The following is a 72089-nucleotide window of genomic DNA, read 5'->3' on the forward strand; positions in this document are numbered from 1 at the left end:
TTTCAAAGGGCTCAATCATGCTTAGGTTGATTTTATTAAGATATTAAATTCATGCAATAGTTGGATACTATTTTCATCAAAATAAGGGTTCATCTCCATCTTAATTGAAAAATGGTTAAAGTTGAGAAATAAATTTGTGATTTTATGATATATTTTAATTATTAGTATTTTTATTATAAAAAACATAGTATATATCAATAACAAATTCCATGGTTTACCTCAAGATATGTGAAATAAGATCACAAATAATATGTTTTTTTTTAATATTGAAAATGGAGATACAGGTCTTAGTAGACTCAATTAACAAATTGTTCTCGTCTTATTAATATTCAAATATAGTGAAAAGAATGATATGAAGCTTTCTTCTTTCTCGAACTTTGTGTTTAATCGACTGTGAATGTTGTTTTGATTTGTAAATAGTGACTTTATTGTGATTGATCTTTTGTAATGGATTTATATTGATTTCTTCTCTCCGAATTTCGTACTTAATCGACTAAGAAATTTTTCTTGATTTTCAATGAAGGGATTTTAGACTTGTTCTTCTCTTCAATCAGAGTCCAAGCTTATCTTGAAAAACCTTGCTTCGTCTCTAGAAGAGGACTTCAATGCTATTTCTTTTCTAGAGGGAGAGATTTTATCTTCTAAGAGAAAGTAATTTAAAGATTTCTCAAACGAGGTAAGCTTTAGTATTTATTGATTTAAGATAAATTAATATTTTCAATTGTACCCCTAACTTAATAGTCCTTTGGCTAGTTGGTTAAAGATTTACTTTGTCAAATTCCAATTTTAAAGACTTTATGAATTTTTGTGGGGCTTCATTTATCTATTTAAGTAAAGAGTCAATATTTAATATGGATCACTTAGACTTTCTCGAATCATGGGTTTTATATGCGAAAACCCAAACTTAAAGAGACTCATTCCTAATCAATGGACCCACTTTAGATGTGTCGGCTCAACTTTGTTTTTTAAGAGCTTTTTGATAATTTAGAAAATTATTAGATCCCTTTTCAATTTGAGAAAGTTACCTTAAAGACGCTGGCAAAACAATTTCTTTCTAATTAACCCCCAACACTTCATAAGATTTTGAGTCTTACTAAAGGGCGCTTTTGCTCAAATGGATTATCACATAAAAAAATTCAACACCACAACTATGTAAGTTTCATAAAAAAACTCATATAAAAAAAAAATTGAAAAAATAATTTCTTTTGAATTAGATCCAAGGTTTGACAATTTCTTTCTAAACAGTCCTTAGTACCCATACTCAAGAATTTTTAGATGCCCCCCTCTATTGCATAATTTTTTGGGGATTTGCAATTGTGTATCTCAAGAAAAAAAATCTAGAGTCGTGATAAATTGATGCCCCCCCCTCTATTGTATAAATTTATGGGGATTTGCAATTGTGTATCTCAAGAAAAAATCTAGAGTCGTGATAAATTGATCCCCCCCCCCCCCTCTCGACATACGCCTCCCTATACAATCGTAGATCATTTGTCTTAGGATACACAAGAAAAATATTTATGGTTTTAAGGCAAATGATCTATAGTTATGTGAAGGGAGCGTAGGGGGTCATATGTTGCATGTTGGGGGCAGGGGGGAGGGGAAGGGGGAGGGGGCAATTAGAAAATCGTTGGGGGCAGGGGGGAGGGGGCAATTAGAAAATCATTATTAAAAAATCTATGGTTATGGCACAAGTCACGTTAGGGAACGTGTGTCAGTGTGTCAGAGAGGGCGTCAGAAATCACAACTCTTACTCAAATGGTACCAACAGTGTAGGCCTAGCCTACGTTGCCATTTCAGGACAGCCAACTCACTGAAATTAAACTATCTCGGGAGCATTGAATCATTGTTCAATGCTTTAAATTTCCCGCAAAATGACTGCATTTGAAACTCTGATGAAGCAGATCAAATCTGATATTTTGATGAGTAGTTAAGAGAGAGAGAGAGAGAGAGAGAGAGAGAGAGAGAGAGAGATGGATCTAAAACAAGCTGGTTCTTCACTCGATTCACTAATTTCTTCCTTCAACACTCATATTGTAGAGCTCCAAGAATTGGTGATTGGTCGCAACAGTAAAAACTATAGAAAAACCCTAATTCATCTTCTCTTCTTCTCCCAGATAATCAAATAAACACATTAACCTAATTTACTTACTTCTTCACAGTGTACCCAGCGACCACCATCGCCGATTTATCCGCAATCGATTCCTCTGTGAAGACGATGGAGTTTCAGATAAAGACCATTAAGGACCGCTTACGAGAGGAGATCGAAGCAATCCACAAAGCCAAAGTACCTTTCCCCTCTCTCTCTCTTTTACAATTTGGGTTTGTTTATGTTGCTTTTTTTTTTGTAAATAATCTGCTTTTGTTCAATATTAGAAACTAGTCGATATGTCATTGCGTCAGCAAAAGATATTGCAACAAATGTTTGCGAGTATGCCTCCGTGCTTACCTGAAAATCTGCACGTATCGAGTAGGAACCCTAATAATTGGTAATTTTTTTGAAGCAATTGTGTTAAATTTGATTTATTGTTTACGAATTTGGGGGATTTTGTGAATTATTAGTTGGGTTTAGTTCGATGCAGGAAATCTCTAGCCATAACATCGCATCCGGGTCTTTGAAACTTGAAGAGGAACCTGTTCAATTGCCCAAGGTAAGAAATGCTGCTCACATTTGTTGATAATCATGAAAGTTTAATTTGGATGTTTTGAACTTAGAATCATAAACTATCCAAGAAAAATAAGATCCTAGATAGAATTGATTGGTGGAACAGGACCCCAAAGAAATGGGATTAGGTGTTGTAAAGATGATGATGATATCTTATGTGGAACCACCAAATGATGGTCAGATCTCTACGTTACGGTGATATGGCTTCGAAATCCCTACATTTTTTTTTCCAAATTTAAGTGAGAATTTGCCAACTTTGCCACTTAATTCAGGTTGCGATTCGTAGGTTCTTAGTGGGTTTGATAACTATGATCTAAATCCCTTAGTATGTGGGTAATGTACCACACATGTGGAGCTGTTGGTCCCACATTGTGACTGGGAATTTTTTTCTTGAATTAGTAGAGAAGTTAAATTCTCCAAGGACTTCTAAATACTTAGCAGTTACCACAATTTAGATGATTGCGTTGACTTGTGTTATTCTTGTCTAAGATGCATCCTAATATTTCTCTGTATTAAGGGAATCTGAAGATCTTTTGAGCCCCTATATTTTAGTGGAAAAAATGAGAATGGAATTGATATGTTACGTTTGGGATTTCAGTAGGACACCGTTACAGATGATTTGTCACTTACTTCCCACTACAGGAAGATTGTTCTTCTCTGTTCTGAGAAGGCTTATATTTTAGAGCTTAAGTCAATGATTTACATCATATTGAATGCTATCCACCATCTTCAATACCTAAATGATTTTTTTTTTCTTTATTCTACATAAACGGGCATTCCTTTCTTCCTAGAGAGGAATAAGAAACCCTGAAGAGAAATCAACCTAAGATTTAAACTTTTGAGGAAAAACAGTGTGCTAACTTGGAAAATGAGGATACACAAACGAGAAAACATTGGGTTTTATGAGATTTTTGCAACACCACAGTAATTGTCAATGAGGAAACATTGACCACTAACGCACTAAGAAGGTGACTACCTTTTTCGGATTTGTTGTGGATGCAGAGATTGCAATATAGCTTACAATGCTCTACCAATTAATTTTTTTCTTTATTGTTAAGGTTTTTGTGTATTTCTCTTTGATCATCAGCAGATTTATACACAACAAAAGTTCTTTTCTAAAACTTCAGAAAATAAAGGGGGTAGAAAAGAGTTTCAAATTTTCATATTACACCCCAGATTAAAGAATTAGACTGCTTATTTTTTCCCAATAAATTTGCAGGAGAAAAAAGGACGTAGCCCTGCACCTCTATGGTATGTGACAGCTGATGAGCTTGATTCGTTATCATCGTAAGTACATCATTCCTTGTTATAAAAATGTACATTATTTCCTGTCAAACACTTGCTCGTGAAGATTATGGTTACATAACCACACTGAATCAATATTTAACAGTTACCTTAGCAATCACCTATAATTGATCACTAAACTATGTTTGCACCTCTTTTTAACTTCGTCATTCTTTCATAACTCTAATTCTTGCCCAATGCAGTTACATGAGGGGAAGGCTCACGCTGGACAAGTTGAACGCAGCAATCAATGACATGGCTGCCTGTGCAGAAACAAATGCACAACTTATTTCAGCTCCGAAAAAGAAGGTTTCGTACTTCTCTATTTCATTTTGATTTTCTATTCGGTTTTTATTTGATTTTCCAAGTTATACTGACTAGGGTTATCTTTATTTGTGAAGTTGGCAGAGAATGCTTGGGAAAAGGCCCTTGTAAGTGAACTCAATCCAGCTCACACTATGTGAAATCCCTTTTTACAAGTTATTTTCCTAGGTGGATGGATATCTAACTCCCAAGACACCATATAGGGTGGTTTCCTGGTTCCAAGAATTGGAACAATTGAACCAATTTATTAATAAAGTAGCTTGCAAGTGATTGATTATTTCCTTAATTTTTACTTGTTTGGCTATTTGATTGCAATTTACGGAATCAAATCTAAGTATTGTCAAAAAATTCAGGAAATAAGAGATATTGCAATGACGGATGCAGTCAAAGGGAAACACTTTTTCCTTGAAAGTGATATAAAAGGGCCGGCACTGAAGCTTGACAACACTGGCAAAGCAATTTTGACTGTGAGAATTTGCCTGCTTTCTATATGATCCAACTATTTGAGAGACATAGGATAACATGCAAACGTTTATTATGCAACTAAAAAAAGAGGGGTTAATTTTGTGATAATATGTTGGTTATATGATATGACGCCAAAAAAATGAAAAAAGAAAATTGATATAAAATGAATAACAATATACTTTTCATGTGTATTATGAACTGGATTTTTATATGCTGCACTCATCAAAACCAAGAAGTAGAACCTTTGAACTGATTGATATATGCCATACTATGGAACACACAGATATGGGCACCTGTTTTTATGTTCAACAGGTTTATAATTGTCAAACACTGAATACCCTCCCCCCCCCCCCAAGCTTATAGCCAACGCATCTATAGACTTTATTCCATGTGGTGGAACATATATTTAGAAAAAAGAGTTGTGCTGGAGTGACCTTAAGATTGTACCTCTCTCACTTTCTTGACGTGGGAGTGTGTAGGAACCATAGATGCTTTTTCACTCGTATCTATATGAAAAGTATCTATGGATCCTACACACTTCCACGTCAGGAAAGTGAGATATGAGGTACAATCTTGAGGTCAATTCAGCATTATTCTTAAAAAGAAGGGGAAGAGTTCATGCTAAGTATAGAATATAGAGAAAATGTATCTATATGTATGCTGATATACACTAAAATCAAATAGAAATATGTCAATAATTGTTGAAAACAAATTATTTGGTTACATAAAATAAATTTTTGGCAAAGTGGTTACATAACATGGGTTTGACAATTCTTAGAAAATGGGCTTCCCAGTTATATAAATTGCATGCAAGATTAGTACGAGATATACCTGAGATTTGGTAATGTAAAATATTTTAGAGTTGTGATAATCTGACGCCCCCCTGTGACATATGCTCTCATCACAGACCTGTAGATCATTTGCCTCGGGATACACAAGAAAAGATTTATGGTTCTGCATATCCCGAGGCAAATGATCTATGGTTCTGTGATGGGGGCATATGTCAGAGGGGGGCATCAGAAAATCATTAGACAATGTTGTATGGGTGTTATCCTTTTCATTTGTTGTTCTATATAGGAATACTTGTAGCATTATCCAACCTTTGTTCTGTGCTTGACAGGTCCTTCGTCATCTTGGTCGCATTAATGAGACCCGAATTGGGCATAACCGTGTCATCATTCTCTCAAAGCCTCAATGATTGGTCCATTTTCTCTCCACAGATTGATTGGGGTGCCTTGTATATCTTTGTTTCCTTTTGGTTAAAGAATGTTGGAACTCAAACAGCTGGATAGGAGAGATTGCACATCAGTCTAACCATGATACTGCAGGATGCTTGAGTTTAACACTACGTCAAAATTGGAAATTTGGATGGGCCAAGGCCCACAAAATTAGAAACTGAATTTTAACGACCCAGGGCTGTTGACAAATTTTATGTTCCCCAAATACAATGGTTTAGATCTGTTGAATTTCTCTCATCCTCCACTAATTTGACAATATTGGCCTGTCAAAAAAATAATTGACAATGAAAAATTCGATGGCTTTGGACTGTTCAATATGGGCCTTTTTTTCATGTTGTGTTTAAACACGTATTATTATGAAGTACATAGAGGATTTAAGAGATACAAATGTGTTTGAATATGGGCTTTTTCCACGTAGTGTTGGGATATGTGTTATTCTTAAGAAACATAAATGTTTTGAATATAAATTTATTTGTACCCCTTTTGAATTGACCCTACTTTCATGTCATTTCCTATGAACTTGATTAGATCAACCTTTATAGAGCCATTTTTTTCTTCTTTATGGATCACGAGGGATTATTAAAATGTCAAAAATAACTGCATTACTCCATCTACGACTCTGAATTTGGGTTTAAAAAATCTTGCAATTGTGATTAGAAAGGCAAATTGGGAAGTCTATTTCAATCTTTCCTGGTTTTGAGTCAACATGTCTCCCTCCACGCGTAATATTTGGACTTTCTAATTGTTGGTTCTAAAGTCCCAACCAAAGACAAACTGCCACTTGAGTGATTAACTGGATGGTTGTGGGTCCACCACCCTCTGATGCGACTTGGCACAGATTTATAGGAAACCGTGTGGACCCACGAGAATCAAAACTATGTCAGCTACGTATAACTATCAGCAACTAGCAGATGAGGGTGGATTTTGAACCTAGAGTAAGGGATCAGAAACATACATACATACATATATATCCATGTACAATGTATATATACTCATATATCTACAATGTATTTGTCCTATGTGGCTAAAATTTCGGATTAAGCTTATTTTTGATGAGCATGATCTCTATGATGAGGAGATCATCCTCATCAAAAATCAGCTCAATCCGAAACTTATAACCTTAATTTACAAGTTGAAGAATCGTGGACCGTTCGATTTTTGTATACCACTTTTGATAGGGTTAAAAGTTTCAGAACGGGCTGATTTTTTATGAGGATGATCTCGTCATCATAGCGATCATTCTTACAAAAAAAGTCAGCCAATTCCAAAACTTCTAACCCATGTTTTGAAAAATGTTTGGCTCTCTTTAGGGCCTCCGAACACCAGCTTATACACACACACACACACACACACACACACACATGTTGCAAATGCCAACCATTTGGCCCATGGGTTAGAAGTTTCAGAATGGGCTGATTTTTTGTGAGATGATCCTTATGATAAGGAGATTATCCTCACCCAAAATTAGTCAATTTCAAAACTTCTGACCCCATGTTTATGAGTAGAAGAATCAGGGACTGACCATTTTTTATAAACCACTTTTGATGAGGTTAGAAGTTTTAGAATTAGCTGAAGACGATCTCCTCATCGTAGAGATCATCCTCACAAAAAATCAACACATTCCAAAACTTCTAACCCATGTAGGACAAAATGTGGTGGCCAGATAGTTGGCACGCGAACGGCTTCCATATATAAATATATATATATATATATATATAATCTTGACAATATGTAATATGACTCGCCATGACATGGACAAATTTAGGAACTATAGATTTGTACACCTTGGGATACACTTTTTTAATGGAGAAGTGCAATTCTGTATCTCGAGGAGTATAAATCTATGGTACCCGAATTTGTCATGTAAGGGAGTCATTTGAATATGCCACCCGGTGAGTCATATTATCACGGCTTATATATATATATATATATACGCTTTTATCATGAATGATCATGCTCTATTTTCATATAAAGAAAACACTCATAAATAACCTGTTGTTCATTAACTCAATGGATTTTATTACGAAATCCATTTGGACCATTTGATCCAATCTTAAAAATATTGATTTTGACAAATCCTACGGAAAAAAGCATTGTTAGGAAATTTTCCTATCTAAGTTAGTTAGGAAACTTTCATGACGGCACCCCCTTGTGGCATTGAATATCATATGATTAGATGATACAAGTATTTAGATGTGAAAATTTAATAATTAAAAAAATAAATAAATAAATAAACAAATTATTTTGTACCATTGGATTTTAATTTTAAATTTGGGAGTTCGGCGACCATCCATTTTCATAGCCTTGTGTCTAGTTTAAAAAAGATTTTTCTTTTCTTTTCTTTATTTAATCTAGGCCATGAACTCTAGAGGGACATCCTATTTTGCCAACATATCACAATTCATAGATCCCACGACCTTTTAAGTGGATTTCAAATCTTACTAAGGTGGTCAGGCATGCATAATTAATGAGAAAAAAGATTCTGGTGCCAATTTTCGACCACGTGGCATCGGGCTTTTTAAGTGTTGGAATTTTCATCTTTACATACAAGAAATTTCATGATATATATATGGGTGGCGTTTGGCAGGCAACATTGTCCTTTATGACTTGAATTTTTTGGATTAAACTGATTTTTTATGAGGATGATCTTCTCGACCCTATATATATATATATATGGACCTATTGGGCGAGACTGATAGCCCGCGGTCACACACACCGTTGCATTTGAAAGTTCTACATGCAACAGATTGAGTCGAGAGTCAACCGAACCCTAAAGGGTGGTCCCAAGAAATTCATAGTTTCGTGGGGTTTCAAACACTTGACCTACTCTTCTTGAGGAATTTATCAAGGCTCGGCTTGCCATTAAGCCGGCCCCTTAGGGTTAATTTCATGATAAATGATATATATATTCTATGATGTTTGATAATGATGATTTCCCCACAGCTCACCGAAGGTGCCATAAGTAGATTTTAATATACGGGACATGGTTGAGTTGCATTCATCAACTTTAGGAGTAGAGGATTTGCTCTCATGCCTTGGTGTAACGGCCACATTATCTGTCATCTAGAGTTAGGTGTAAGCTCGCCCCGGAGCTACCCGGGAGCACCCATGTAATATCATGTAAGGCTCGTTATGAAGCCATGTCAGCCCCCGTACCAGGGCATATCTGTTAGCTTAGGGTACATGTCAGCCCTGTGCCAGGGCACACTTGTTAGTTTAGTGGCATTTTCGTAATAAGGGAGTATGACCGGCCTCTACTTTTGATGTTTCCTTCTGGAAACCTAGTAAAGACTTAGCATACACTTTGTAGGAAGGGTGTCAGTGCTGTCCCAATCCCCGGCCTACACCCACGTTGTTGAAGCCCTTGAAGCCCAGCTCCGTGGAGGTCCCGCGTGTCATAGGATCATCAATTGCTTGTAACGCATCTATTTGCTTTTATACCGCGTTACACCGTGTAATCAATATTATATCAACAAAGTTGCCCTCGGGCTTTATCTCGTGTTGTCTCGTTTACTTGTTTGCTAGCTACGTGTGTGTGGTGTACGATCATTTTACAAGCTTGCAAGTGGATTTGACCCCCTTGCGCCGCACGACCCCGCTTCGAAAGAATAGGGCCGTGACAGTTGGTATCAGAGCAGCAGTTGTTTGAGCAAAGTAGGTATTCCCCCTAGCTATTCCCCCGAGATTCCATTTGGTTCACGCGAACGATGGTAAGAGGAACTACTAGTACCGCGGACCAACCCGCTCCAAACACACCAGCACCACGTACAAACAAGGAACGCATCGAGGTATTGGAGGAAATGATAGGTATGTTATCCGGTATTGTTGATGGTATTGCGCATTTAGATGATCGCCAGAGCACGCTGGAGGAAAGATCCGAGACATTCAGCGCTAGAGTAACAGCCCTCGAGGAAGATACCCGAGACAGTCTAGCCGTCTTACAGGAACAGATTACAGAACTCACTACGAAAGTAGGTCTCCTGGTCCGCTCCGTCGGTAACGAACGGCCTACTAGTAGTGAAGCTTCTTCCTCGCGCTTGCGAGTACCCGAGCCACGTACCTTCGATGGTGTTCGCGATGCGAAAGAGCTCGAGAATTTCCTTTCCGACATGGAGCAGTACTTCCGTGCAGCTCGTCCGGATTCCGAAGAGGTAAAAGTAACAACTGCTTCTATGTATCTTGCAGGTGACGCCAAGCTATGGTGGCGGACAAAGTACACCGAGATGGAAAGTGGCCAATGTTCCATCGATACATGGGAGGACCTCAAGAAAGAATTGAAGCACCAGTTCTTACCAGAGAACGTGGAGTTCATTGCCCGCAGAAAGTTGAGGCAACTCCAACATACAGGTACAGTTCACGAGTACGTCAAGCAGTTTTCCGCCTTGATGCTTGATATCCGTGATATGTCAGAGAAAGACAAGCTGTTCTCATTCCAAGAAGGACTCAAGCCTTGGGTTCAGACAGAACTCCAACGGCAACGTGTGGAAGATCTCGCGTCTGCAATTGCAGCAGCCGAGCGGTTGACTGATTATACTCCCGCGGGAGGGAGCCAACAGTATGTACATCCTCAATCGAAGGGTTACTACCAGCAACCTGAGTACACAAAGAAGTCTTCGAATGGCAAGAATGGAAGGCATAGAAAGAGTTCCAGTCCGGGATCATCACGGAATTCCTCGCCTTCACAGAGCAAAAGTACCTCGCCAGTCAAGCGTCGTCACAAGCATGGATGTGTTTTGTGTGGTGGGCCTCACAAGACAGTCAAGTGCCCACAGCGAGCCAAACTGACTGCACTATTAGCTTCCTAGAGTGACCCTAGTCACGAGAGTACAAGTGGGCGAGATCATGAAGATTCTCCTCATATGGGAGCCTTGCATCTTTTGAATGCAATGAAACAGACATCTGAGACTCAGAATAGCCGGAAACGAAAGGGTCTAATGTATGTCGATATTGAAGTTGGTGGGAAGACCACCCAGGCAATGGTTGATACAGGAGCTACTCACAGCTTTATTACCCCTGCAGAGGCGAAGCGTCTCAATATCCGGCTCGATAAGGGTTCAAGCCGTATGAAAGCTGTAAACTCCCAAGCCACTCCTATCCAAGGTTCGGCCAAGTCAGTGTCCGTCAAGATAGGTACATGGAAGGGTAAGCTTGATTTACTCGCAGTTCCGCTCGATGAGTTCAGAGTTGTCATTGGGATGGATTTCATGCGACAGAACAGGGTTGTACCGATGCCATTTGCCAACACCTTGGGCATGCTAGGTGAATGTCCAAGCTTTGTTCCCGTCTCCACAGGCAAGGAAGAGGGAAAGTTAATTTCAGCCATTCAGGTGAAGAAAGGGTTGAAGAAAGGTAAGCAACCGTACATTGCTTCCTTGAGAGTTGAAGCCGAAGAAAAGGACCATAGTTCAACTCCCACACAAGCCACACAGGTTTTAGTAGAAGTTGATGATGAGACAGCGAACTTGCTTCCGAAGACACTACAGCCACGTAGGTCGAATGATCATCAGAATGAATTGCTACCTGTTGCCACACCTCTTATAGAGAGGCCTTACAGGATGAATCATCCAAGATTAGCTGAGTTGAGCAAGCAGCAGTATGGGTCTTCAAGACGTTGTATCGATTATCGAGCAGTGAAGAAGATCACCATCAAGAACAAGTATCCTACCCAGCAGAGTGCCGACTTGTTTGATAAGCTTGGGACAGCCAAGTGTTTTTCAGAGTTAGGTCAGAGATCAGGTTACTGTAAGATTCAAGTTGCAGAAGAAGCCCCTCAGCCACTTAGTCAGAGTGTCAGCAAGAATTGTGATGTACCTCAGAGTGTTGTCAGCGTCAGAGATTCAAGAGTCACAGGGAAGTTATGGAACAGACCATGCAGACTACTTAGATTCCAGCTTGATTTTCCTAGCAGTGTACATCATCAATCAGCTTGGCCAACGGAGAGATTCAGTTCTGCGTTGGAGTATTTTAGGCATCTTGCCAATGCCGATCATCCGAATTGGGCGAATTTGTTCAATTCCACCACTCAGAAGAACTCTTCCTCCAACAAGAGTACTTTTGAACTTATATCAGGCCAACAGTGTTTAACTTCTCACACTATTGTTTCAGGCTACAGGAGACACAGTCCAAGGACGTACAGGTTTGCTAAACTCTGGTTACCGTACAGGTTACACAGCATCTACACTGTCATCCATGCAAGAAGTCTCAAGCCGTACCATGTAGATCTAGGAGATCCCGCGCGCAGCATTCCAACACGTACCACTTCTCATTCAGCTTTTCAGCCAGAGCGTGTTGTTGACAAAGTTCTCGAAGACGTCATTTCAGCAGCAGTTCCATCCAGCAACAGCAGCAGCAGCACGTGGAGTACTTCGTCACACAGGACATGCTAGAATTTGAAGCTACACAGGAGAGTGCAGAGAACCTACAACCTTTCAAGCAGCAGATTGAAGAGTTTGCCAGGTCAATACGACGAGGACGTCTGCAGAATAAGTGGGGGAGACTGTAACGGCCACATTATCTGTCACCTAGAGTTAGGTGTAAGCTCGCCCCGGAGCTACCCGGGAGCACCCATGTAATATCATGTAAGGCTCGTTATGAAGCCATGTCAGCCCCCGTACCAGGGCATATCTGTTAGCTTAGGGTACATGTCAGCCTCGTGCCAGGGCACATTTGTTAACTTAGTGGCATTTTCGTAATAAGGGAGTATGACCGGCCTCTACTTTTGATGTTTCCTTCTGGAAACCTAGTAAAGACTTAGCATACACTTTGTAGGAAGGGTGTCAGTGCTGTCCCAATCCCCGGCCTACACCCACGTTGTTGAAGCCCTTGAAGCCCAGCTCCGTGGAGGTCCCGCGTGTCATAGGATCATCAATTGCTTGTAACGCATCTATTTGCTTTTATACCGCGTTACACCGTGTAATCAATATTATATCAACAAAGTTACCCTCGGGCTTTATCTCGTGTTGTCTCGTTTACTTGTTTGCTAGCTACGTGTGTGTGGTGTACGATCATTTTACAGGCTTGCAAGTGGATTTGACCCCCTTGCGCCGCACGACCCCGCTTCGAAAGAATAGGGCCGTGACACTTGGGCACCTATTAGTGATGCACAAAATAAAATGCAACTAAGGAGTGTCTTACTCATACTTCGTAAATAGAAATCCTTAACGTAGAGATGTGGATTGTTTTCCTTCAAATTTAATTGCATTGGGAATTGGCTACTTCAAACTGAAATATAAAATACTATTTGGGGGAAAATAATTTTAATTCCACCTTTGTCCTTTATTTGATTATTATCACCACCACCTTTATATTCACCCTACCAAAGGAAAATATTAGTATCCAACCACTTTTGACTGACAAAATCCAATGTACATTCGAGATGAGAATATATTCCTAAGGATTCACTCGAGAAGTAAATCCATAAGACGAAACTCGTGTTTTTCCTTCCATATCAACCGTTATGTGGATGCTTGCTCTCACTACCAAATGAGGAACTTATGAAAATTTTACGGGAGATTCCTAATTGGTAGCTACCAAGCAATAATAAATTTTGCATTGCAGAACATTTGTAGTGCAAATCATTAACGCCTTAAAAACAAATAGTTGTACTACTTTATAATATATATATCCTGGCATCCAACTTTGAAGTGGGTAGGCCGCTTCAAATTTTGAAACAACCCTCCTCTCATTACAAGACACATGGCATTTTGAATTTATTTCACACCCTTACATTTCTGCCAAAATTTGAATTACCTCCTTAGAAATGCCATTCGTAATCCAATGAAAAGGGTTCCTTCAAATTTTTTTCCTATATCTGAAGTTAAGGTTAAATAAATTTTGTTTTGTGTGATAAAAATTAAAAATACCAAATCACGCAATAAAGAAACCTCCAAAATGCAAACCCTAAAGACATTTCTTCCAAGTTGCATCCGCCAGCTTGTGTTGGATGATTAAATCCAATGTGCTCACATGGGTTTCTTTATATTTTTAATTCCCAAACGAATCACAATCTCCATCTATAAAAACCTTAATTTCCTTCACCATTCCCAGACCTCACACACACACACACACACACACACGCACACACACACACACTTGCACCTAAGACCTATGGCTTCCAAGGCTCTTTCATCAACTGCCCTTCTCCTCGCAATTAACCTTCTCTTCTTCACTTTGGTCACCTCCAACTATGTTCCTTGCCCACCAACCCCAAAGACCCCTAAACATCCCCCTCACATCCCTAAGCCCCACAAACCTACTTGCCCTAAAGATACTCTAAAGCTAGGTGTATGTGCTAACTTGTTGAATGATTTGGTACATCTAGTTGTGGGTTCCCCAGCAAAGACCCCTTGTTGTAGCCTCATCGAGGGTCTTGTTGATCTTGAAGCTGCTGTTTGCCTTTGCACTGCTCTTAAAGCCAATATCTTAGGCATTAACCTAAACGTCCCGATCTCATTGAGTTTGCTGTTGAATGTGTGTGGCAAGAAGGTCCCATCGGGCTTCCAATGCGCATAGACTCTCTCTGCTTTGCACTTTTTTTTTTTAAATATTGTTTTCTATTCTTCTTGTGTGTGTTTGGGTTAGTATTGGGTTTGCTTTGAGTTAGTATAATTCCTCTTTAGAAGTTGTAATTCTAAAGAGGTTAAAACTTAAAATGCCAAGTGTGATCTACTGATATGGGGCTGGAAGTGAGGGCTCCTCACCATCCTTCATGTATTTGGTTATCACTATTGAGTGATAATAAATATGTAAGTGTTTTTGAAATAAATCAAGATGATGTTTCATGATGAAGAAGTGAATTTTGTGTAATTTTTGGAATGATAATCTTGTACTTGGCTCAACAAACAGCTTCTTGACTTGAATCTAATTTTTTTTCTTACATCATGAATCAATGTTATGTGTTACAGTATTTGGGTTGTTTGATCAATATAGTAGCATCTACTATAAAGCCCTGCATGGAAGCTTGGAATATACTTCATCATGGAAGGGAAAAATTTTCTAAGCTTCCACATATGGCGTATAAACATATAACCAGACTAATGCTTATATATTAGCCATCAAATAGGTATGCATGCATCGAGCATGGTGGACCAGAGTTTGGCCAACTGACTTGCAATATCCCTAAAATCTGACATGATTAATTATGATTCTAAACACATCCTAGTATCAACATGACTGATTTTTGGGCTGTTATACATTGCATGTGTACTGGTTAAGTGGCTAACATATCTAGTGTTACCAAACGATGATTCTGAACCTTCCCCTGAGTTAATAATATATAAATTTAGTGTGATGAGGAGGCTGCACAGTTGAGCCCAGACCGATGTGTAAGGATGACTAGTGATGCATCTTAAAGGAAAAATACACATAAAAGAAGCATCTTTATTGGCAAGGAAGTTACACCTACTTGAAGGTGCAAATAACCTTTTCATCTTTAATAAATTAGAAGATTGTTCTTATTGTATTGGACTTCAAAAAAATCTCAAAGTCATGGAATTGAGACCTACTAGTTGCACATACCCATTACAAATTTGCACTCCATTACTTAAAAATTCCCCCTTGCACAGTTGCACTCTATATGTATGCACTCCTTTTCTTCATCTTGTTCCTCAACCATGGCCACAAAAATTTTTGTTGGTTCATTTTCCTAAAGGATTATAAAATACATAAAAATAAAATAAAAACAACAACAACAACAACAACAAAAAAGTTTGAGGTGCAACTTGGATGTTAAGAGAGATTATAAAATACATAAAAATGAAATAAAAACACAACAACAAAAAAAGTTTGAGGTGCAACCGATCTCTAGTTGTGTGCAACTAGCTGATCCCCATGAAATTATATCATTATTGTTCAAGTGTTAATAACCTTACGTTCTCTTTGTAGGCAGTACTTACTGCCTTGGTGCATGCAAGAAAATTAGGTCATCACCCTTGTTGTCCCGAGATCCAGACCATTGGTGGTCTGGATGGTCAAGATATTGCCCTTAGAATCAGAGCTGGATGGTTACAATGGACAAATCCATACAAATCAAACAAATCATGTTAGTTTTATAGGATATTAGAAAGAACAACTATACTTTATGGAACTTAATGTTGGGTATTCAAGAAGCGTCATTTTAATAAATTGAGCTAAATAGAAATGACGATGTTGAGATGGATGAGTGGAAAGACTAAGAAAGGTACAAGATTCGAAATGAATGCATTTGGAAAAAATTGTTGGTTTTGCTTCAATAGGAGATAAACTAAGAAAAAATCATTAGAGATGGTTTGGACATGTTGGATGAAAGCCGATTACAATATCATTTAAAACAAATATTAAGTTGAAGGTCCTAAAAAAGCAAAAGAAAGACCCTAAATAATGTGGAAGGAGATAGTGAAAGTAGATATGAAATTAATCACTTTCTATATATATAGCAAAGACTTGACTCTATACAGAGTGAAATGGAGGAACAAGATTCTTTTCATTCACACCAAATCTTAGGGATAAGGGTTTGTTCTTGTTGTTTGATAGGCAATTCCATTTATTGAGCATGGCCTACTAGTCTTATTATAAATTTCCATCTCTTATAATCTATTTTGGCATACTCACAAATAAACTAAGTTGATGGGAATCTTAGTACATTAACTCATCCCGTGAATCATCTTTGACAATATATGTCTCACAATTATTTTTGTCCACATTAATATATTAATGTAAAATACTAAATATTTATATGTACAGTACATATGATCCAAAACATGACCCATTCTTTCTCATGTGATTTCAATTATAAGAGTGAAATTGAGATTAAGAAACGTGATTAATCGAAATGAAAAATCTAGTCGGCTCTACAGTACTACTTATTTCCAGATTTCCTTTTTCTTCACTTTTAATCCCCACATCCGCTGAGAATTACAAGATCCATTAATTATTGCATAAATAGAGGATTGATCAAAGCTTGTAATTATGCACAAAAAAAGGGAGGGGGGGAGAGTTGCACTTCAATTATTGTTTTAAAGTGGGCCCAATCCCAGATCAAGAGAAAAAAGAACAAAAAGAAATGAATGGTTAAGGGGATGGATTCACACAAGGATTGCCCAATTGTAGACATGGAGGTGACGCAACACATGACATGCAACAACTTTTGTCTCCCACATTTAGCTAGACTGTATTTGGATGAGACTAGAAATTAAGTCATATTGTAGGGTATTTCACCCTTTGTTACTATTTGGATTTTTTTTTAATCAAGTGCTATTAAAAATATTCGAAGAATCATCTACCATATAAAAACTTGAATAGAAAAATGTACAAAGGAGTTCATATGTGCTGAGTTCCTGATGTAGAACAGCCCATGAAGCAGTATCTTGAGCCCCAAGATCAAAAGAAGTCAAAATTAAGATGAAAGATCATGAATATTCAAACAATCATAACTTTTGACTCCGTTGTTGAAACAACTATTATCATGTATCTATATTAATTGGCTTGACCAACTCTACGTTGGAGTAATCTACTTGCTACGATTGGGATTTGGGATCAAGGTAAAAATTGATTGTTTTATGAAACATATTTTTTAGTGACTTTAAATATATATATTAGAGTATATGATGCACTACAATATGTCACAAAATTATGTATTTTTTTAACTAGCAAATTCGAGATTAAGTACAATTTTCTACTACGTTTGGCTCTTGTAGTTTTCTATATAATCTCGCCAAGGGATCTTATAATGATATCTAAGAATTGTAAACAAAGTTATTTCTACAATGTGTGGTATTTTGAGCCCTGCTAATTTTTTTGATTTAAGAACTTTTTAAGCTACAAAAGTTAAGATTAGGTATGATTTTCTACAATGTTGGCCCTTGTAGTTTTATATATAAGATCACTAAGGGGTTTAATAATGATATCTAAAAATTATCAAAAAAATTATTTCTACACAATGTGTTTTATGGTGTTGTGCCCTAATTTTTTTATTTTTTTTAGGAAGTCATTATTATGTATTTAGGTTGAAGATAGTAATCTTTATCCTTGATTATTTAACCCATGCCACTGCATTAATTAGTTTCTTCTATGTTTTAATTGAAATTCATGTGATTCATAGAAGCTCAATATCCTACGTACAAAAATAATGTTGAAATGTTCTTACATGCGTATGTGGGGAATGCTCACATCCATCCACGACTTTCTTCCATAAAGTATCCCATCGAAGGTTGCTAACATTCCATTGAAGAATTGAACATTAGCATATCCCCTGTGTGTGGGCACGTGTTTTTGTGCAACACATAATGCATGTTTTCTGATGCAGAGAAATAAAAAGTCCATTTCTTAGAAGCTTTCGATACACCAAATTAGAAGGAGAGAGTTTGAGAGGGTAAACCATGAAAGAAAAATCTATTACTGCATTTGGGTCCATCAGAGACTTTCTTAACATGGTCTGTTTTCCTAAGTTTAATAAGGATCTAAGTTAGGGTTAGCATCAATTAGAATATCGTAATAACCATATTAAAAGTTCTATCTCATGGTGCAATGTTATTTTCACATCCCCTCCACTTCAAAATAATAATAATAATATACAATACATTTTAGAGTTTGATTTTCTTTCTCGATCGGTTAAGCATTTGAAAACCTCTTTCTCATAGTAGGCACACTAAGAATTACAAGACATTCTGCAAACAACCCCAAACCCTAAATATATCATAAGCTTCCATCTCAAATGTCAAAATGAGATTATTTTGACAATCATCATAATTTACTCATAACACCATAATAAAGTCAAGCCCCTATGTACCTCTGAACTCTAAACCTAATTTCCAAACGAACAACGACAATGACAACCAAGGACAACAACAAAAACAACCACCCTAATGCTTCTAACACCAATGATCAAAACATTAAACTAAGAAAGACCAACCAACCTATGAACATACACTGTTTATTTCAACAATGATGTAGACTTAAAGAGGAGGGCAAACAAATCCAGGTGGTGGGGTCAACCCACAAGTGATAAGGACCTGAAGAGCAATAGGAATGAAAATATTAAGGTTGAGAAGCTTTAGTCTTATTGTAGTGCACAGACAAATAGCTGCTTCAAGCTCTAGCAACCCTTGAATCACTGGGCAGCATGCATTTTCCACAGGGTTCCCTAGCCCAATGTGCACCAACCCACCGAGCACATCGACACATAACCCTAATTTCAGCGCATTGATCGGGCAAGTCGGGTAAGTTGAAGGAGGAGGGATGATACCTGGAGGAGTAAGTCCTCCACCGCCTGAAGGAGGATTACCGGTGTAAGGTGGGTAGGTTGATGAAGGCGGTGGAATTATTATGGGAGGATTTGGAGGAGAACCAATGATCGGTGGTGGGATGATAATTGGTGGCCTACTTGGTGGTTTAGTCTTTGGTGGGGATACTTTTGGTGGGCGTTCTTTGCCATGGTGGGGTGGATGAGGGATTATTGGTGGGTTAGGGCGATGATAAGGTGGCGAGCAGTAACCGCAAGCCTGTATTGGAGGCAAAGATATTAACAAGAATATCATGGAAATCAAGAACATGGCTGTAACACTTGAACCCATCTCTTGCAAGCTTTTTTAGGGTTACAAGTTAAGAGTTGAGTTCTTTGATGGCTTTCAAACAGAGAGATTTATAGATGAATTTGATGAGCAACCCGTGACTATTTTCTTTCTAGTTTCAATACCATATTGTAAATGAGATCAATACCACCATAATTTTTTTTGGCGGTTAAAAAAAAAAAAACCCCATGATAATCTTTACCTGCAAAAGCTCGAAAATATAGGATTTCCTTTTGGATTGTTCTTCTTCAGATTGTAGAATTTAATTGGAGATTTTGGAGTTTTGTTGGTCTGGTGCTGCTTCCAATGCATCAATCCGTGACTATATGAATCCGTGATTCTCTTTGATTTCAATAATCTCTCAGTTCCACACATTTCCATGCAATTATCTCACTCTATATTTCCGTTTTGATTCTTCTTTTTTAATTTTTTCTTGTTTTGATCTCTTGATCTTGATTTTTTTTTTTTTAAACGTATCGATAACAATAATGCAATTTTCTGAAATTTACGGGCATAGCATGGGCTCTCTCTCCTCTCTGCCATCTGTGTTGGTGATTCAGTGGGCTGTTGTCCGGTTACGAATGAAAGAGAGAACAATGAATCAGACCTAAGAAGTTAGGTAGGGTTTGTATTTTTTTTCCCTTTGCTTCTTATATGGTTTAGTCGGGTACATTTCACAAAGGAAACATGTGAGCAACTTGCTGTTTTTGTTTTGTTTTATCTTACATAAATTTTATTAAAGAAGAGAAAATTTTGTGTCTATAACTTCGGCACAAAGAGAAACTGACCCCTTAACACCAACAAATGGAAGAGCTATATCATCTTAAAAAGACTAATTTCCTCACTAGAGCCTTGGAGCTTCATCAATGCACATTAACCGGTAAACATAACAGTTAAGAATCGAGATTGCATTATTATATACAGTGATGATAATTAATATCTAGCTCATTCTGCTAAAAAATAAACAGGGAAGATATGCACAAAATTTCCCAAAATGTGATCAACTTTTAATGAAATTCCCATTCCTGAAGGGTGAGATCCAAAATGTGATCAACTTTTGATGAAATTCCCATTCTTAACTCACTGTTCATTTTAAATCCCAAAATATGAAGAGTGAGATCATAGGTTCTTGCACTTCAAGTTTTTCAAAGTGACGATCTCGTTGATATATTTTTCTTCAAAGTGACAATCTTACTGGTTTATATAGTGACAATATAGCAAACCTGTGAAATCATCACTTTTATATCTACCAAGATTGTCACTTTGAAAAAAAAAATATCAACGATTTTACTATTTTATATCAGTGAGATTGTCACTTGGAAAACTTTGTGATCTCACTCCTCATGTTTTGGGAATTAAAATGAACGGTAAGTCGGAATCATAATTTTAGAATTTTGTCATATTCAACTCAAGAAATGATAATTTAGCCCCCGAAAAGAAGAGATTCTATTGGCAAACCAGCTTTTACTTGGGACACACATCCTTGGGGAATTAAGAGGTTGTTTATATGTAGATTGGTGTGTTATAAGTAAAAGTTGGTGTAAATAGAAGTTTTGATAAAAATACTATCTTATTTTATATTACTATAGATAAAACATTTAAATTATGTTATTGAATTATTTTTAAGGGAAGCAAGATTAATCGCAAGTAATTAGTAGGTAAAGGTGAGTTTTGAAACTAGGACGTGATACCAACACTCACCAATGTTAACCAACTTAACAAGCTGGCACCTTCACTTATACTAATGGCTACATCTAAGGTGTGGTAATGTAAATTAATGCAGTTTTGTCTCAATACTCATCACTTTCTCATTACAAATATTTTAAGGCTATTTTTATAGAGGAGCATTCGGAAGCCTTAAAGAGGGCCAAACATTTTTCAATATATGGGTTAGAAGTTTCGAAATGAACTGATTTTTTGTGAGGATAATCTCTATGGTGAGGAGATCATTCTTGCAAAAAAAAAAAAAAATCAGCCCATTATGAAACTTCTAAGCCCAATTTACAAGTTGAAGAATTGTGAATCATCAATTATTTGTAAACCATAAAATGGGGTTAGAAGTTTTAGAATGGACTGATTTTTTGTATGAATGATCTCCTCACCATAAAGATCATCATCACAAAAAAGAACCTATTCCAAAACTTTTATTCCATATATTGAAAAATGTTTGACACAATGATTGGCTCTCTTTAGGGCCTTCGAACGTGTCCCATTTTATAATATTTTTAAAAAAAATTATTAATTAGCACCCCTTCTCTTATTATAATAATAAAGAAAACAAATATAGTGCAAAGGTTTTTGTAGTTAAAAAGAAATTAACGTCAATTTGCATAACAATATCACCCTTCTCTCATTATATTATAATAACCAAAAAAAAAAAAAAGATTTTGTGACATTATATGTGTTGAGGTCCATAGCCCCAGCAGTTCATGTTTGGATTCAGAATTATACATTATAGTATTTGAATCTTTTATATTCTTAAGTTGGTATCCAAACAGCTCAGGAAACACATCTAATTCCCCACCAGAGCTGGAAACTCGTTTCGGAGCTAATTCAAGTGCATGGTAGGTTTAAAGAATTTCTTAATTATTTTTTAGTATATTGGAGTCTAAGGCCAATCAAACAAACAGTTCAGATATGTAGAAGAAAAATCTTAGAGATTAATTTGTTTTCTGGGGAATATATATTTATATATATATTGAGAGATTCTATTGGCACACCAACTTTTGCTAACTCCAATTAATATGTAAATCACCAAAGAATTAGCACACATCTTGAGGTGACATTACCAAAAGTTGGTGTGGCAATAGAAGCTCTATATATATATATATATATATATATATATATATATATATATACATAGAACAGCGTTCCTAAGACTCATATTGGGACTCACATTGCGACACACCGTTTTGTCTTATATGGGCAAAAATATTTGGAGTGGGCTGATTTTTTGTGAGGATGATCTCTATTTGAAAAATTATAGACCGTCCAATTTTTGTAAATCAATTTTGATGGGGTTAGAAGTTTTGGAATGGGATGATTTTTTGCCAAGATGATCCCCTCATCACAGAGATCATCCTCATAAAAAAACCAGCTCATTCCAAATATTTTTGCCCATATAAGATAAAACGGTGTGTCGCAATGTGAGTCTCAATATGAGTCTTAGAAACGTGACCCATATATATATATATTATTTTTGCATATTATTTTTGCCTTGGAATGCCTAGCATCTCAACTGTCTGTTTGATGGAGAGCCTCAACCGTGGGTTGAGACAAGTGTTTTCCGGGAAAAGGTTGAGGCTGCTTTCTATCAAATGATTGAGGTGGTAGGGATTCTCAAGTAATACGCATCCCTAGAAAAATTTGTATGATCAATAGAACAATCAATATTAATCTCTAGAAAATCTCTGTTTTTTTTTTTTTTTTTTTCTTTTTAACTCTATCTCTAGCATATGTTTGAGGCAGAGCCTCAATCCTAGGCTGAGATTAGAAAAATTCCTACCTTAAATGTGATTAATTTAATAGGTTGGAAGGATTTTTTAACCTCAAACGACATTTGATGTTCTCCTTCAAACATGGGGTTGAGTTGATTGGAAAAAATATGAATTTCCTTGATATTAGATCAGGTCATTCAAAGATTCAGTTTGAGAATCCCTAGGAGTGCTATGTTCAAGGTGAAAGGTTATACAGGTTTCCAAGAGATCAGTAAATAGAGGTTTCCTGAAGAATATTTTCCCATCTCAACCATTTCTTGAAAATTATCCCCATTTGGCAATGATTATTGTAACTTTTTTTTCCTAGGGATCAGTAATTTATATCCCATAAAAGTAAGAATGAGTTTTGCTTCCAAGATATCTTCCATGATGAAAATGAATCCAAGTTCGCTATATTTCCTGAAAACCAGATAGAGATGAAGATCTTCCATGTTTACGAGATTTAGCCTTTTTTAACTTAATTATTATACCTCTTGTACCCTTGAATTTTATTGGGGAGAGAGAGAGAGAGAGATTAACAATCAAAAAAGATAAAGTTGGAACATTTTAATTTGTGCTATAACACAAACTTTATTAAGGAACAAGTAAGGATTACAAAACACCAAGAACAACACATAACCATAAGTAGAGCCAAAACTATAGACCCTTAAATATTTCTTTTTTTACTTACAATATTCATAAAGTAGCATTCCATGATTTCCTAAGCAGGCCACAGTGCAATTACCTTCATTTATCTTGAAACTTTCTATGTGATTTTTCATCCATATCCGCCACCGATTAGTAGCATTTTGTTTAATTAACCTTAAAACAAAACAAAGCAAGCAAATTTGGTCTTCATGCTGACACCAACTATAATATACAAAGAACACGACGACAAGGACAGATAGTACTATAGATAGATAGATAGATAGATAGATAGAGAGAGAGAGAGAGAGAAACATGATTGTCTAGGCACATTGGAAGCCCTCAGGGACCTTCTTTCCACATGTGTTAACTAACAAACTGATAGCAATGGGGACGTCAAGCTTGATAATACCCAAGACATTGGCCTTAATAGCTGTGCAGAGGCACAATGCAGCTTCAAGATTAGTAAGACCTGTTAACAAAGCACAACATGGGCTATTAGAAGGTGTACCCAATGCAGGTATGTTAACCAGCCCACCTAGCAAGTCTGCACACACCGCCAACTTAAGGATGTCCTTTGGACACTTTTCAGGCTTAACTGGTGGTGGCTTAATTGGCGGTGGCTTAATTGGTGGTGGCTTAATCGGTGGTGGCTTAATCGGAGGACTCTTACAAGGCACAGGAGGACATTGCACACAAGATGAGACACTAGTGAAGAAAATGAAGTTGAGCAAGAGGAGAAGAGTAACTACTTTAGAACCCATGGGAGCCATTTTACACACAATGAAGTATGAATTATGAATTATGAAGCTGTGCTTGGTGGATATTTATAGAAAAGATTTGTAAAATAAGATTGTGGTTGAGAACGCGTTTGGGGACCACTTCCCATGCTTTTGGTCCCCAAAAACGCGTTTTAGCATTAAAATTTACCGTTTAGTAACTGAAGTTGAACCCGGTTCATCCCCATAGAAATGATTCGTAGAATCGTGAATACTCGCGAACCCAAACAAGGCCTAAAGCTAATGAGATGACCGACTCCCTCTCTCTATCATTGTAACTGGCAGCCATGTGAACTGAGGGTGGAGAGGTCAAGCTGAGTGTAAAGTAGGATCATAGTTGATCATATTCCCTAAGGAACGACAAGCAACTCCCACCTTTTATTCTCTAACCACGTAGGGATATAGTTGTTGATGGCAACATTGTGAAAATATCTCTTCTTCCCTTCCCAATTCCCTTGGTGTTAAGTGTTTGTCTTGTTTTGCTATGAAGGATGCACCAGCATTGTAGATGGGCCATACACATCCACTTGCTTCTTTATTGATTTTGTACTTGTCTTTGATGGTTTTAACTCTAATGGTTAATTTTGGATCTAAGCTAAGTTTTGCAATGTAGTAAACCACTAGCCTTAACTGACTTTTGAGGCAGAGAATCAAACTTTCCACTTACATGATAATAAAAAATAGCATTTCAGGGAAAAATGTTTTTGCTAACAAACATTCTCCTCACAAGATCCAGAATGGACCAATCACATTGGCCCACCTGTAATTGAATGGCTTCCCCAATTTTCAAAATTATCCTCATTAGGCTTGACCTATCACGCATTGGAGATCCTATGAGCAAAATCTCTCTCCCATTTCAGACCATGGAAGAAGTGTGTCCAAGATAACATCAACGTTTTAAGTGGACCCCTTAGGCCCAAAGTCGACATGTGTGTTAACCAACCAACTACTCCAAAACACCAATGTATTGGAGAGGGGTAGAACTATGAATATAAGAGGGTCGCAGGACTTAACTTGGGTATTACACACTCAAGAGTGTAGGAAAATATACACTCAACACTCCCCCTCGCACTTGAGGGTGGAAAGAATCAAACTAGCGCTCTGATACCATGTTAACCAACAAACTACTTCAAAAGACCGATCTATTGGAGAGGGGGAGTACTATGAATATAAGAGAGTCATGAGACTCAATTGAGGTATGACACACCCAAAAATGAAGGAAAATATACACTCAACAAAGAGAAGGGAACACCATTGTGAAAGCAGCAAACTTTACTAATGTCCAAGTAAATGAACTCGCACATAAACTCACATGTGTAAGTTGGGGAACATATATATGAGTAAATTGTAGGCCAAAGCCAGGTCCAATTCTTCTTCTTTTAATTTATTATGTTATCGAGATTTTACGAAGTTGAGAGGGAGCAATAATATCAAAGTATGAAAAACTCGCTTACGAGGTTGAGTTGATAATTCTAACAACTTAAACGCCAAGTCAAATTGTCAAGTTCATCATGTAATAAGTAATGTGAGTGCGAAATCCTCTATAATAAGGCTGTTAGCAGGCGGGCTTGAGCTCGGCTTGTTGAATCCAAACCTAAATAGCCATAGCCCTAATCGGACCTAAAAGTCCAAACCTTAACCTAACCTAATGGGCCAAAATAATTGTTTGCATAATCTTCTAGTACAAACTGTTAAGCCCAACTTTAACCAGTTTGAAGATCATGAACCTTATCATTCTTTCCTAGCTTAAGATTAGTGCCCTAGTCCTTATTTTCTTGTTTCAGATTCTGGTCTTATAAGAATTGTAGGATGGCAAATTTTTATTGCATTTTTTACGGGAATCATGGAACAACTTTCTTCTGATTTACAATTCCCAACAAAATTTTACTGTGATTTGTTTAGGGGTAGTCAAGCACCTAAAGATTGTAATTTTTATTCTACACTGTTTTGTGTTAATTTGTTGTATTTCTACCCGTTAGATTCGAATATCTTTCATATGGCCCAAGCCCAAGGTAAGAATAATTTAAAAAAAATGATTAAATCGAATAGCTAGAAATCACCAATTAGACTGAACCGAGAGAGTTTGCCAAAATTTTCCTAACGGGCCTTCTTAGGGAACTCATGTTAAAATGTACTCAAAGGGTAGGCCCAGCCCAAGCTCCACTTCTCTGTCGACCCCTTGGACCTTTTCGTAATTTCACTTACTTAAGAGCAAGTCCAACACACTCAAGCTTTCGGTCTATATTCTCTCCTAACTATTGTTATACAGAGCTAAAACCCTCTAAAAGAGAGCTCCAACACACTCGGGCTCTGACTCTCTATTTCAAAATTTTCTAAAGAGAGAGAAAGTGCAAGAGACAAAAGAAGAGAGTGAATTTCTCTCTCTCTCTCTTCTTGTTGGCGGTAAAAAATAATTGCAGTTGTGACACAGATTAGTATAACTGAATTGTGAAAACTAGTTTTGCTAGTACGATTGGGGTGAAGACCTCTTGAATAAGCGAGATGACTTTCCACAATAAAATGTCTAGCAGAGATGCCTCACAAATATTCCTATTTGCGTTGGAGTTGCTCTAACTTATTAGATAGGTTGTTAATGTTCCAATGTTGTTTCACCATTTTAACCGTCTCATATCATATTTTTCTTGCAAAAAATTTAATTTCAAAAAGAAAAAAAAATGCCTAGCTAAATGAAACTCTTTTGGTGATTCCTATAGTCTCAACTCTTACGAAAGGTAGAATAATTTTTAGAAAAAGTAAAATACAAACTGTTTTTTCTTGAGCAAAGATAGACTAAATTGGTCTAAGTTAATCCGCTTCATAACTTTAGAGGATGTAAGTGCAATTATCAGAATATTAGGGGTTAATATGGAATTATGCCAAATTTTAAGGGGTCAAAGTGCAATTTATCCTTAGAAATTCGATCTTAGGTGGTCACATCGTTTGAAACTTCTTTCTTGGCAGAGAAACGGTTATGAGGACTGGAAACTTTTCCAATGCCCATAACCGCCTCCTTTTCCCTAGTTTCCAACTCTGAAGAAACTTTCCAAAATAACAAGAACTTAATACTCTAAAACAAGAAGAAGAACAAAGAAGAGAGAGAGAGAGAGAGAGAGAGAGAGAGGGGATGGCAAAGAGATATGCAGTGTTGCAGAAAAAACTAGAAGAATTAGAATCTGAACTAAACGATGTGTTTAAACTCCAAGTCGAGACACATTGCCACCAACTTGTCTCGGAGAGTATCGACCGAAGGTTTAGTTTCCTGAGGAGTCTTCTCTCTGCAGAGATTGAATCCCGCCCTTATAAACCACATCATTTGCACCACATTGACCAAAGACTCACTGAACTCGAAACTGCCTTCCATGATTGGGATGATTTCAGGACCTCAACTGTCGACCATATCGATACTGCTTCGGAGTGTTCGTGCACCGAGTCATGTCTTAATGAAGACGGTAATGGATCATTTGACATGGGTTCTCCTGTTTTAGAAGACCCGGAGTCTGTTTCAGAAGGGGTAGTGATGGAGGAAAAGCCGGTAGCGGTGGTGATCGATGAGGTCAAAGGGGACATGAAAAAGGAGAAAAGAGTTTGGATTGGAATCAAGAGAAGATTGTTGATGTTTGTTTTGGTAGTTTTGGGTGTGGTGATAACAAGATTTTCTGGTTGGTTTTATTACAAAGGGGAGATGAAGGTTTTCCCAAGTCCTACTTGAAGATGGTATTAAATCAGAGATTCTCTGATAGTTGATGAAAAGTGAGTTTTATTTATTTATTTATTTATTTATTTATTTTTATGTTTTACTATGATGTTTATGATAATTTTTATGGTTCTTTGGTAATACTTATGGGAGAAAATCAAGGAAATATGTAAGAGAAAATGTGAAGAGTTGGATCTCAGAAGGGTGTGATGCAAACTAAGACTCCTACCTAACACATTAATTATTTATTCAACTGTTTGTCAATCAATCTCAAATATCCCTTCCCTCTATATAATGAATTAAAACCATCATATATTACTCCAATACAAGATGTCCTACAATCCTACAACAAAGAAAATCACAACACCCGAAACAGTGATCTTGGCTTGTCGGCAATGGATGAGAAGGTTGTTTATAAGCTAGACTCCTATACTTTCTTAACAAGGTATCCAACGAGGATACCAAAGAGAACAACCAGCACCACAATGAGGAAGAAGCCGCTAACAAGCTTTTTGTTGCTCTCTTTTATCATCAAATCCTGCTCCACAAAAACAAAATTGATCCAAACATATTTTAATAGCGAGATACAATGAATGAACAATAAAGAAGTGAACATATCGGATATTTACACATTCTAGGCAAGTTTTCATGGTTTACAGAAGAAAACCCATGGCAAGATACTACCATCAAAGGATTGAAAGAAGATGGGCCTTATTTGATCTCCATAACATGGACTACCAACTCTTCGATACAGATGAGAACTTGATTTCCTTCTTGAAATGGAACAAGCCTAGCTTATGACGAATCTCTCCCATCCAATAATCATTCTTTGTAAAGGTGTACTAGTTAAAACTGCATCACAACTAAGTGTATCTCATCACAACAGGGCAAACTGTGTTGCAAGGAATAGATCCAAAAACAAACAAAAAAAGTTGTGGTCCAAGGAGAAATTTATTAAAATATTCCATTAGGGTCATTATCAATTAGGTTTCTAATTCACAGTATTAACTACTTTTTTCTCTTATTAAAGAATGTTTAGGCTATAATCACTATATAAGCCCAACAAGGGATCATGTATTCGCATCTGTGATACTGGTCAATGGCTTCCTCGGCAAGGTAAGGGTGACATACAAAATAAGATATCCATTACAAAAAGCGTGACCTAAAAAAAGGTAAGGGTGACCTACAAAAAGGCTGACATTAAGCCAGATTACGAGGAAATAACCACTAAACAAACCAAGAAGGAACTCTCATTTATAAATTTTTCAATTGCCAAATGACGTACCCAATGGATGACATCTCATCACAATTCACTCGCATAGCATATAAAAAGTTGACACAGAAAATTCCATATCTGCTCATTCCCAGCATTCTTTTGTCCTTGAAAAATAAGGGACACGGGGATATTTGTATTGAGAGTAATCGTACTAGCAATGGCCTCAACTTCCCAATCATTTCGATGTCATCTGAGATCAAGGTCCCATGAAAAATCATCACCAAACCGACAAAACTTGGGATATGCAGCTCATTTTTTCATAAGATCATAAAATGGAGAAGTGAGACTTAGCGGACCTGACCACAGACATTCCCGACGTCTAACCTTGATATGTTCCCAACTTTAGAGGCAATATGTTTGTTGAAATTGTTCCTTCCCATCATAAATTCCCATCCAAACACAACACTCCTATGTAACCCTAAACCTCTCCAAATCTTCAAAACCATGTACCCAAAAGGGCTAAATTCATCCTCTTTTTTATTTATTTTATACATGGGTATCCAGACTTAGTCCGACTAATCCCATGGACTAGCCAGTCACCGCTTCTAGCAAGTGCTTTGTATACCTTGCCTTCTAAAGCACCAGGGTGGTGGCCTACAAGGGGTGAAGTGATTCAAACTCAGGACCTCTCCTTACTGAGGCATGGTCCTGGCCGTCTCACCAACCTCTTGTTGGTTAAAATTCATCCATTTGAATATTCTATACTCCAAGTCCCCACTTTTAGATGCATGAATTTGTCCCCCCCATATTAGAAGATGATATTAAGGAGGGCCTTCATGTCATCCCCTCCTCCCCACCCTCCCCTCACCCAAAAATAAAACTAATTTTCTTCTCAATTCTATTTGTCACAATTGTTGGGATAAAATAACTAGCATGCTATGAGGCCAATCTCATGTCAATCCTTTTCAAGACTGGATCACAAATCACCTGAGATCTGTAATTAAAACCAGTATATAACGATGATTTAGCCCACCTGAAATCTTTGGAAAAGGCTTCAATGATGATGAAGACATTAATCAATTAAGGTTAAAAAAAAAAAAAAAACTATTATGAGGAAGTGAATGTGCATACACAATATCCATGAATGCCGAGAAGAGTAAATATCACACCACTTCAAACAACAATTAAAAAAATGAGATTCTATTGCCACACCAAGTTTTTCTAAGAGAACCCCAATTCATATGAAATCACCAAAGATTAGCACAGATCTTGGAGTGCTCATAGTAAAAGTTGGTGTGGCAATAGAAGCTCCCTAAAAAAATACACATGAAAGACGAATAATCAGATAGATGTTACAGAGAAATAGTCTGGGGATCAAAAGAGTTAAGTATACGAAGGCTAAGAATTAATAAATAATACTAAATATGAATGTACCAAAATGGCATTAGAACCATACCCATTCTTGACGGAGTTTCTGATTTTGTTGAATAGCATAATTCTCCTCCTCGGTCAACTTGAAAATCGTAGACCGTGCCTGAAGAATAAAAACTTGATTAAAAAAAACTGATATCACACTAATAAGGTAATATAACAGTCAAGTACAGAAAAAAGAACATATTATTCAATTAAAAATCAGATAATTGTTAAAAACATGTTTTAGGTTATAAATTGACTTACAACAATTTTTGTCCAATATATCACACCTTTGCACACTGATATGGACAATAAATTTGTCATTTTTCTCCCAAAATCCCACCCTGTACTTGAGGTTTGAAGGTTGCAATAGAGAGAATCTCAAGGTTAAAGATGAAGGTAAAAAAATTATACTAGAGGATGCATATGACGGGTTTGGGGAGAAAACTTAAGGGTTTTTGGCAAGAGGTTGAAACGAGGACATTTAGGTCAAGGATTCTGTCATTAGTTTGAAAAGATATCCGAAGGGAAAGGAACCATTATATGGTTCCCTTAAAAATAGTCATTCTTTCTAACTTTTCATCTCTTTTGGATATTTAGTTTGTTTCATTATGTTCCTGTTCGTATCGAAATGTTTTGGCTTGAAATATTTCGAGACAAACTGGGCACAAACCCAAACATCATCAAAACTTTAATTCCAAGCAAGTTTCGTATTGAAATGTTCAAACACCAATATGTATCAGCTGACACTTTCCAAAATGATACTGTATTTTAAGTCCTAATTTCAACTAGCAATATCAACATGTTGTAAGAAACTTCTAATCTAGTTACTCATCATGAATAATGCAGTCAGCAACACAAACCTTATTTCACCATTCAACCCTATCTATGTTGAACAGTGAATGATACCGTGTATAATCATTTCTGACTTTGTGTTTTCAAGACATATCACTCATCCATCTCAACATCCTTATCTATGTTCCATTCATTTATGAAAATATTGTCCTTGACAGCACAACATTTATCTCTGAACTCCCCCTCCAGTTTGAACAGTATGTTCCGATCAAATTAAACACCTAAAGATTCCTTTGGCATTTTTCAGCAATCTTTCTATCTCTATGAATAAGTGATCCTACATAACAGAAGTTCTTTTGGGGGTATTTCTTGCTGCTGATCTTAACTAGTGCCTCATCCGAGGAGTGTTCCCGCTCAACTTGCATTGCATGTCTTGTCTTCGTTCTAATTATCTTAAAATGTTTAGTATATAAGGCCTCTCTCCATAATTATAATTTTGAACTTACTCTCTCAAGTTTCATCGACCGACATTACATAATCTGCGAGTAACATACACCAAAGGTCCTGTATTTGCATATCTGTACTATTATAATGAGAGAAGGCAGAGTAGAAGTGGTTTGACACCAAATTTCGGATCCCACAAATGCCCCCACCTTTAAATTTAAATTTAATATAATAAGGGTCATTTTGGTCAAAAACCAAGAAAATTGTGGCGCACAACCCTAGAGATTCACATGGGTTAGATTTCAAAATTAAAAAAAAAATCCTTTTTACTATGTAACAGTCACAAACCCTTCAATCAATGTTTTAATTACAAATAAGCCCTTTTGATACATGAGCGTTTGCACATGCCACCTTCTAGTGAGAAGTTAATCCATCATAATTAGTGCAAAAAGAATAAAAACTTGGGACTGGCCCTGGAGCAAATCCACTGTAGTCAAAACTCCCTTCTCTCACTACAAAACATTCCAACACCAGTCTCAGCTCCACCAAACACGTTTTAATAACGTTAATATATGTTCTAATAACGTTAATAAACTTGTTGGGGACTCCATTTGTCCTAAACTAACATGATTAATTCTCTAGGATCTCTTCGTTTTTTTATAGATATAAGAGATTTCATTAAGAAAAAGAGAAAATAATAACAAACCATGGAGGTATGACACATAAAGGTCAGAAGGAAAGAAAACTACGGATCTAATCTTAAGAGTCTAGTCCTACTTGAGTAACCACTCCTTGAAAGCAAACGACCAGTGAAACAACATGCCTTCTATGTTGATGACAATGTTGAAGAAATCCTCTTCCTTGTCTTCAAAGGCCATGCAATTGCTTTTCTTACAAATTCCTCAATAAATTGCAAAAGGGATTTCTCATACACATAGGGAATGGCCCAATATAAATAAGTAACAAGATCTGAAGTGGTTTATGGTTAGAGCTTTGTCAAAAGAAATAGTCCAAAGAATGATAGCATTAATATTTGACCTCCTTTTCATGATGATAAATTGGTCCTCTGATATTGTTGTTTATTTTCTTAATATTTTTTCCCCGTTCCCTCCTATAATTTTCATAGTGTGAATTGTAACTTCTACCTCAAGAAAAGTAATGTAAGTTTGTCTATCACCCTTGTTTTGTAAATAGGAACACTAGTATTTTTCGTCAGTTCATCTGAATATTCATAGTCTCTAAGATCTTGTAAAGTGGCTTTGTCACTGAGCACAATCTAATTTTTTTCTTTCAAATCTCAATCAGAATATCATACAAGCTAAGGCCTTTCTTATCTTCATCTTAATCAAAACTTTTTTCTCTTTGTCAACCATTAACCTATAGTTGTTTAATTGGAGAATATTATTCTTATAGGATTAGCATTTCCTTCTAGTTCTAAGTTCCCTATGTGATCTTCATTTAGCGGGTTCTAAAAAAATGACTCCACATATCTCTGTCTTCCTCTTCCTTTACCAAGACTATTAGGTTTTCGCTTTTGATGCATCTAACCTTATCTCCATCACTACTTTTTCTCTATCTCAACATTGCAAGTTTGTAGATTTCTTTTCCAGCCTCTATTGTACCCAACCTACTGTGTAAATAATAATAAACCTTCTATTTTGCTTCACTAAGTTTTTATTTGATAGGTAAAACGTTCATTAAACAAACAAGGGACAGAGTACAAATTGGTTGGTCAAGGGAACCAATCAGAAGAAGAAGAAGATTTCTTTTCTTTTTCTTTAACAAGTTTATATATTTCAAAATTTTCTTCGTTCCTAGTTTCAAGCAGTCCTTCTTTATTACTGCTAAAAATCATCAATATTGTCTATTTAAACACCTGGTAGTATTACACATATAAATGAACTGTCGAATCAGCGGCCTTGCAGAGTTAGAATAGAGCTTGAAGTGCTTCTTCTGAAATATTTGTCCCCTTAGGGTTACCCCTTGAAGGGTTGGAGAAAACTCAACCTAAATGCATATGGAAATTACATCAAGATTCGCACAGAATCACAATTTTCAAAAATAGATGGAGACAAATTAGTATTGCTAGGTCTATTTTAATAGAATAGTCAATATACGAAGATAATGCAAGACAATCACTTCAAATGAGGTAAACAACCTTAATATGGCTTTCAGCCAAGAAAGTTTAACTGAAGAGTTTGTGGAATGTTGGAGCTAGTGGTGTCACACCCTTATGTCAACTTTCATAATGCACTAGTTGATTCACACATTAATGAAAACAATTTATTTACCACAAATTTTAAGCTATCTTTAAAAGATTTGAAAGGCTATAATTAGTTTTTAAAAACTAGTATTAATAGTATTTCATAATACATTCTATCAGCTTCTCTAATGTATAATATTAATCATGTTCCATTGAATTTGTCAAGAGAATTTTTATATCACTAACACAAAAGATTAACCAATACAAGTCAGAAATTTTTTAATAATAATATTTGATAAATGCATGATTCCATTAGAAGATTCTTCTCAGTGTCTTTTAAGTAGACAAGAGCCAAAAACTCAATTATGCCTGGAAAATCAGATAAGCACAAGAAGGGCCAAAGAGTCCACCACTTACAAGAAAGCAAACAAAGGAATAGAGAACAAGTTGTCTACCAAAGTCAGTAAGTTTTCGGAATTGCTAAACCAAGTTCCAATCAACTTTTAAATGCAAAACTCAAATTGAAAGAAAAATATTTACCTCCAAAGATGTATCTTTGAGCTCCTCAAAAGAATTTGATACCTGAAATTTAGGAGCATAACCATATACAAACATTTAGAAGTTAAACTTTTTGTTCTTAATGATATGAAATTAAGACATAATCTTTACTATTATAATGAGAGAAGGTGGAGTAGAAGTGGTTTGACATCAAAATTTGGATCTCACAAATGCACCCACCTTTACATTTAAACTTAATATAATTAGGGTCATTTTGGTAAAAAACCACGAAAATTTCAACCCAAATCACGGCAGTCAGTTTTCAAAATTATAAAAATATCCTTTTTACAATGCAACCATAGAGCAACTCCAATGGACAAGTTAGTGGACGTGTTTGCATTAGAGGCTAAAATTCAGCCAGCAAAATTGCTCCAATGGACAAGTTAAGGTATGTATTAAGTGAATCAGATGCTGATGTGAGTGTTAACTGTGGCTAGCGGTTTGGCTAGCCATATCAGCTTGCTAGAGTGTTTGGTTTAGAAAACAGTGACTATTTTATTAGTTTAAATTAAAAAAAAAAAAAAAAAAAAACCAGCAGTTATAAAAAGGTGCCTATGTGGCACCTTTAACATGTAGATTTCAAGATGTCCACTGGAGATGCTCTTAGTATTTTAAATTATGGTATATTATTAAAAGAGGGTTACATATTTTAATATTTACAAAAAAAATCTATTTTATCAAAAATTACCAAAAACAAATTAAGTCGTTGGACATTCCAGCATTTTAGTGACTGTCCAGCGTTTTAAATGGAGGCTAAATTGTTGGGGTGTTAAAGTAAGCTATTAAAACACTGGACGGTCTAGTGTTTTAATCATTCCGAGGGCATTTTTGATAAAGTAAAGTATTTTAACACATTAAAACGCTGGACTGTCTAACGAGTTAACTAAAACGCTGGACTGTCCAACGAGTTACTAAAATGCTAGACTGACCAGCAACTTAATTCATTTTTGATAATTTTTTTAAAAATAGATTATTTTTAGTAAATTTTAAAATATTTAACCCTCTTATTGTAATTTTCCCTTTAAATTACAAATAAGCCCTTTTGATAGATGTGCGTTTGCACATGCCAACTTCTAGTTATATATAAAAGGGGAAGTCAGATATAGCTCCCGATGTACATGGTTTCCATATAAACTTCTTCAAAATCACTCAGCAGTTTCATTTGCATTTATATATAGGGAAATGTTCAGCACCCTACGCTTTACCCTACATGTTTTGTCCTACATGGGTTAGAAGTTTTGGAATGAGCTGATTTTTGGTGAAGATGATCTCTACGGTTAGAAGATCCTCCTCACCAAAAATCAGCCCATTCTGAAATTTCTAGCCCCATGTTTACAAGTTGAAAAATCATGGACCGTCCATTTTTTGTAAACCATTTTTGATGGAGTTCTAAGTTTTGGAATAGGCTGATTTTTGGCGAGGATGATCTCCTCACCATAGAGATCATCCTCACCAAAAATCAGCCTATTCCAAAACTTCTAAACCATGTAGGAAAAAACACGGAGTAAAGCGTAGGGTGCCGAACAGGACCCATATATATATATGACCAAACAAATATATTATGTTAACTTTTCAAAGTAGGAATGTAGAATATACACCAATTTCTTCTAAATGGGAAAATATCATCATCATCAACAACAAACACTTACAGTGTCAAACAATGGAGCACCTACATTCCCATTATCTAAAACAGATGCTCTAGGAGAAGACCCTTCTTCCGACCCTTCAGGGACTGGTGAGGGGGGATTAGCAGGAACATAAACCACCCTCAATTTGAACTCCTCAACAACCTTCCCATCTTCTTTATTGAACTATGAAATCAATCCAAGCAACACGTCGGTTTAAATCAACAAAAACCTGTAATATTTTACATGCACACAAGCACAACCCGGATTACCATTTCGGCGGTTATGTCCTTTGTGGTTATACCATGAGGTGCAGTAACACTTTGAAGAAGAAACTTATCCTTGCAATTCAAATCAGGTGGGGGCTCCCTTTGAGCTTGCATTGTAACTAAATGGGGACCCAAGAAAAAATGCAAAAAATTAATGGCTAAAAAGCAAATTAATGGGCACCACAATTGAAAAGTTAAAGATCGGATTTTTACCTATAACAGAGCATGTTGTCCCAGGTAAAACGATTCCTGTGTTGGGACGAACGCAGTATTTCTTCGGATTGGTAGTTTTAACCTTTAATTTACAAATTAAATCAAACAAAATGCTAAAGAGAGAGCTAGATTATCACCAAAAAAAAATAATGTTAAAAAGAATTTCAATTAATTACTTTGAAGGCTACGAATTCATCCGTCTTGTTAGTTAGTTGCAGAGAACATGAGCTCTGCTTCTTCAATTCGACTTCTCAAGACAGAAAACATGTCAGAGAATGAAAATTCATAAAATAATGAAAGAAATCTAGGGAAAATGAATTGGAGAGGTAATCAAAAGGGTGAGAATTGAGAAAATCTTAGATGAACGAATCAAAGAATTAATTATTAAAACAAATGGGGGAAAAGGAAAGAATCGAAGAACAAAAGCAACTTACATGGAAATTTGAGTTCCGTGGGTTGAATTTTGAGAAGATCTCTGCTACTCATGCTTGATTCAAGAGCTTTACAGACGAAAATTCGAGTTCTGGTTGTGCTTTGTTCTAATCGAAATGATTTGAAGAGAGAGACCTCAGTCTCACTGTGCGTTTAACTTTTAAGTGAATATTTGAGATGCCCCCCTTGATTTTGGTCTTCTCTAGTAGACTAAACAGTTGGTCTTAGTCTTTATTACGACTTGTGGGTCCACGTGGACTGCCATATTGTCCAAATAACACCTCACTGTCCGTTCATGGTTTTTAGTTGGGTGATTTAGACATGCCCTCTATATTTTTGCCGAACATTAAAGATACTATTTTATGTAATTATTCTAAGTAAATTAAAGGAAAAAAGACTCAATTGCCCTCATCTTCAACCTCTATTCAAAATTCAGATTTTTCTTCTCAAAACCATTAACCGGCTTTTCCCCAAAATAATCTACAATAAATGGAAAAATCATCAATTTTTTTTTTTTTTTTGCAAAGAAGCTACTCATTGCTAATTTTGTCAGCACAACCCATTCTCAATAATATTTTCTCCAAAATATTATAAAAATTTGACGAATTTTGCAACTAAGCTTCCCGTCTTTCATTCTTCTTCTTATTATTTTTGTCATTTTTTAAGAATATTACGACGGGGAGATCCAGGAGACCCAGACAAAGGAGAGTTTGGTCGGGTTGCGGGTGAGTATATACTACCACCCCTCAACATGAGTCCTCATCCTTATTATTTTGATAATAAATTTATGAGAGATGCTATTGGCACTCCAATGTTACTTATTACTCTCCAATTAAAAATAAAGAAAAAATTTAATGAATGATTGAAAATAAGGAAAAGTCAGAGTGCCAATGGAATCTCTCTCTTTTTTGTTTTTGTGCTACAGAGTTCTATATTTTGGCTATAGGATTTTATTAGAGACTAATCATAACATTTGCCATAGTTCTATATTATAATGTTGAGATTATAATCTGACTCAAACCGTAACATTTTAAAAAGTGTGTTTTAATCATTAATTGGTGTGTGATAAATATAATTTAAGAAGTTGAATTGTAATAAGTAGAAGTTAGGGTGCCAATAGCAGCTTTCTAATTCACGAAAACAGCTACTTGCAGATCACATGTAGCCCATCGAATCTCACCTATTTTTAGTTATGAGTCGTGCTGCAGTGACCTTAAGATTGTACCTCATATGGCACATCCTGACTTTGAAAGTGTGTAGGAAGCATAGATGCTTCTTGACTCGTACATCAATGAAAAGCACATATGGTTCCAACTCATTTTCATATGAGGTACGATCTTAGCATTATTTTTTAGTTATTTTTGTTAGATGCGAAGGTAACCTGTAGTGTTGATCTACAACCACTTACTCCAAAGTCCAATCGACACACACAGAGCAGACTTCCTTGCTCAGTGCAACTTTTTTTTTTCCTGTCATGTTAATTTGACTTTGTAAATTACATATAATCATTCACTTTTCGTTTCAACTTTTGAATAAAATTCATTAGAGTTTGTATTAATGACTTTAGAGGATATTAATAAGATATTAAGGATAAAGTTTCAGGAGAGGAATTCCATCATAATGACAAGAATTTGACTTTTGACAATGTTGAATCAAGATCCCATCAAAGGAATCAACTTTTTTCTTTTTTTTGTTTTCCTTCTAATTATTGAAATCACGGGATAATAATCTAAGATCACATCAAACATATAGTGTATGCACAATTACACAATTAGATACATGCTGGCAAGCCAGCATCAAAGGATGATGATACCCATAAGGTTTGACAAATCCCCACACATAGCAAAATATAGTCAGCCACCAGCTATGACCGACAACCGACCACTCTACAATAAAATCTTCTCTCTCTCTTTCGATGGATCATATCTCCCCAAAAAACACTTTCTATCAGACGATCCTTAGCCAATCTAACTAATTGCTCGTATCGTGCTGTTCTGAATGTAAAAAACAAAGTCTACCAGTAGACGAGAGAGTAGAGTCCCGAGCTTCATTATTTCAACAAGCAGGATCTGCAATTAGATTTTCATCAATAAATAATTTTGTAAGAGGTCAAAAATCTAAGTATATAATTTATACAAAAATACATAGATTCAGGAAATAGACTAGCAACAACTACCATACACGGTTAACGAACCATGCTAAATAGAATACTTGGCACTCAAAGAGAGAATATTAATAATATGAGCAAACCTTAATCTCCCAGTAATCTTCGAAGCATTTATTACCCTGTACATTATCTGCATAGCAATGTAGAAGACTTCATCAGTACAACATTCCAAAGAGCAAAGGATAGATAATCTGAGAAAATTAATATTTATAAACAATATCAGTAAATCTGAGTTTGATACCAGCCATACCAAGAGTTTACTGATATTACTTTTGTAAGACCTTAAACGCATACTGGAATAAAAAATATGCCCATCAAACGTGGTTTTTAAAAAAAGTTTGGCTATCTTGTTGTCCATTGAACGCAATCCTATATATATGTGGGTCGCATTGGGGGGGGGAGGGGGCATCTACAGTTGACAACTATATTTACATCTCTCAAATGCCATCCATTATATATATATATAAACAATGTAAAACAGTAAAAGTGGCAGCAAGATTTATGCACCTGTGTTACAAGGCAGACCCTTCACATGAATTACCAACCAAGTCATCCTTGAATTCACCGAATATCTGCGGGCATCCATCCCATTTTCTCTGTTCTCTTGCTTCCCAGTACCCACCTACATAGCGGAAGGACCCATTCTCACTGTCCTGCTCAAACCATCTCGGCTTCCATCCATTTTCTTGTAATTTTCTTGACTGAACAAAGATAAAAGCCACAGGTGAACATCTTGTGACAATAATCTAAATAATCACATATAACAACTATATGACAGAGATACAGATGTTGAGAAATATAGTAAGTTGCTCATCCCCTTTTTTTTGGCATTTGATCACCATTTCAGAGGTTACACCACTAGCTTTAGGTTTTTGTAAGGGTACAATATCACATGTGTTTCAGACAATCAGTTTTGAAATCTATCTTCTCCATATAATTTTAGCAATACTGATGACAACTTTATTTCCTATCTCATATAGCAAGAAAATTAAAGACCTAATTAATGGGTCAGGATCCATAGACTCATAAAGAAACACAAAATCCTAACTGCATGTAAACAAGAAATTCAATGGTCATGACAAAATACATACTCCGAGGATACATCTTGCATCTCTAAGATGAACCCCCGGCAATTGGATTTCAAGTTTGAATGGCCAGGGTTTTGTGTTTCTTTATACTCCTTTTTCACGAATCTACATATCATAACCCCTAGTTAATTAGCTAAGACATAATTCTAAATGAGACCCAATTACATTGTACATTCCTGCAGGCTGAATTTCCTTCTTTCTACAGGTTGGTGGTTTAATTAAAACAAAATAACACGAAAGCAAGAGAAGCACTCTTTACAGGAAATTCATAAATTATAGTCCAAAATATAACCCCCTATACATACACCATAATTAGTGATTTTTTCCTTTCCTTGGTAAACAGAAACCTCATGGTGTGAATTGACACCCCATGGAGGCCCATCTTAATCTGTCTATCATTATTTTCAACAATTATTTTCAGAATATTCACATGTAGATGAAACCAGAAAATGATGCACATAACAAGATAATACACAAAATAGTGCTATAACATACCATCCTTTGCCTTCTTTCTAACCGCAGCTTCTCAGCATTTGCCTTCTCGTATTCCCCATTCTCTAGATGCCGCTGATCTGGTCGAAGTCTTGAATCCGTGGGTGGGAGCATCTCCTTAATCCGTGATCAAAAACTCGGGATCAGATAGAGCTAGAACAAACAATTAGAGATGGATAAGAGAAAAAACAAAGGGAAATATGGAAAAAATGATTCAATACATCATCTCTACCTGCAATCCTGATGTTAGCTCGTTTAGGGTAATTGCAAACGATGTTAAGTTATACCGAGTAAGATTAGGAGGAGGCCCATTCCTTTTCCACAGCAATTTGGCATTCGATAATGGATTATAACCCTTGGTCTTGGTGGTACCATCTCCATCTATGTAATACATGCTGTCATCCCACTTCCCAAGTAAAGTGGCTACTTTATTTCCCATCACATCTTCGACGGACCCTTGAACCTACATAGCAAAACCAACTTCAAGTAGGTATGTTTAATTGGCTTTCAGCCCTTATGCTAGTAAATACTTGTGAGAGTGGATACTATAAGTGGTGTTTGATAATGTGGTACAACATGAAACCTCATGTTACCTCACCTATCCATGTGACAGAAGAATGTGTGTGGAGGTACCAATCATTCCATTGGCATGAACAGGAGGCAAGTGAACCTTTATTTCAAATTGTTGGAGTCATTTGCCAGCTAATTTAGGGTTGATGGACAACCCATCTAGCAAGCATAGATAGATCACCCAATGGAATGGTTCTGAGCACCATGCATGTACATGACAAAGTTGATGTGTGTGAGTGTGAGAGGAAGCATAAAGTTTTATTCAGCCATACAATTTCATAAACTGCATCTTGGATATTAGACCTAATACCTAATTACCTGGCGAGGGTTACGGTCAAGGATGGACTGCTCTTTGAACTTAAGTTTGCACGAATATTGACGGTTTCCCCTTATGTCCATTGTCCCGTGGTGATCACAGTATATCTTACCAAGAATAAGATTATATATAGTTGTTGTAACCTGAGGTTAAGATGATGAACATGCTCAGAATACTTGAATTATATAGATGAATGTAAAACACTTGACCAGTCAAAGACCTGTATATGCAGATGCAGGATGCACCATGCTTACCTTGCTCCACTTGAAGATCTCTCCATCATCGAATTCTACAGTCAGAACCCCAACAGGGTCAAGTTGAATGGATCGTCCCCAAAATTTGGTCCGTAGATTGCTGTCACCCGAGAATTTCCACCCTCTACCTTCACAATGACAGGCAATGAGTGTGGGGTGGTGACTCACCTATTTTTGGGTACAAAGGAGAAAAGTTAGGAAATAAAATAATTTAAAAGTCAACATAAATAATCTCGTACTCAATAGATAATCCAAGAGATACCTAGTACTGAATGATGTAGGAAAGAAACAAATATAAAATGTTATGAAATCAGATTTGAAAAGAGTAATTCTTGATATTATACTGACCATGAGTTGCATGAATTGAAAAAAAAGAAAAACAATATCAATAAATACTATGCTTGTTAATATTTTACAATATGTAAAAGCTAAAATTTGAGTTGCCAAACCCCAAGTACAATGTAAATGGTTGACAAGGAATATTGTTGCAAAGCCAAATAGTTAATAACAGAACGATGAGTCAATGACAATGATGACAAAGAATGTCCCACACAAGACACCAAAATTAACCAAAATATCAGCAATCTCCTGACCTTCTCAGAGAAGAAGCGAACCCCTTTATCAGGGTAGTCAGCTTCATAAGTTTCCCCTAACAAAGGATTGAAGGGTTTACAGTGCCGTCCTTCAGAGGATGCATATCCAGAGACCGCAAAGGCAGCTACATTAAGAATTCTTAGGAGATTGTTCCCCTAAAAACACAATATGAGCACAAGGTGAACAAAATAGTGTGAGATGTCAGTATAACCATGCAGAAACATTCTTTGAAATATCAGAGAAAGAAGCACTACAGTATCCATGATAACAAAATTATTTACAATAATAATAAAAACAAACCACTTGTTAAATCTTTTAATTGTGCATAAAAAGTCCCGTAGATGAAAACATAAATTCTGGTCAGCAAGTAAGCTCATCAAATGGTGACCAAACAATTAAGTTAACCAAACCAAAAAATGATGGATATCAATCCATTCACATTCAATGCAATCTCGAGACTTAAAGAACCAAAATTGAATGAAAATTGAATAAGGATTACTTATCCACAATGAAATTCATGCCAATCAGATTATCAGATGCGTTTTCAGAAAGTTGATTTCACATATAAGTACAAACTATGGCAATGATTCAAGTAGTTTGAAGTACAGTAATTGATGAAGGTCCACTCTTATGGTCACATTTGTAAATGTAGCAACCCTGTCAGGCAAGTGAAATCATTTATTTTCAAAAAAAGAAACATTTAAAAAATTAGTATTTCAAATTATTAAATGCTTGGGAGAAAAAGAGTATTGAGGTGCCACAAATCCAAGAAACATTAAGAAAATTAGTATATCAATTGCTTAGATGATTAGGAAAAGTATGAGGTACAACAAATCCAATCCGATAATTTCAGAAATAATTACGATTTTGAGTAAGGAACACATTGAAACAAAAGGCATCAAAAAATTTTACATTGTACAATCAAAGCTCCCACAGAAGACCCTAAGAATTAATGAATAGCATCAACAGAATGTTACATCACATGTTATTTCCTCATTGTGATATTGAAGCATATAATGTTTCCTAACCACGGAATAGAAAACTTTTGAATATAGAAGTGAGGAATGATGAAACATCCAGTAAATGCAACTCACCCTTTTTCCACATTCATATGCTCGGTCCAAAAGATATGAGTACTCCAAATCCTCAAAGCACTTCTGAAGGGATGATATTGGTTCATTAAAGTAAACTGGGAGACACACTCGGGTAAGATCCTTTCCAACATTGTCTTTAATCATTGACCAAAGGCTCACACCTTTCTCTTTCTCAATAGGATCAGGAAGTTTCGTGCGCCTCTCAATGCGTGGATAACTAAAATGAACAAATTCAGTTTCAATGAGCATCTTGTCCATAGTATCAAAGCAGTTTCCAGGTTCCACACACTTATGCATATGGTCTGCTGCACCACTTGCTATAGAACCAAAATTAACAGGGAAATCACTAAAATGTTCTTTTGTATCATAGAACGAAGTTTCATCTTCATCTGACACTTCCTCAAGCTCTTGCTTTTCAATGTCATCAGATGATTCAGTCAAGCTCCACTCTGCACACCCAAAAATGATGTCAGCGAAAAATTATATGCTAAATGAATAAGAAAATATTCTTGTGCCACTACTTAGAAAGAGCCAAAAGCTGCTCAGCCAACACCAGCATTAAGGAATAGGAATGGAACCAAATTAACCACTTAATTACCTATTAAAGACTAAGTTGAGAAAATCCTAGAAGCTAACAAGAAATTTTTTGACCTAGGGAGTAAGGAACGACAATTTACAAAAGCATTATTAAAGTTGGAACTGCAGAGAAATCAAAGAAAATAAGGACATTGTCTTTGGGTTGCTTAAACCTCAGCACACCTGCTTTTTTTTTTATACTAGTGTTTCAAGTATTAAGGAGCAACTCAAAAGCATAAGCTAGATTTCAGGACTAATAACAAGAGAATTCATTTGACCATCTACTCAGGAAAAAACCTTCCAAAATAAAAATACTCAAGTAGTGAAAAACTAAGTGAAAGAAGAATAATCAAAAAAGAAATAACAAATAAAAACTAGAGGTAAGAACACAGTTCTAGAAATTCACAAGGCGCCAGTAATCCAATCACAACATAGAACAAATTAAAAAAACTTTTCAAGTTTCATTGTAGAACTTAATAGAAAATCACTTAGAAAAAAAAATTCAAAAAAAAAAAAAAAAACTTAAAGAAAATTAACATATAACTTCAGAGTTCAGATTGAACACAAACATAGTTCAACTTGCATTCATACGTATAATATAATTGATGGAATCTCCAGTTCCAAATTTACTAAACCAAAACATGCATTCATAAAGATTATAATATTAGCAACCTCATGTTGAAAGTGTAAACTGCTTTTGCCTTGGTAATGTGAAAATACATGTGGGTATAAGTTATCTCTAAAGTTTGGGCCAGGCTTATTGTCTGCCTTAGTTCAGGTAAACAAAAAAGTATGCAGAAAAAAATATAATTCAAATTTTTTTTAAATCATAGAATTTTAGGTATGTGAATCAAAGTTCAATGGAAATGAAGACACAGGAACAAGGATAAACAATTTATCAATACCACCATATTTTCCATGTCCAGAGCCAGTAAAGCCATGCTTTGTCAACTGGAATTGGCCGTCATGTATTCCAGAGGCTTCAACTTCAACATTAGCTGCCTGCACATGCAATGGTGAAATTGTTCAATATTCAAAGCAAACATATGTAAGTGTCCCAAAAGTTTAACACAAAATAAAAATAAACATCACAATAAAAAAAGTAAAACAATATAGTCAAACTAGAAAAATGCAATAACCGCATCATTAACCTTCAAAAAACACTAGTATACCTAATTAAAATACTATATTTAGAAAATACCACTACAAATTCATTGGATATTTTAAGATTCATTTTTTGGGGGGGCGAGATTAGCAAGCAAGTTAGTGGTTAGTAATTGGGGATGAAGGGCAGGTTTTGAACCCAGGTCATGGTATCAACACTCAAATACTTTAACCAACTTAGCAAAGCTGGCACTCACAGAATCTAAATGTATACTGCAGTTAATCCATAAAAGACATATATAGAATAATATTGGAAGCCAAGAAATACCTCAGCTTATGGTGCAATACCGAAAAGCGTCATCTTCTATTATGAAAATGAGTGGCTTGAGTATGGGAACAAAATCATTTGAAATTATGAGCTCATCAAGACTGCTAGTATTATATGTGATTCTGCCTAATAGAGATTAACTACATTTTATGGTCAAGGTGATGTCAATACTGCTGTGTATTAGATGTCTTGTATTCTGTTGGTGCATTTTAGCAACTCCCAGTTTTATAAATAGAGATCTCTAGGGGTGTAAAACTTTGAGAGAAAATAGTGATAGTTCTCGTTCTAATCCGTGGACGTAGGCACACTGCCAAATCCCGTAAATCCTTGCGTTTGTGCAATTTTTTTCGTCTTTGCTGTTTCAATTTTTCACAAACACAGCACCTTGTAATTCATAATTTAATGTGTTTCACAGCATGTATGCTACTACATAGGCAAACATATTTTTCTTAAAGAAAACTAGTTTGCAGTTCTTTTCTTAATCTATTTCATTATCCAATGTTTGTTAATAGGTTAGTGTGGAAAAAACCCAGTGCTCATTATTTACTCATTACCGTATGTTTCAAGATAACAAAAGAACGTGGTGGTACATCAAATATATGTGCAGTCTATAATAGTTATCTAATCCACATTCAGGTTCAATCCACCCTGGTTTGTTTCGATTTCTACGGAAATTGCGAGTAAATTTCCTAAGTGATCAATCCACATGACCCTTACAAAATTCATGGGTCCTCCAGCAAACCAGAGAACTATGTTTTGCACTGTTAAGATCTTCATTGAAAACTAATATGAAAAACCAGAAGCCTGGTTTTGCACTGTTAAGATCTTTCGTAGAAAACTAATATAAAAAACCAGAAGCCTGGTTTTGCACTATTTATATAGATGACATGCAGACCAGGCCGAGTTGACCTAACCAACTAAATATTCTGCAGAAGATAGATAACAGCACAAGTGCTCAAGTTTATTAAGATATGCCTATTTCTTGGACCTTCTCATTTTCATAGAGCAGATATGTGACAGTAAAAGAAAAGCTTCACCTGTCAGGGTTGCAATGACACCTTATCTCGTTATACAATTATAGACCAATCATCTAAAATATGCAATATGATATCTCATTCTACTGAGTTTCGGCATCCAATGTTTTTGCATGTTTGCGTCATCCCCCTACGTTGGATTGTTGCCACTTGCCAGTCTACAACAAGTCCTTTAATTCCCTATTTCCATGTTTCAAAGGTAAAAACTCTTACCATGTCCACAAATTTAGGTTTGTATTTGGAGACACTATTCTGTGCAATTAAAAAAGTACAGAATTCAAGGCAGATAAATTTTCAGGACCTTAGGAAACAGGAAAGCAATACTTAACAAAGTATATTAATGGAGGATTGTTCATTTACAGTCTGATATAATCTACATGGATAAAAATGTGTCTTTATCTTATGGTGCAAGAACATAATTTAGATTCTCTTACTCTAATAATAAGATAAGTCTGTAATATAATTTTTTCTTAAAAAATCTTCTGTACAGCACTTGACAATGAGCACTGTGATGTGGAACAAAAAGAACAGATGTTCCTTTCAGAGAAACATAATTATTTCAATGGTTTTTCTCTCGAAAGGTATGTGAGGAAAAAAATAATTTAATTTAGCCAGATGAAACTTTTAACTAAATTATGATCAACAGACTTATAAGAAATATCCACTCTCAGATATATTAATAAAGACCATGCTAATAAGAAAGTGGTTTCATTTTAATTAACATAGTGGAGCTATGCAATAATTTAATCTCACTTCAGAACTCCTACATTTTATCAGGCAGAAAATACCTCCAACTGCCTTAATGTGTCGAGCAAATTGGATCGCTCTTCACAAAGAACTTTCAGTTGTCCTTGTGCCACAGAAAATTCTGTCAGCATGATCTGCTCACAGTCCTTGATAAGTGCTTCACTGACTCCCTCTTCAAGCAAGCGTCTCCGGAGATGTTCAGTTGATATAGACATATCATATGGGGCAAGGGAAAGCTTATCATCATTTAACGGTCTAAGGGAAAATAGGCCTCGTGTAGTGATTAAAGCATTTATCCAAGCCACCCGATCTTTCTTTGAATCTGTTCTCAAATGAAGCGTCTTTGTAGCAGTAAATATGTAAAATCGTCTGTCGTCGGATTTGCTCTCACGAAATGAAGATATCTGAGAGTGGGGTGAACAGACCTATTTAACTTTCCAAACCCATTAAAGGCTAAGAAATCAATGAAAATTAATAATATCACAACAAATTCTTAAAAAAAAGTTCAAATTGTTTTAACCCATGTATAAAATCCAGAAGCATTCTGTTCCATTATTTCAGTGTCTAAACTGAATTATGCCTCGGAAATAATTTGAAATGCTCCAAAGCAAACAAAGTACCTTGAAACATTGTATTTAATGTATAGATAGTGTTGGTCTTTTTTATTTGATTAAATGAATCTTAGATATTATAAATTTTGTTTAATGCTTACTTTTTTTAATATGTACCTGTAAGTTTCATAAAACGTTTAAATCTCCGTAGAAGATTTCTTTCTGTTTGTACCAATATGTTCCATTGTAATACATTCGAAATCATATAGCAATGTTTCCTTCCCATATGTCAAAAAACTGAATGTGTCAACTGAAACATCAAATCATGATTGCAACCTCATTTGAATGCTTAAAAAAAATGATATCCTGGCATTAAATACAAACTGAGGTTGATAATCACCTTCTGTATTGTTCCAAGATAATTATTAAAATAATGAATTATGCACGGTCAAGATCTATAGATGCCTACAAAATGATTAAAAAAATAAAAAAAATTAAAGGGGCAGTATAATTGCACAAATTAAGCACCAACATTCAACCCCCAAAAAAAAAACTCTAAAATGACAATTACAGTTTATCCTAAATATTAGGGTTAGCAACATTAACACCTTTCCCCAATTGTATGTACAAGTGAAATAAATTAATAAATATCAAAATTAGTAAAACAACTAGCCAAGATAATCTCCTGATAAAACGTATATAAATTAAGATTCATAAATTAAAGTAAGAATGGCCCCAAAAACTGGATATAGAACAACCCTTATTAGGTTGAGCTCCTTCCACCACAAATACGATAGAAAAACCCAGAACTTCAACAAAATAATGAAACATATACATCCCGCAAAACTATAAAACCACAATTGAGGTCCGATAATCAAAGAGAGAGACGAAAAAACTTACAACGTCTCAGGAAAAGTCTTCTTTCCCCATCACCAAACAGTTGTAGTGGAGGTGAAACGAAAACAGAAACAACTAAGGGAGGACTAAAAAATCATTTAAGCTTGTTTCACAGCTAAATATCCCAATAAACGCATCAATAATAATTTATAGGTGAAAACCCATATTCAACCGTTTCAAGTCCCAAGATTTTACTTCAATACGAAAGTTATCGCAACTTAAACCAAATAGACATGATGGGTAAAAAAGTAAAACCCCCGATTTAACCCCCATTCAAATCAAACTATAGAACACAGTAAGATAACAACAACAACAAAAAACTGGAAAACGCTTCAAGTACAAACAACAATGGCGCAACCTGACGAAACAAATCACAGATCGATATCACAGAGATTAGAACTTTACCAATTCGTCGACCTCAAAGTTTCAAATTGAAGGAAAAAAAAAACTCGAACCCTATAGCAGTAAAAACTGAGGTTGACGGGAAGGCCAGAGAGCATGAAAAGCCACGAAGAAACGGAACTGTGATGTGACCTACAGCTTAAAAAAAGCTTAAAACCCTAGGTCCTACTTTGTAGCTAATTGGGGCCTAGAGCCCACCTGTAGATGTGACCCACTTACTGATCAACAAGCAGTCAAACTGTAAAAAATGATTAAAAAAAGTAAAAAATTTAGAACATTAACCATGAGATGAAAAAAAGACTAAAAGAGAGAGAATAAACAGGAAAATGTTTGGGGGATCGTACCCTCAAAAGCACAGCTTTTGATTTGCAGATTACAGAGGAATGGCGAAAGAACGACGCGAGGATCTATGGTTTATAGACTTTTGCTCAGTTTATCTGAGCTTTTGTGGCAGAGAGAGAAAAGCAAACACACAGGAGCGAACGCGATCATAATTCATAAATAAACGACGGAATTGGTAAGATTTTGAGTAAATTTTTGAATTCGAATTTTGCCTATAATGGAAATTGTTCTCGTTTAGCGCCAAAGAAACAACGAAAGCAGAGATTTTTTTCAATCCTTAAGTTAGATCTATTATCTGCAAACGTATCTTAATCTCTCTAAATTTCTCGATCTTTCTTAGTTCTCGTAATCGTACCTGGAGATGAACGAAACCAAGTGTTTTCTGTTGCTTTCGTCTCCCTCCACTGTCGAGACGCGAGAGCCGATCTGACGAAACGCTTCCAATCACTTGAACCTCATCGCTCTTCGTTAACAGTTTGAGATTCTCTGATCTTCGAATCTTCGAGTAAGATATAATCCCGTTTCTCAACAGAAACCACCGAGATCTCCATCCTTTCCCGTAATTCGTCCATTTGTACAGAACTCCAGCGACATTGACGTCAGATCCAGTCTCTTTTCCGGCATTGCCGTCAGATCCACGGGAAATCGCAGTAGGAAATCCGTTTCTCGTCGATGAAATTTCCGGTGATTGATCTTCAATCCCTGGACTCTCGAGAGAGATGCAACACAATGGATGCATTTCCTTTACTCGCATTCCGATCCACTGTTTGAATTAGAGAACCGGATCGGATTCGATCTATCAAATCTCCATTAAAGCTCTCTCTGCAACAAAGAAACAAAATTAAAACTGAATAAAATAGAAAAAGATTCAGATATTCAACGATTTTACAGTAAAAAAAACAACGAAACTTCAAGGAAGAAACCTGAGATTGAGAGAACTTCAGAGAGAGAAGATGAAGATGATATTCGGATGAAATTGTGGAAAGAATAATGGGTTTTTATTAATTTATATACAAGTATAGGGTGGTCGCTGAAGGATTAAATTATCAACAAAATGAAGATTTCAACCCTCCATGGCCATTAAAGGATTTAAGAGTGGGAGAGAGAGACAAGTCTAGTCTGTTAGAGCACGATACATTGGTGTAAATATCACGATATTTTCTGAAATTATCGAGAGAAGAGATATTCTCGTTAGGGCTTTAAAGACTCTTACAACGACTGCGGAGAGACTTAATTGAAAGATTTTAATAGCATTTACTGCGTAATCATGTTTTTTTAGTTGGGCGGGAAATATTGTATCTCGAGTTCTTGTTTTCATATCTTGTCATTAGAGTTTCTACTTTCTACAAGTTTCGAAATAACGAAACTACCCTTGACGAATGATGATGATTTGTCAGTTTGGCGTAAGATAGCAGAAGTGGAGAGGAGATGGAAAAAAAACTTTGAAGCGAGCAGCCCGCTTCAAAATTTTGAAGCAACCATTTCCATTGTATTACACGTGGCATTTTAAAAAAGATGTATTTAATTTTAAAAGAAATGTAGTGGCTGAAGGTATTCAAAATGCCACGTGTCTTATAACAAAAAGGGTTTCTTCAAAGGAGATGGTGCAAGGAAGTGTGGCAGTGTAAATATCTCGGTGTTGTGTGGAAAGATGATGGTCGAAAGGAAATACGTTCATTTACTGCCACGTGGAAGAGACAATGGGATCAGAAAATAGCTGTGCCGCACATGTCGCACATATATCGACTACCCACGCTTCGGAGATCCTTTTGTAGTTTAATTATCATTTATTTTAATAATATTTTGTTTTTAATTTTACTTTTGTGGAGGGAATACGTGCTATCTGCATTCTGCGATTCGAGCTCTGACTGTTACGCAAAAGTGATTTTACTTAAATGCCCTTCAGATGTTATAGATTGCCAAGCACGTGTTCTCAGGAATACCAGTAGCATATCAACGATAAATTCTATTGGCACCCCCAACTTTTATTTATTACATCATAATTATTTATTACATCATAATCAACATCTCTGCATCAAAATTCTCTTCATAATGCTATAAAAATAAATCACCAATGGCAACTACTGACAATAAACCATCAAGAGAATAAAATAGAAAAAATTACTTGAAAGAGTTTTGGAGAGAAATTTCTTTCTAGTTAGTATCTGAGTTGTGAACGATTTCTTGATAGTTCATTTAGTAAAAAAAAAAAAAAAAAAATTCTAAATGATCCATCAACCTCATCTTAGGTTTTAATATTTTTTGAAATATCTAAATTATCATTTTTTTCATCTTCTTCAGGTAAGTTTTTCAACCGTGATTACAATCATTTATGACAATTTTTTTATTTTAATCATGAATAACGAATGGAAATGATATACTTTAATTTTGAACATTTATATGTATTTTTTTTTTAATCTATTTTGACAATTTGAAAAAAAAAAAATGAAGAAGGAAGTTGAGATTCAAAAAAAATTACAATGTTGAGGTCACCACTTTTTCTTGTCAAGCTCACCAATTTTATTACTTGCCAAACTCACCAAATTTTATTGTTGAAATTGACAACTTCTAAAAAAAATGTCAAACTTGACAATAAAAATGTCAAACCCAAAAATAAAAAGTGATAAGCTCGATGATGGTAAAATTCTCTCATTTTCATTCTACAAATTTTTTCGACTAAACCACATGGAAAAAAATCAACTAAAAACTCTACATAACGACTTGTATAGATTATTTCTGGTCAAAAGAATCATCCTTGATCGATTCTTATCAAAAAATAAAGTAAAAAAATTAAATATCCTAACTTCTTACGTACATCTTCAAAATGACTTATTCTTCTTCTCAAATTCTTTCCATCGGAATGGAATCTCTGAAACACGATTAGGATGCCAGAAATTCAATTTCTTTAGAAAGAAATGGTAAGTTTGAATAATAAGGGTTGTTTCAATATTTCAATTGTAAAAGATGTGTGGAGTGCAGTTGAATGACTAATAAGAAATAAAAACTTTAATAAATAGACTATTAAGAGAAGTCCTAAAATTTATGGACTAATTTGAAAAAACCACTTTCATCAAAGTCTTTAAGTAATTTTCCCAATAAAATATCCATACCAAAATTTCTTTCACAAAAATGGCATACTCATCATTTTTATCTTTTAATATTAAATTTAGTTGGTGTGTAATAATATTAAGTTTTCAAATATTGTGGAGAATACTAACTTTCTAAAAGTAATTATTATGTTTTCACTTCTATAAGCAACCTAAAGTAGTAGAAAGAATATATCCAATTATAAAATTTTATTTTATATAACCTACCAATATTTTAATTAATAAAATTTAATTACTTTGTAAATACAAAACATAAATATTGGATGAATTATCACTCATGACTCTCTTATTGTTTACCTCTTTGACCAAAAGATGGAATTAAATGAAATTGAAGCTACGATTTTGAATTCCACTCACTAAGGGGTTGGTGAGAAGGCCAAAACTACACCTCAAGAAGCAGAAGTCTTTGTTTTAAATCCCACTTAAGGACTCCCTCAAGGATTTATCCCAGAAATTACATGGTGCATATGAGGGGAGGTGATTACACATGCCACAACGATTAATTGGGTGCTCTAAGAGGCATATATATTGTTTCAACGACTGAGTCAAAGTTATGACGTCTATTTAAGTTTTATGACCCTTTCATCTTGATTTTGATTTCCATCTATCTTGGAACTCAAGATATTATCACATGGCCTATTTTAAATAAATTTGACTTAGGAACTTAGACAACCCAACCTCTATCTATATAGTTAATTTTTAAAAACACATATTAACTAAAGAATGGAATAGGTGTGGTTCAAAATAGCAAGGCCCCAATTATACGTCTAGCTATCATACTCTAAATTTTCACAAACCTATTAATCCAAAAGCAAATATCAATTCTATAGTTTTTGGGGTTCATTTGTTATATCTACTAAACGACATTAAATTCGGCACAAAGATCCATCGAATTTAATAGAATTTGCCTAAATTCGACGGACCTTGACGTCAAATGTACCTTTTTTTCGTGTAGTATTCTTGTATAATTTAAAACTTATAATATGTCAAATAGAGTAAATTTATTTATTTAATTAAATTGCGTCTTGAAAAGGATAATTATAATTCTATTTTATGACTCAACTGCATTTCTACTCATCCCATGATTGCATTTTTGGCTCACAAGTGCTACAGTTATATAAGTTAACTCAAACACAAATCTCTACCTTTTGTCTCGATCGTGACATCTTCTATAATTTTAGAGAAGATGCTCTCCTCCAAATCAAATTGAATTCTAATGCATACCACCATCTAAATCATTATTCATGTCTCTAATTCATTGTTCACATAATTAAAAAATAATAAAATTGCTATTGGCAATCCAACTTTACTTGTTACACTGCAATTTAAATATAAAATAAATAATCAATCATTTAAAATAATTAAAAATTAAATTTTTTTCATTTGTTTTGATATTTATTGATTGAATTTGTTTATAAATTAAAATATTAAATAATAATATTTAAAAATAAGTAAGCGAACAAAAATTATACTTAAAACATATCTTACTAAAAAATTGAAGTCAAAAATGACATTTATGTAAAAAAGTGGGGACACAATTAGTATTTATATATGATAAATGGTGAAATGGAGACCTTCTCTAAATTTTTGCTTTGTCACCAAATATAGGAATGTGAATAGTGAAACAGAAGGTTTGTCAGAAATATAAAAGATCGATTGGAGTTAGGTTTGAAGGTCTCTATCTCTAAATTTAGAGATATAAAGCCCGGTTGGAGTTGCTCTAAGAGGCTAATATCTACCGTGTCAATGATTGAGTAAAAAGTTATGACATCTATTTGAAGTTTTATGACCCTTTCACCTTGATTTTGATTTCCTTCTATCTTGGCACTTGAGATATTATCACTGGCCTATTTTACATAAATTGGATTTACGTGGGAACTTTGGCAACCCAACCTCTATTAATATAATTACTTTTAATAAACACATATTAGCTAGAGAATGGAATGGGTGTGGCTCCAAATAGAAGGGCCCCAAATTATATATATGCACCATTTTTTCACAAGTCTATTGATACAAAGTCAAATATCAATTTTATAATTGTTGGTGGTCCATTTGTTATAACTACTAAACAACATTAAATTCAAAGTCAAGGTCTATTGAGTTTAGTAGACTTTGGCTAAATTCGACAGACCTTGGTGTCAAATGTACCCTTTTTTTTTCACTTAGTGACTCTTATATAATTTAAAACTTATAGTGTGTCAAATTTATTTATTAATTAAATTGTGTCTTAAAAAGGATAATTATAATTCCATTTTATGACTCAACTACTTTTCTACTCATCCCATGTTTGTAACATGATTGTATTTTTGGCTCACAATTGCCATAGTTATATTACCAGTGTTATTATTCTACTAATTTTTTTTTATATAAGTATACGATTTTATAAATACCTACAAGAGAAAAATAATACAAAGGAGGCCGAGAAAACCCCCAAGCTGAAAAGTCAAAAAAAACGTAGAAGAATACATAAAGAGATCCTACTAGTTACAGAGACTATCCCATCTAAAAACAAAATCCTCAAAAGAAATCCCATAGAAATCCTTGCTTAATATAAGTCCAAAAAAATTAGTAACCCAAAAATATCTATGTACACCCTCTGCAAATTTCTCTCATTGCTCTGGAACATCTTGTTGTTTCTTTCTTTTCAAAGATCTCAAGTTATGGTCACTGGAAGAATAGTCAAAATGTGTATTTCTATTAGAGAAGATGTTGTAAGCCTATCCTTTAAGCATGAAAAGGAAATTCTTAGAAAGAACCCAATACATATGAAACAAAAACTAAACGAACAACAAATGCTCCTGAAAAAAGAGCACTGAAGAAGAGTGTGGTCCATCGATTCGTCATCACTCATACAAAGGAGATAAAAATTTAGAGTGATCCACTTACAAGATATCAAATTGTCCAAAGTAAGAATCCTTCCTAAGGAAGCAAGCAAACATAGTCATCAGTTGATGTAATTAATTAATGATAGTTAATATTTAATTTGATTTCTTCTGTAGTAGAAAGATTTTATGAATTCTTTAATTACATGAACATTTTAGTGTCATATAATCTCTAGTACTTTGCTATAGCCATTGTTTCTTCACCAATATGGGATCAGGTTTCTTGGTCATTTATTAGGAATACTAGTTAATGGAATATTTGATCAACATATATAAGTGGATTTCAACATTTTGGGGGCAATTAGATACCAAATTGTCCCAATGAGTTTTGAAAAGCAAGAGAAGCATCCTGAACAAATGGTTCGAATCAATATGAGAAAAATCGAAATGTGATACCAAGATATTTTGAATTATTCCAAAAAAATCTAAAATATTTTCAAGATCTTGACCAAGTCCATAATGTTCCATCGAAATATTCCAAAACCACGAAAAACTTGGAACTGTAGACAGGCCAGCTAATATCTTTAATGGGAAACATTACACAATAGTGTCATATGTACTTATATCTCGCCAAATGGTGGATAAAGCACTATTTGCTAAAGTGGATTTTCTAACTAGTGAACAAATAATAACAAAAGCAAACAGCTTGATTGAATGAAATCAAACCATTAAAAAAGTTAGCTTTTCTTGGCTTGACTCCTTTTGCATACTTGACTGTCCTTTGAGAATACTATTATTGCATGACTAGGATCATCCCAAGATGTTGAATTTAGGTACCAGAAAACTTTTAACAGCTAGGTTAGGACACCACATATTTATGAGAATAGTATTAAAAAGTTGTTGGTGGGTATTGTCAAAGAATCAATAAATGAAAGGTTGAATACTAATCAAAGTACCTTGATCCCCATTTGTCTTTAAGGATTTACAAGTGATCATTAGAATATTTGATAATAAGGTACATTAAAGTATATTTGAACATAGATACAACTTCTTGTTATTTCTTTGTTTATTTTTATCCTAATCGTAAGATGAGATCTCAATCTAGAAGTTATGATAAGTTCTTTTGTCGGAAGTTTATAAATAGAATAACGATGAATGCACACGGTTGATATGTGGATGATGTGGTAAAGGCACAGAATCGTAAATCTTTTTCTTATGTATCCTGAAGAAAAAGATCTATAGTTCTGTGTCTTTACCACGTTAGTGACGTACTAAAAATCACGAGCATTCATCACAAGTCTTATAAATATGGGATGATTTTCATTATCAAATAATTTTCTTACAGGTTTTCTGGGATATAAGAGTTTCAGGACTTGGGTTTAAAAAGAACCATAGACGTTTTTTCACTCGATATCCCGCACAACTCTTTCTTTTATTATTTTCTTTAGATTCTCATAACGAAGAAGATTGGATTTCTTATGGATGTATAGACATCACATCACTACTGAATTGGTTAAATCTTGTATTTTGTTCAATTTTTGCTAATTTTTTTTTACAACTTTGATCATAATCATGTTAAATAAGTATCGTCAAAATTGTAACACTCTCACTATTACATAAATCAACAAAATGGATGGAAAAAAATTACTAAGTTATGAACACATATCTTGTGTGTTTCGAACATTATTTTCGTAGTCGTAGATTGAATAACAAAGGTTTTTATTTATTTATTTTAAATGTCATTGTAGAATTCCGAGTTTATACACCTTGACCCATCCCAAAGCTGGGCTATCTTTTTTGAACTTTAAAGCACCCCTTGATTGACTTAAAAATTAACCCTTGGCTTTCGTAATCTAGGCCTTAATCCATTCAATTAATGATTATCAAGCAATGATGAAAATGAAGTGACACCTTTTCGTAATGAGCACCGATGCCACGATTAGCATGGATGGCTACAGCATTTTCCCATCATTAGTGGGCATCATAGAGGGTCACAAACCTTTCCCATCACCAATGGACAAATAGTTGATTGATTGGTCAACGATTAGAGGATTAAGTAATATTTTTCTAATAATAGGTTGATCTTAGCATTTGGATTACCCCATGTGTTCTCCTATATTATATTATATATAGAAAAAAGTTACTTTATTAAAAACATTTTACTCATATTTACTGGGGTGAATTATTTAATGTAGAGGGATTTTTTTTCTAAACATCCTCTAATCTTTTCTCGAGAATTTGATAGTCCATTTGGTGAACTTTTTCTTCCTTAAAGCCCCTCACCTTCTTTCAAGTGGTGATATGGAATTATTGAGATCGACATTTGTTCCAATCATAGAAATTAATGATTTGAATGATTGATTGATTGAGCATGAATCAATAAGATTGATGATTTGAATGATGGATCTCAATGATTTGACTAATAAGTCTATATTTTTGAAGTCATTTATTTTATAAAGGTCAGAGGGCATTAAGAAGGAAAAATTACTTAAAAGGATTCTTACGAATGAATTTCTTTCTAAATAGTCTATAAGTTTTGCACAATAATTTGATAAGACATTTCGTAAATTTTTTTTTTCTTAATGGTCACTTGTTATTGTTGAGTTCACAATTTTTATAGTAGAACTCACCACTATTTATTGTCAAGTTCACTACTTTTTAAATAAAAAGTGGTGAACTCAACACTGGTAAAACCCACTCATTTACAATTTTTGAGTGTTTTTTTTAATACCAAAATACATGGAAAGATATCAATTAAAAATTTGAGATAATGACTTGTTTAGATGATTTCAACCCAAAAAAATCATTCTTGATCTATTTTCATAAAAAATCTAAGAAAAAAAAAAAAGTAAAAATCACCAAGTTTATATATATCTACAAATTATCTGAAAAACCCTTGAAAATGATTTTTTCTTTTTCAAATTCTCTCTGATGGAATGGAGTCTCTGAAACTTGATTGAGATGTCAAAAATTCAATTTTTGGATGAAAACGATAAATTTGAACGATTAGAACATTCAATCATGAGAAATGTGGGTGATGAGTTCTAGGGATCATTTAGAAAGAAATTTTTTACTAAATATCTTGCCCAACTATTGTTGAAAACTTAGGAACTATTTAGAAAGAAACCCTTTCATGAAAGTCCTTTAAGTAATTTTTCCCATTAAGAAAGAAAGATTTTACTGAAAGTTGTTAAGATACCACGCCAAAACTTGGGGTGCATTTAGAAAGACATTCGTACTAGGGTCTATTAAGTAACTTTTCCCATTTATTATTGGGTTGGGATCCCTTGACTCTTAGGAATGACTCAAGAAAAAAACACATGATCCCACTCCTTTGAACACAAGATCCAATGGTTGAGATTTATGAGTATCTTGATAACACAAATCTCAGAGATACTTATCCCTAAGATAAATCTCAACCATTAGATTTTGCATGTAAAGGATTGAGATCATGCGTTTTTTTCATGAGTCAAGGGATCCTGACCATTTATTTTTATCTATATATCTTTATCATCATCATCAAAGCCTTATCCCAAGGATTTGGACGTGACTAAATGATTCTTGTTCTATCATTCCACTTTGTCCACATATATAAAAAGTATATTCACTTCCACTTTTATGAATAGAGATTTGCTTTTTTGAAATTTATGTGCTAAGATGATGAACGAATTACATGCCGCCGTGTGTATTGAAAAATTACTAAACTAAGGCAGTTAATATGCTCCAAAATTTTCTCCCGAAATTTACTCTCTACCAACCATTCACTTTTGCTCATTTAACACACATGGTGTCATGCCATTGGTTCATCAGCTTAGCTTAGCACATAAATTTCTAGAGTGCAAATATTTGTTCCATTTTTACTATCTCAATCCATGTCTTAGCATTTATAGTAGTCGTTATTATGAATATGTTTCTTATATATCAACAAATTCTGATTCCAACTATGCTGTGGCATTATAAATGTGAAGTACTAAATAAAACAAGAAGAATAATTTTTAAGACTTGCGATCTAGAGCGATGTCCTAGAATAGGATGGTGGCACGTTTTGGTTGGAGGTTAAACACGTTGGACTGCATGCTTTATAGAAAACGACTTGATTAGGAGTCCGATATGTTTTAAACTCCTACAAAAATGTGCCATCGTTCCTATTCTATAGGATGAGGACACTGCTATGGATCTTGATTCAATTTTTAATTGAGTTGTGATCGAGAACAGTGTCTTGTTCCTATAACAACATATGGTGTCTACTTGGCACATTTTGGTTGGATATTAAACACATTGGGCTGCATGCCATAAGGAAAATGGCTTAGGAGATGAATGTGTTTTAAACTCCAAACAAAATGTGCCATGTATAAGAACGGGACAACTTACCTAGTCCAGCTCGACTTCATATCATTTCCTCGTTGTTTGGGTATATGGTTCATTTAGTGAAAGTGCCAGCTTCTCTATTAGACGTGTTTCTATTGCAATTGCAATTGTTCAATGAGTCGTGATTTAGAACGGTGTCTTTGTGGCATGTTTGGATCGGAGAATATACACTTTGGGCTGTGGCTTAGTTAGGAGCCCAAGGTGTTTTAAACTCCAACTGAAGTGTGCCACATATACACCATTCCTATTTTATAGGTCTGAGCTATTTCTTACTTCTATTCATTTTCAATTTCTCTACTTCACTGGAAATTAAGTGCTTTTTAGATTTTATTAAACATTAATTTGAACTCCAAAAGCAAATTTTAACTGCTAGAAAAAAAAAGAAGTCGCCTTAGAAATGTGATCCCAATGACCCAAAAAAAATTTACTTGTACAAATCTTTAGGTTTATGTCCTGAAGTGATGTCGAATCAAACCTGATTCATGAACCCTCTCTCACCCACACATACTGCGGCTGGTCAGTGACTAACCAAAGTGACTCACCACCAACACTGAATCATTGATCAAAGTCCCTTTTTTTGACTTCTACAAGGAATCAAATCAACCCAACACACACATTCCAATAGAAGAAGAAGAAGAAACTTTACTTATAAAGAAAAATTAGATTCTATAAGAAACTAACAAAAGCTGATTTGGTTGGTACCCAATTACCACATAAAAGGGTCTCACTTAACTAAATCGGTGGTCTGATAAACGCTTAGATGACATGATCTAACGGTATGTATATATGCTATTTTCTTCATTTATTTGTTATAGTATACATAATCATTTCTTCTATTTTTATAATTTAAATATCTTATTTGGGTAAGACAACCACAAACAATCACTCCCATATATTATGGTGTCAACCCTTTGTGAGACCATAATGTCTTGGTTCTCTCTAAACCATGTGTTGATACCCTATCTCATGGACCCATCTAAGCTAAATATACTGTCACATGTGACTTTCTATTGTGGTCTTAAAAAGCCAAAACTTCTTCCAAGTCTTGCACAAACGACTCTAAATCCCACTTACAAACATAAACAAATCAAATCCTTTTTAACTCTTCTTTTATTCTTCAAACACACTTTATATTGGTCTTTTCTTCCATCTTTTTGCATGGTTGGATATAGAGTTTTCAAGGCTTTATAAAGAAAGGGTTTGAAGGTGAGAGTGGTGAGGATCACAGGCCCATGTGTTAAAGAGTAAAGAAGGACTATTACACACAAGGAAGTGATGTCACCGACACACCCATATCTCTTTCTTCTTGAGTTTTTAGAGTTTACCTTATTGTAAATAAGCTTTGTTAACACTCAGCTCTCACAACTTTTGAAAAAGTACATGGGGACAACTTCTTTATGGGTGTCTCGGTATCAACTAAATTGATTCATTTTTGCTGGTTTTTGTAGCTTAGAGAGCCTTACAGTATGGGGAGCATCATTTCCAAGGGATATGGCATATTATATATATTATACAAGTTGTTTATTTATTTATTTATGTATGATTATTTGGTGGGCATCAACTGATGTGAGCAACTGATGTGCATCACGTGGGTTTCATTCTAGCAAATGCTAACATGCGCTAGGGATGTCTGTATGTAGCATGGTTGGTGGCATCATTAGTTTTAAAACTCAGTGAGTTGCCTTGGAGCTTGATCGAGTCTATTCAATGGGATCGAGTCTATAAACTCGGAAAGAATGCATTTTCGGTGTGGACCACAAAATCTCGTCTAGTGGGCTTGGAAATTATGTCGTGTTTTATATGTTATTCCTATAATATATAATATTGGCTTATCAAATCTTTTCTTACTCTTCAAATTATGATTTTCTTGAAGAAATTTATTGAACAAACCTAGAGATGAATGAATATATATATATATATATTTTCATGTGATCTCTTCAATTGTTTGGGCCTGTTATGTGAAATATTCCATATCTACAAGAATAAAATTGTTGGGTTAGATCAGGGATGTGTTCATTTAAGGTTCCCATGGATATTGTTAATCAAACGCGCAATCCCGGACTCACAAGTTTTGGGAGAGTTGGTTAGAGGTTGGGAGACAACTATCAGTTAGAAATGTAATTGTGTGGATCGGTTAAAAATCCTGATCTTAAGAGGTCAATAATGTAGCTTTTGCTCCTTCGAAGTCTGTTGTGCTACACACAGTAATTATGATGAATAATATAAAAAGAGAAAACCAAGAAAGAAGTAAAAACACACAGATTTAACGTGGTTCAATAGTGTGCTTACATCCACAAGAACGAAGGGTTGAATTTTCATTATATGTCAAATTAGGATAACATCATATGAATTTATAGTAAACCCTACCTATACAATAGGTATTAGAAAATTTCAATAATACCCCTGTACCGTACCGCGGGAATGTTGTCCCCGCACCCTCAACCTATTAATTGTCCCTAACAATCTAAAAAACAAATGCCATCATTTCGTTCTGTTCCGAGCGGAGTTCTAAATGCAACACTCCTCTCTCTCCACTCCGTCATCTGCCTACTTTCTCTATATACATATTCCACTCAATATGAGCCACACAGTACAACAACATCTCTAATTAATTTTTTTAAAAAACACTTCAACAATCAATTTAGTAAGAATTTTGACAAAATTTTTTACTTCAGAAACAAATGATTAGAGTGTTTACAGGAGGACATCCCCCAATGAATTCAAACGACAATGGGCCACTTGCATTGTTGACCTTCCATTCCAAGATAAGATTTTTACCCACAAAATAATCATTGTCAAAATAAGTGAAACTTTTTCATCTCTCATCCATAAAAGTAGAATTGACCGAATCATATGGGTTTCCTTAATTTATATTTCTTGATTGCTTTTCATAGCCTTTAATGCTAGATTTGAAGATCAGACCTCACATATAAACAATGTTAATTATTAAACGTCCACTACGCATTATTCAGTAAAATGCCCTTAAATCAATATTACTTGAGACTAAAATCATGGATGTGCATACTTTTCCATTTGATTTATTTTCAGTTCTAGAATTTTGAAGAAAATAAGAAAAACAAAACCCATAAAAATTACTGATATATGATAGAAAAACTGTAACATCAACTAGAATAATTAACAATATTGGCCATCAAATCTATGTTGCTGAAGTACAGAACAATGAACATTGGCTACTTCAGTGGCAAGAACTCACGCCAGTGGAAGGGGACACCACCTTACAGAGGAGAGACAACTCATGTTAATAGTACCTCAGGGCCCAAAAAGTCTCAAGTGTCCTCCATACTATGGGCAATGTTTCTAGTCTCCCTACCCTAAACATCAGATCAATTGTGTCTCACCACGTCTGCTTGTCATGCACAATTCTATTTACTTTTTGGTTTCTTAGCTGGGAATTTGCAATTCTTGGTGTTTCTTGGTTTTCTGTGTACGGCTGGATCAAATTAAATACCTACAAGAGCTGATATTTAAATTTCCGTAGTTTGGAATATATACATTATTGACTAATGATAAATTGACGCTTTTTCTTTTTCTTCGAACACCCCCTGACCTGGCAATTACAGAATTATAAATTTTTTCTTGTGTATCCCGAAGCAATGGATCTACGATTCTGTGATGAGAACGTCAGATTTTTGTTTTGAGTCATGCTGGATAGTCGATGAAAAGCATCTATGATTCCTATACACTTCCATATGAGGTACTATGCTGAGGTCACTTTAGTATTATTCTTTTTTTTTTTTTTTTTTGTTTATCATGGGTATACCCACTCTTTGGGTGATACTAATCCCCGTGGTCACACGCACCCATCCTCTCGAAAAGTCCTATGTGCAACTGATTGAGTCAAGGGTCAACCAAACCTTAGAGAGGGGCCCCAAGGAATTCATTGCTTTGTGGGGGTACTGAACAGTTGACCTACCCTTTGTGACGAGCTTATCGAGGTTAGACTTGCCACAAGGCCAACCCCTTGGGACTGTAGTTTGGAATATATGATGAATGTAAATTATATTAAATCTTTTGTCTAAATATATATGGTATGTGTCTATGTTTCTATATTAGGAAATTACCAATGGAGCTATGTATTTTGTCAAAATTTATTTTTTAATATTTGTGAAAATAGATATATATATAAAACATGATTTAATTTTATGAAAATGTTTATTTGATTTAAAGTCATTGTAAAGAGATGAAATTACCTTTATGCCCATGAGTTGAATTCAAGTTCATAGGAAAGGTACTTCAGTAGATAGAATATGTGACCATATAATATATAAACATTTTGATTAAATAAATAATTACACAGTCGGATATATGACCATTTTCATAATTGTCAAAAAAATGGCTAAATCAATATTTTTTTTTGCAAGATATCAGGTTATTTTTATAAAATCATGTTTATCGTATTAGAAAATGCTTGACAGCTTGTGTTGGACACTGGGTTCAACATTAAACTGAGCTGGCAATGCATAGAAAACCATTGATTTTCTAACTTATATCTCGAGGAAATAAATTTATGGTTATCTGTGCATTGCCAGGTCAGTTCAGTGTTAAACCTAGTGTCCAACGCTAACAATGTGGCATGACTCTTTCGTATTAGATTAGGTCTAATAAGAATTACCACACTCAACACACTAAGTTTTCCACCCTTTAATGACTTACAATTTCAACTTATATCTCCAATTAAGCACATATTTCTAAGGTGAGAATCATTCCTTAAAAGTATAAGATGTCCCTCTCTTGTTAATGTCTCTTTCTTAACCTAAATTCAATGAACCCAAATTTCTCTCTTGAAGAAGACTTTTATCTATACTACTTGTTGACAAAATCCTTAGAATTGTAGATATTGAGTGCTTTATTTTCATTTATATTATATGAACTCTAGTTAGTTTAAAATTAATTTTTATCTTACTTTTTGAACAATTTTCTATACTTTTTATTATTAATCTCTATTTGCAATCCACCAGTGGGACCTACATAGATATCAAGTAAGAAAATCAAACTCACATTGAGTTATCATCAACTTGATGATCATTGTGACAAAAAGTAGTAGATCCTGATGTTACCGATCAATCATTTGACAAGTTGACCACAAGTAAATATTTAATTCAAATGGCTTGATTTTCTAATTCAAGTCAATGATTTCGGTATGAATTATTCTTTTATTTTTCCCCATTAAATGGACAATTTATGTATGATTGGGGTAAATAGGGAATAAGAACAAGAATCCCACGTGGTAAACTAAATCGATTACCCTGACGTAACAAGTTTGAGAACCGTAGATCTGTGCTCCTCGCGATACACGGTTATACTTCCCTATAAAAAATGTATCTTGAGATAACCGTGTATCCTGAGGAGCAAAGATCTACGATTCTCGAACTTGTCACGTCAGGGTAGTCGATTGAGTATGCCATGTGAGATATTCAGATTATCACGATTCTAAGAACAATGATTAAGTTTATGTGACTTTGTGGAGAAAGTGGATAGGACAACATTTTTTCTTGAAAAAATATAAAGTTCAAGCATATGATTGTGCATTTTTCCCAACCAAATTGATTCTCTTTGGTGGGAAATTTTTTTCACCAACCCTCTCCCCCTAAATAAAAATGATTTGATCCCATCGTAACATTATTCTTTCATTATTACCATTATTGAAATTGATACAATTCTATATTTCAAAGCTTCTTAATTTGCCATCGATTTAAAAGACAAGCAGACACAATTATTAATTAAAGGCGATCCAAAATTCAATTTCGATTAAATAGAAAAATATAAACAATCTTTTGACTACACTTGTTATCGATTCATAACTGATCTGACCAAAGTAGAACTAGTAAATAGAAAATATATATGTTTTTGCTTAATCGGAGACCATCTATATAGAAGACTTTAATTAGTTTATGTAAAAGAAAATACAAGCTTATGTGACTATCGAATACATGTTTTTAAGAGGTTTACAAATTCTTTAATAGCAGATGAGGGAAAGGATAACTGTTTTCATTGTAAAGATTTTCTTTAATACATTAATGAATAGATTCAAGGGTATTTTTGTAATTTAAAAAAATTATTTAACGTGAATTTAATCAGAATACTTCTGTAATTATAATTGTACAAATTCGAGTAGGATACTACAGGCTAGGACTGTCAATGGATTGCGTCTGGATCGAATCAGGGTCAATTAGGTATTGATCATCGAATCAATTAAATTTTTACCAGATCTCAATATTAAGATCCAAATCCGATCCATTAACAATCGGATAGGGTCTAGATCAGAGAAACCTGATTTTATATTCAAAGTTTAAATAAACTCCATACATCTCAACAAATACAGAATATAATTTATGTGTTTTCTAACATATTATCGAATTTGGAGGATCGAGACATGGTTGATCTAGATCCGATCCAATAAGATATCTGGATCAAGTCAAAATCTTATCGGATCAGATCCTTATTGAAATTCAAAATATTGATTTAGACCAGAAGTATTGGATCGGAAACGGATCAGATTTCAAGTTTGATCTGATCCGATCCATTGGCAGCCCTACCACGGGCACAAATGATCATGAAAACCTAAAAATCAAATACCATTATAATTTATAACAAAATCTCAAATTCTCATTAATAACACTTTAAAGGATCCACCGACCTTCGTACCTTCACAAATTTTCTTTAGAAAAAGAATATTATTTAAATTAGTTACTAAATTTGAAAGTATTAGGACTTAAATTGGATATTTTTATTATGTCCCTTATGGGAACATCTTGCAATATTGGGCCCTAATGCCCATGGAAAAGAGAAAAAGTTTGGAAGAAAATCACAACTTTCATGCCACAGAATCTCAACAAGTTTGGCCACTTTCAACTTTTTCTTTATGGACTCTTGGGGACTTGGCCTTGGAGTGTCTCAGAAACAAATCAAGTGACTGATTGATTGGATATAAGGGTAAAAACAAGGTTCTATTGGATTATCTTTGGCATGCAATTTAGACAAGTTGGGCTAGGTGAGGGACAATCATAGTTTTAAAACTCGTTTTGACGTCTCGCCTCAGCCATGAATGAGATCAAGTCGTCTCAAACTAAAATATCCGATTTAATTGAGTTGTCTAGAACGAGATTTAAAATAAAATAAAAAAAAATGCCTTTAGAATTAGAACAAACCATGTCTTTGAGATAACTTGTCAACTGATCTCGTTAGTGGACGATACCGAGACAACTCGATTTGGTTTGGACTGCAAAACCCAAATCCATGGCTATCAACGGGTCGACTTGGGTTAGCGATGAAGATAAAATTAGAGATAGATTAAGTTAGATGCATTAAAAACAAAAAATAGAAAAATCTTGGTATGTGAGGAAGAAATTTAGAAATGGTTTAAAGAATTTTTTCAAGAGAAAATTATAAATGAAGATCATGTAGAGCACTTAAAGACTAAAAGGAAATGTTAAACCTAGTGGAACAATTGTTCATTTAAATTATTATGGATTAGGGTTAAGTAAGTGAAAGATTTTTTAGCTTAGATAAAGACAGAAAAATGTTTTAGGTTTAGATGTTATTTCAATAGAGGATTTAAAGTGCATGGCAGAGTCCCAAAATGTTGATTAACTGACTTATTTAAAAAGATATTTGATGGAATAAAAGAACTGTTATAATTATTACCATTTAGGGAAATATTCCAAAAAAAATTTACAGTAACTATTATCCATTTTAAGAGTATTATGCCACTGACGTTTATCGACCAACTTTATCAAAAAAGAATTATGCTGAACAGCTGAAGTGACCTGAAAGTTTTGGAGGATCCCTCAACATGACATGTGGTTTTTTGTATTTAGTTCACTAATTAATTTTTCTTTAACATTTGGGATACTTCGTTGGAGACACCACACATAATCCAAAGGAGAGGGTTCTACCGAAATTTTGAAGCAGTATGGCCGCTTTAAAAAAAGAATAATGATTTTTTGACTCGAAAACACTCATTTGGTCTTTACGAGGCTGTTGTGGCAAAGGCATAGAACCGTTGATCTGTTTTTTCTTGTGTATTTTGAAGAAAATTATCTATGGTTCTGTACCCTTGCCATGTCAACTGCATGTATACAGACCGAGTGAATCTTTTTGAGTCTAAATATCATGACTGTTAAAAAAAAAAATTCCCGGGAGAATGATAGGGATATTGAGAATGGATGAAGGGAAAGATTAGGTGAGAAAATAAATAAATATATTGAATATATAACTAAGAAACAAATCCAATAAAAAAATTTAAGTAAAAATTAGTTGAGATGGTCGGGCATGTATAATAAAGACCAACAAAAATATTTTTAAAAAAGATGCTTTGCTTTGATTCAAGTTGAAGATTCTGAAAGAAAGCCAAAAAAAAAAAATCTGAAAATGATGTAAATGAAGGTGCATGATTAGTCAAATAGTCGGTCACGTCGCATCATGATTTATTCTTGATGTAGGTGAGCTGGCTCCAACTTTTTCCTAAATCAAGTTAATGATCGTTGTCAATCTTGTCATTGATTGAAGGATATTAGAGGAGAGAAGGTCCATTCAGGAGCAAGCGAGGACGGGTTGAGGAATTGATAGCAAAGACACGTAATCAAGGTCTTGACCCCCTACTTATATGCTCTTTAACCATGTCTCAATGTTTCAATCGAAACATTCCAAGATAAACCAAGGTAGACCGAAATATTCCAAAATATTCCTCCAAGTTATTCATTCCAAGAAAATCCAAAATCCAAAATGTCTCGACCAAAACATTTCGAAACAAAATTTTAAACCATCTATATAAGTATCATATATATGAGCCTTCAAATAAACTCGAAAAACGGCCACTCATCTACTCCTCTCAACTCTGGCCTTAGTTCAGCAAACCCTTTACTTGGTATGGCTCAGGCTTGAACAAAGCTCCATCTCATCGAATTTCAGTAGCTCGGCTCATCTCAGCCCTGTCTGGAGCCCATGACTTGGATAGTCCATCTATTTTGAGACCCCAAGTTGAAATCCAAGGCTCAACAAGTTATCTCAATCATTTACATCATGTGGAGCCAAAACACCATTATTCACCACTCAAAACAGAAATCACAACCACGTGCGACGATCACATCGACACTGTAATCAACCCATCTCCAAGTCAAAACTATCTCAAAAAGTAGCCCAAAAGCTTGTATTAAGTAAAAGAAACAACCCCCACTACAAGTATTTCCTACCTCACATATCCTAATCAAGAGGGCATCATCATCATCATCAATCAACAAAATGCTTTTATACCTGAAGTGGCTGGACTTCAGTCTTCTCTACTCTTATTCTGGTCCTACCACACCCACTAGTATCTGCATTTGGTTCATGTTAATTTCAAGCTTTCAATTATTAGATTCTGTGTTCTTGGATCTTGGAATTATAAGTTTGATCCCAACCAATCAGAAAATAAAAGAGGAATCTAACACCTCTGAGTCTATTATCACTATACCTGTTAATTGGCTGGCCTATGTGCATGGTGTGAACCCAACATCGATGACTCAAACCAAATGGTTGATTGTAACCTTACAATGCACACATTCTATGTAAAGTCAAAAAAGAATAAAGAAGATAAAGAAAGCTCTGCAGTCCACAAAAGAGACTAAAACATATGATTATGATCAAAAGAAAAAGGAATACTTCTCGATGGGACCGATCTCCCAACTCATCAATCGTCACTAACATCCCTTATCCCGAATCTTAGTCACACCCATCAACATACATTATGTGAGTATGTTAATTTGGGGGACAGATTAAAATTATCCCATTATCGATGTATATATCTGAAAACTTTTCCTGAATATATTTATTATGAAGCAAGAAAGAAACAATGAGGATTACTATGTTCATCGAAAAGTCACCAATCCCTGATTACTAGCTATCTACCGAATATGCGTGAATTTCACTCAAACGAAAATTTCCAAATCAAAGCCATGAGTTGTCAAAAAAAAAAATTGATCCGTGAATTAGTTGAAAGAAAGCTTTACAGTTGCAATGTAATAATTCTTTTAACGAAAGAGAGAAATAATGTTTGAATTGATTGGGTAGGTACTAGGTGGTTTATATGTCTATTTTGCCCCCGCAGTGGCGCAGTCCCTTGGGGAACACCAAACAATGGCCTGGGCCCAAGAGACAACATGCTAATATGACATGTTGCCAAATTTTATTTTAGACTTCAAAATTTAATTTTATGATTCAAAGTAGGTAAGGTTCCTCTCCATTTAAAAGTTCTTGGGCACAAGATCTAACGTCTTCCACTACACCATTAAGCCCAAATAATATCAACTGTTCTGGGTTCCCAATACATGTCATGTTCCCACAAATTTCATGTCCCCTGAACTCTTTTGCTGTTATGGACTAGAGGTCCATAACAATGACAATTGAAGTAATATGTCCTTCCCACATAAATATACATGTCCCCTGAACTCTTTTACTGTCATGGGCTAAGAGGTCCATAACCATGACAATTGAAAGAATATGTCCTACTTTCATTTGATTATTTCCATATGCAAATTTTTTTGTTCCTTATTTCAAACATTAGAAGCACTTTAATTCAATGAGTTATCTTTTTTCCATCTCAAGATACATTTTCCATAACAAAATCACAAAATATGATTTTGAACCTAAACAAACATATACCAGTTTGCATAGTGATCAACGGAAAAGGAGGAAAAAGTGGATGATCCCGTGTATTTTTGGATCAAAGAGAGCTCCATCATCATCTCATCATTGTGAACTAAGGTTTGTTTAATAACCCAAAGTGAAATGAAAGACATGGGCAATATAGAGGTGGAAAAAAAAACTAAGGTGATCCCTGGAATTTTAAATAATATTCTAAAGAAATTTAAAATGGACATCTGTAAAGACTACAACAATAGGAACACAACTTAACCAAGAAAACAATTGTCCTTCAATGAAAAATGAATAATGGAGTCGAAAATAAAACCTCACACCAACGAAAAATTGAAGGTTGTGGTAAGTGCATTTGAATAAAAAGATACATGGTAGATCTGAAATTTACATGAACAACTAAAAGAACTGCACATGAATATTGCGATGATGAAGTGGCTATAACCATGGTCACAAAAGTCGAGGTGAAATTTCAGGGAAAAAAGATAGGAAAAAATCGAACAAGGACTAAGGTTGTGTAATTGTTGGTGTTCTCAAATTATATTATCAAATCACATATTAAACTACAATAATAAATTGCTAAACCCCATATTGATATCATCCATACATCCACAACTCATTTGAGGTTTATATTATTTAAAACATAAAAAGATTACAATTATGAATCCAAGTTAGCATTCATCGACCAATCAAAATCATCAAATTCAATGTCATCTGTGTTCGCATTCTTTGTGCTTTATCAGAAAGATGGTCACTACCATGATATTCACCTAGGTCATCTCCTCTTACAAGTACATCATCTAGGATGGGATCTAGGACAGCTTCAATTTTATCTAAGCTAATGTTCCCCCAGATTACTAAAATAATATCAAATTTCCCTTTTTCTCAATTTTTTTTTAAATTTAATTGAGAAGTTCACAATTTACTTAAATTTTATCTAAGTTGATGTACACGATTACTAAAATAATATCAAATTTCCTTTTCTTTTTATTTAAGTGAGAACTTTGCATCGCAAAGTTTGTAAAAGTAGTGATTAAATTGCAATTTATTGGTGAAGGAAAAAGTCCCAATTTAATAGCAACTTTTTTTATACGTCACTGCTATAGAACTTTTTAAGAGCTAAATTTGTAATAGTATTCTTTCAAGGAAATGATCATTTAACTAAGCACAAAGGAACATAAGAGCTTGGCTGGCATGTTCTTCAAATGACGATATCAGAACCCCCATGTGATGAAGTAAACTAGTAGCTTAGCTGGGTGGACTCATTTGGTCACCAAGAAAGAAAGAGAGGAAACAACCCAATAATT

General features: G+C 34.9%; 4 protein-coding genes, 1 long non-coding RNA gene and 2 pseudogenes across 15 annotated transcripts; 2 read left to right on the top strand and 5 right to left on the bottom strand.

The window, feature by feature from the left end:
• The first annotated feature begins 1829 nt into the window (after positions 1 to 1829).
• Positions 1830 to 6401, top strand: LOC147389432 (spindle/kinetochore-associated-like protein). 3 transcript variants are annotated; one of them, XM_086419919.1, is made up of 9 exons: positions 1890 to 2067; positions 2160 to 2284; positions 2374 to 2486; positions 2570 to 2648; positions 3882 to 3949; positions 4150 to 4255; positions 4348 to 4377; positions 4624 to 4737; positions 5856 to 6394. In XM_086419919.1, exons 1-9 carry the CDS (start codon positions 1971 to 1973, stop codon positions 5931 to 5933), a joined length of 810 nt encoding a protein of 269 aa, XP_086276045.1. In that variant the 5' UTR covers positions 1890 to 1970; the 3' UTR covers positions 5934 to 6394. The 3 variants fall into 3 exon arrangements, with proteins under 3 accessions (XP_086276046.1, XP_086276045.1, XP_086276047.1); XM_086419921.1 differs by having other exon boundaries at positions 1927 to 2051; positions 5856 to 6395; XM_086419920.1 differs by lacking the exon at positions 4624 to 4737 and having other exon boundaries at positions 1830 to 2067; positions 5856 to 6401.
• A 7578-nt stretch (positions 6402 to 13979) lies between these two features.
• On the top strand, positions 13980 to 14778 carry LOC147389433 (14 kDa proline-rich protein DC2.15 pseudogene; annotated as a pseudogene).
• Positions 14779 to 18558: 3780 nt separating this feature from the next.
• Positions 18559 to 19668, bottom strand: LOC147389434 (uncharacterized). Its single transcript, XM_086417498.1, has one exon. It carries the CDS (start codon positions 19518 to 19520, stop codon positions 18903 to 18905), a length of 618 nt encoding a protein of 205 aa, XP_086273624.1. The 5' UTR covers positions 19521 to 19668; the 3' UTR covers positions 18559 to 18902.
• Positions 19669 to 23550: 3882 nt separating this feature from the next.
• On the bottom strand, positions 23551 to 24444 carry LOC147389435 (14 kDa proline-rich protein DC2.15 pseudogene; annotated as a pseudogene).
• A 3890-nt stretch (positions 24445 to 28334) lies between these two features.
• Positions 28335 to 37440, bottom strand: LOC147389436 (vesicle-associated protein 1-3-like). 4 transcript variants are annotated; one of them, XR_015170650.1, is made up of 9 exons: positions 37282 to 37440; positions 37024 to 37094; positions 36848 to 36929; positions 36638 to 36753; positions 36414 to 36551; positions 34723 to 34764; positions 30784 to 30861; positions 28796 to 28963; positions 28335 to 28649 (listed from the first exon to the last, which is right to left on the bottom strand). XR_015170650.1 is itself a non-coding variant. In XM_086418509.1 (8 exons), exons 1-8 carry the CDS (start codon positions 37331 to 37333, stop codon positions 28539 to 28541), a joined length of 690 nt encoding a protein of 229 aa, XP_086274635.1. In that variant the 5' UTR covers positions 37334 to 37440; the 3' UTR covers positions 28335 to 28538. The 4 variants fall into 4 exon arrangements, 2 of the variants coding, with proteins under 2 accessions (XP_086274635.1, XP_086274634.1); XR_015170649.1 differs by having other exon boundaries at positions 36390 to 36551; XM_086418509.1 differs by lacking the exon at positions 28796 to 28963.
• Positions 37441 to 38915: 1475 nt separating this feature from the next.
• Positions 38916 to 51039, bottom strand: LOC147389437 (oxysterol-binding protein-related protein 2A-like). Of its 6 annotated transcripts, none has more exons than XM_086417522.1 (13): positions 50759 to 51023; positions 50191 to 50657; positions 47685 to 48047; positions 45339 to 45432; positions 43855 to 44303; positions 42760 to 42915; positions 42167 to 42334; positions 41915 to 42055; positions 41259 to 41489; positions 41030 to 41143; positions 39954 to 40147; positions 39530 to 39576; positions 38916 to 39348 (listed from the first exon to the last, which is right to left on the bottom strand). In XM_086417522.1, exons 2-11 carry the CDS (start codon positions 50587 to 50589, stop codon positions 39959 to 39961), a joined length of 2304 nt encoding a protein of 767 aa, XP_086273648.1. In that variant the 5' UTR covers positions 50590 to 50657; positions 50759 to 51023; the 3' UTR covers positions 38916 to 39348; positions 39530 to 39576; positions 39954 to 39958. The 6 variants fall into 6 exon arrangements, with proteins under 6 accessions (XP_086273648.1, XP_086273647.1, XP_086273652.1 ...); XM_086417521.1 differs by having other exon boundaries at positions 45336 to 45432; positions 50759 to 51020; XM_086417526.1 differs by lacking the exons at positions 50191 to 50657; positions 50759 to 51023 and adding an exon at positions 49497 to 49639 and having other exon boundaries at positions 45336 to 45432.
• A 17811-nt stretch (positions 51040 to 68850) lies between these two features.
• Positions 68851 to 71501, bottom strand: LOC147389438 (uncharacterized). The gene is made up of 3 exons (XR_015170828.1): positions 69605 to 71501; positions 69345 to 69467; positions 68851 to 69246 (listed from the first exon to the last, which is right to left on the bottom strand). It is a non-coding gene; the product is annotated as an uncharacterized LOC147389438 (long non-coding RNA).
• Between the last annotated feature and the right edge of the window lie 588 nt (positions 71502 to 72089).

This window comes from Akebia trifoliata, chromosome 12 (assembly GCF_017979445.1).
Source record: "Akebia trifoliata isolate Shusen 1 chromosome 12, ASM1797944v1, whole genome shotgun sequence".
Classification (NCBI taxonomy): domain Eukaryota; kingdom Viridiplantae; phylum Streptophyta; class Magnoliopsida; order Ranunculales; family Lardizabalaceae; genus Akebia; species Akebia trifoliata.

Excerpts from the sequence above, each read along its gene's own strand:
- LOC147389436 (XM_086418508.1), bottom strand. The coding sequence starts at position 37,333 with ATGAGTAGCAGAGATCTTCTCAAAATTCAACCCACGGAACTCAAATTT. Across the intron at positions 37,095-37,281 it reads CACGGAACTCAAATTTCCAT|TCGAATTGAAGAAGCAGAGC; the intron begins GTAAGTTGCTTT and ends TGTCTTGAGAAG. Across the intron at positions 30,862-34,722 it reads TCAAAGATACATCTTTGGAG|GCACGGTCTACGATTTTCAA; the intron begins GTAAATATTTTT and ends TTTATTCTTCAG.
- LOC147389437 (XM_086417521.1), bottom strand. The coding sequence starts at position 50,589 with ATGCGAGTAAAGGAAATGCATCCATTGTGTTGCATCTCTCTCGAGAGT. Across the intron at positions 45,433-47,684 it reads ACACATTAAGGCAGTTGGAG|GCAGCTAATGTTGAAGTTGA; the intron begins GTATTTTCTGCC and ends TTGCATGTGCAG. Across the intron at positions 42,056-42,166 it reads AGATCTTCAAGTGGAGCAAG|GTTACAACAACTATATATAA; the intron begins GTAAGCATGGTG and ends TCTTAACCTCAG.
- LOC147389432 (XM_086419919.1), top strand. The coding sequence starts at position 1,971 with ATGGATCTAAAACAAGCTGGTTCTTCACTCGATTCACTAATTTCTTCC. Across the intron at positions 2,649-3,881 it reads AACCTGTTCAATTGCCCAAG|GAGAAAAAAGGACGTAGCCC; the intron begins GTAAGAAATGCT and ends ATAAATTTGCAG. Across the intron at positions 4,378-4,623 it reads ATGCTTGGGAAAAGGCCCTT|GAAATAAGAGATATTGCAAT; the intron begins GTAAGTGAACTC and ends CAAAAAATTCAG.
- LOC147389434 (XM_086417498.1), bottom strand. The coding sequence starts at position 19,520 with ATGGGTTCAAGTGTTACAGCCATGTTCTTGATTTCCATGATATTCTTG.